The sequence below is a fragment of the Ipomoea nil genome, unplaced genomic scaffold, assembly GCF_001879475.1.
Source record: "Ipomoea nil cultivar Tokyo-kokei standard unplaced genomic scaffold, Asagao_1.1 scaffold1237, whole genome shotgun sequence".
Classification (NCBI taxonomy): Eukaryota; Viridiplantae; Streptophyta; class Magnoliopsida; order Solanales; family Convolvulaceae; genus Ipomoea; species Ipomoea nil.
Genome location: NW_017617665.1, coordinates 580,283 through 652,371, shown reverse-complemented (window position 1 = coordinate 652,371; position 72,089 = coordinate 580,283). Strand labels below are relative to the sequence as shown.

Sequence of the window (72,089 nt, the reverse complement as noted above, 5' to 3'; positions counted from 1 at the left end):
GAAGAAAGGCTAGGAAGATTCGAGAGAATTTCTTTACTTTTTTTTTTTTTTTTTTTTTTACTTTCTTTGTTGCTTGTAAACTCTTTTAAATTATTGCTATGAATATTTTAGCCATGCTTGGCTAAGACTAAGAGATTTTGGGTGAAAGTGTTTATGAACCTATGTGCCTAGTTCTCAGATTCTTTAATATATTGATATTTGAGTTTTATAACTTGTGTTGCAATTGTGTTTTGCATTGTTGATGCTAGTAGTTAATGGCCAAAATTACTCGTTTCGTAGCTATCTTTATGTCTTAATGGGAGTTAGGGCATATTTTAGGGCACCCAAAATTCCACTTGACTATTGCACCTTGGGAGAGGGCATATTTGTTAAGGAGTCATCTCTTAGCTACTGCACATCGGGAGATGGCATTGTAGTAAGGATTTACATTGAGTGTTTGTTCTTGATTCGTATGAGTGTTTATTTCATGAGAATGAATATTCACTTGAATTATTTTAGGTTGGAATTATGGGAGTAATTTCTTCCCTTGTTTGCATTCTCACACTTGATTAAACCCAGATTAAATATTGCATTTAAGTTTGGCACTAGGTGATTAAACACTTGAATCCCAAAAATCTCATTCCTCATCTATTGCTTTCATCAACCTTTGTTTTCTTTTAATTAGTTATACTTTTGATCAATCAATCTTTTCGATAGGATTAGCTTCTCATGAATAGATTAGTAGCTTGTGCTTGATACACCCCACTTTCTTGTGGATCGATAACCCGATACTCCAGGTAATTATTTGTTTGAGAAATTTACTGCAACCACTGTACTTATATTTACGTTGTGTTCCTATTGTACTGGTGATTCAGATAATACAATCCTCATTTGGTATCATTTAGCTAGCCAGATTTTCCCCATTTTATTCTCATGGCAACGATCGGTGATGTCGATTCTATTGGCGACTCTATAGAGCGCACTGTGACTGAGGCTACCACCTCTGCTCCCATCGTTGTCGCAATACATTGTCCTTTGCCCACCACTTCGTATCCATCAAACTCACAGCCCGCAATTTTCTTTTTTTCTTTTTTTCTTTTTTTTTTGGAGAACCCAACTGCTTCCTTTCTTGCGTGGTCAGGGCTTGCTAGGCTTTGTTGACGGAACGGTGCCTTGCCGGAGGTAGCGCCGGCTTCGGCTGATGGTGTCGTTGCTGCGTCTGGTTCATCGGTGGTGGTGCGCACTACCTGGCTCCAGCAAGAACAGGCCATACTACCGATGTTGATCTCTTCCTTGTCCGAGGAGGTCATGCATCTTGCGGTTGGCAAGTCGACGTCGCGGCAGTTGTGGTTCTCCATCGAACCGTCCTTGGGCTCGACGACTAGGGCGCGAGCTCTTCATCTCCTTGGTTAGTTGCAGGCTATCCGGCAAGGGGATGCCTCAGTCGCTAATTACCTCGGCCAGGCGCAGTTGTTGATCGAGGACTTGGTGTTGGCGGGAAGACTGGTCGGTTTAGACAACCAAATTCTCTATGTCTTCCACGGGTTGAGGCCGGAGTACCGGCCGTTGCGCGGAGGATGGTGTTGGTGGTCCAGCTATGCATACAGCGTTGGCTGCTCGTCGTGGTCACGGGCAGTCTCAACAGGGTGGTCGCGGCGGCGGTCGCGGTCGGCGAGGACGTGGTGGTCGCTGCAGGTTTGGTGGTCTACGCTGTCAAATTTGTAACGCCCAGGGTCACTCCGCCTTGAACTTTTTTCGGAGGTATGCGGATGCTCCGTGGCCACAAGCACACGTTGCTTATTCCGGTGATGAAATTGGTTCGGTTGGATCGCATCAATGGTTCCCTAACACTGGTGCCACGAACCATGTCACTCCAGACCCTTCGGTGACCTTTGCTGCTAGCTTTCATGGGTTAGACATGCTGCGCGACGGAGATGGAACATGTTTGCCTATTGTTAGAGTTGGTTCCTCTTCAGTAGCCACTAGGTCTAGGATTTTAAATTTATCTAGTGTGTTACTTGTTTCTGTTCTTTCTTCTTCATTACTTTATGTTCAGAAATTTGCTAGGGATAATCATGTTTATTTTGAATTTCACCCGCATTATTTATTTGTGAAGGATCTTACAACCAAGGAAGGTCTGCATAGAGGAGGTGTTTCAGGTGGTATTTATTCTTGGTCTGTTCCCAGTCCTGGTCCTGCTGCGCTAGTTGCTACTCGTGTCTCGTCTGTGGTGTGTCATAATCGGCTGGGCCATCCTCACCTTCGTGTTTTACGTCATATTTTAAATTAGCTGTCTATTAGTACTACTAGTCTTAGTTTGTCTCGTTGTTCTGCCTGTTAGGTAGAGAAAACCTTTCGATTTCCTTTACCGCGTACTAAACGCTCTAGTTCCCATATTTTAGAGTTGATTTATACTGATATCTGGGGCCCTGCGCCTTTATCTGCAAATGGTTTTCGCTACTTTGTGCTGTTTGTGGATGATTACTCTAGATATGTTTGGTTTTATCCGATGCGTGCGGAAACTGATTTATATTCTATTCTTGATCGTTTTCTTTTGCAAGTTGAGCGTTTCTTTTCTCGCAAGATTATTTCTATTCAGTCATATTTATGGGGAGAATATAAAAAATTGCATTCTACCCTCTCGTGTCTTTGTATTACTCATAGGCAATCTTGCGCCTATACAAACGAACAAAACGATCGGGTAGAACGTAGGCATCGCCATGTTGTTGAAAGTGGCTTGGCTTTAATGTCTCAAGCGTCTGTTCCCTCACGTTTCTGGGATTATGCGTTTGAAACCGTGGTTTATTTATTAAATAAAATTCCTACTAGAGTACTGGATAATGAGAGTCCTCATTTTCGTCTACACAAGTCGCGTCCCTTTTATTCCTTTTTTCGGGTGTTTGGTTGCTTATGTTTTCCTTTATTACGTCCATATAACCACAATAAATTACAGTGTCGTTCTGCCCCTTGTGTTTTCTTAAGTTACTTGAGTCGTTATGTGGCTATCGTTGTTTGGATCTAACCACTAACAAGGTGTTCATCTGTCGCCATGTGCATTTTGATGAGACCGTGTTTCCTTTTGCTGCTAGTTTGAATGTGCAGGTAATCCCTAAGCAGCCCGAGCCATGGGCCGTTGCTACTGTACCTCTACGTTGCTTCTTGGCATCGAGACAGTTCTCCTTGGCGACGGTATGCTCTTGTCTCAACGGCGGTATATTAACGACATTTTGAAGCGAGCAAGCATGGTTGACTGCAAGGCTATAACCACGCATGTCTCTCTTGTTCAGTCGGAGGAGGAGTCCGACACGCCATATGTTGATCCGACGCAATATCGGAGTCTCGCAGGTGCTTTACAATATCTTACGGTAACTCGTCCTAACTTTGCTTTCACAGTTAAAAAGCTTTGTCAGCATATGCATGCACCCACCACGGCACACTGGGATATGCTGAAGCGGGTGCTACAATATGTTAAAGATACTGTTCATTACGATCTTCGGATTAGTAAGTCTCACTCTCTTGACATTCATGCGTTTTCTGATTCGGATTGGGCCGGTGATCTGAGTGATCGTAAGTCTACGAATGGATTTGCGATGTTCCTAGGTGCTAATCTGGTTTCTTGGGCCTGTTGGAAGCAATGTACTGTGGCTCGTTCTTCTACTGAGGCCGAGTACAAGTCTATGGCGGATGTTTCTACAGAGGTCACGTGGTGGTTTCTCTCATGAAGGAGTTCGGTATGCCACCGTCGTCTTCTCCTAAGTTGTGGTGTGATAACTTATGTGCTACATATTTGTGTGCCAACTCGGTGTTTCATGCAAGGATGAAGCATGTTGAAATTGATTACCACTTCGTCCGTGACAATGTCTCCAAGAAGGAAATACAGGTTAATTTTATATCCACCAAGGATCAGTTGGCGGACATCTTCACGAAGGCCCTCTCTAGCGTTCGGTTTTTCTTTTTACGTAGCAAGCTCAATGTACTTCCAATCACCCTTGCGCTTGAGGGGAGTGTTAGGAATATAGTATTTGAGTTCTAGTTGGACTCTTTCACTGTACTTATATTTACATTGTATTCCTATTGTATTGGTGATTCAGATAATACAATCCTCATCGGTTATACTAAGCAGATAATCACAGATACAAAAAACACGTGTCATCTTGTCAATTATAACCATTTGAATATTCTATATCCAAAATAGTATCTATAAATACTATTGTAATTTTTGTTTTTGAAGGGTAATACTATTGTAATTTAACAAGAGAAGAATTTGAATTCAATACCATATTTAGCTTTGGAGGCCCCAAGCTTCTCGGAACTACCTATTATGTTTAATATATTGTTTCAGCGCATCAATATACACAAACCAAACCAAATTCCAGCTATGTTTAGGCGTGGATCATAGTGTTTAGATTAACACAAATAGGTCATTTATATGTCAGTTTTTCATTATCTTCAAAATAGGGAAAATAGAAACAAACACATTAAAGTTATATATGTCTTCAAAATATTGGCATAAACACATTATAGAAAATAATTTTACTTATTTCTATTCAACTTCTTAAAAGAACCTATTTTTATTTAGTGCATTCAAAAGAAAATAAAATGAAAAATCACAGTTATCACATCACAATCAATAATTATAACTCCAACCAATTCAAAAACAAATAATAATTGCGGAACATAAAACAAAGGAAAACGTAACTATTAAAAATTACCAAGGGGGGAAGGCATTCATTGGCATGCTTGCGGAGAACAGAAAACCCTCCATAGTACTTGTATCTGATGCCGTTAGAATCTTACAAAATGAGTGAACAATCCGCTTAGGTGGATCCAGCACGATGCATTCATCAGGACTGCTGGGCTCGATTTGCTACAATTATCAATTTAATTTCAATCACAATACATAAACACAGAATATAACAATCATATTGATAATTCGGTTTGCAGATTCTCTATACCAATAAAAACAAAATGGATTGAGTAATTTGTTACATCTGCCTGTGGGAGTAAAGTGATCTGTGCATAGACTTCATCATTCTCTGCTTCTGCCTGTCAATCCAAAGCCAGAAAACAATGAAAATTTACTAACAATTACCAAACCCAATCAAACTGGTCAAAACGGAGAGAACAATGTACCAATAATTGAAGATTCACAACTCGACAAAGTATCTTCGAAGGAAAACCAAACTGAGGAATTTGTTGAGTCAAAGCCTGGTTTGTAGACACCTCTAACTGCACAAAATGTTAGTATATCATATAATCAGATAACATCTTCTTTAGAGCTTCGAGATATATAGTGACTCGAATTCATAGAACAATTTAAGAAGAAGAAGAAATACTTGTTCTATGTGACCCTGGGGAAAGTAGTATAGTGCAAAAATCAAAATGAAACTGAGGGCATACTTAGTTACATACATATTTCTTGGGTTTGTTACCATAAACTACACTGGGGTGAAAAGTAATAAAATGCAACTGCATAAAGTCCAAAGATTCACTTATATGCCCAATGAGCTAATCTTTACTAGGTACTGCAGATAAAAGATTATACCGCTATCTTCCAACATTCCTCTCTCTCAAAAAACATATTATAACTCGTGCTAAAATTTCAAGAAAAGAAACTCACTTCAATGCATGATATATGATGATTAGTTTACAAAAACCGGGACCTCTCAAGTGGAAATGTTTAGATTCCGGGAAGAAAATGAAAAACAGAACACAAGATGATGGCATAATCTGTGGTTCCTACAAGCAAACTTTGAGGATACAAGGAAACGTGAGTTCCAACATAAATAACCATTATAAACCATTTCATTGCACTTTGCACAAATCTCAAATGAAACAGAAGATTAGTGCTAAAAAGGGAACTATAATCCATTCCATTGCACTTCTGATCATGATGGCAAACTAGGCAAGAAAAGTGTATTTTTTATCTAATGATTACAACTTTCAAATACTGTATTATTTACCTGCAATTCAAGATATCAAGCAATGATTCTGCAACTAATATTCAATGATTCTTCAATATTATATATTTATATATTTTATTTTATATATTATATTATTCTTAATACATCAAAATCAATCTATTCATCAAACTGCCTTTGGGGCATTTTCACAAACAGTTGCTGGGCAGTTGGAATTATTGCCATTAAGCTTTGTCTTTAAGGCATTTCCACAAACAGATTGCATACATGTATGAGAGCCCTCTTTCCCCTTGTGCTCTCCTTTGCCTGTAGCTTCCAATGTCACCTCTGGCTTCCCTCCACCATCAGCTGGCTTCTCCTTTTTTCTGAGGGACATAAGCTTCCCTCTCAACTCCAGCTTTCAGAATTCCACAGGTCTCAACTCTCGCTGAGACCTTCTCTCTCAATTGCTTCGGAGGATTGTCCTCCATCTTTTCTTCTCCTTCGATTGCTCTGTTGGATAGTTTTCCATTACCACCACTGAAATTCCCAGTGGCTTTTTTGTGTCCTCAGAATTCTTCGAGATGTTCTCCTCCATTACCTCCCTAGGTACGGCCTTCAGCTCAGCAAGTAGAAGTCCTTTGTACTTAGTTTTCAATTTTTCCATGACTTTTCTCTCTAGGTTGCAATTTCCAGCGATCTGGTTTGAGTGCTTTGAGGTGAGGAGAGGTGTTAGGGTTGAGGTGTGAGGCGTAGTCGTGGTAGATCTGGTTTGAGTGTTTTTTTATTTTTTCCAGATCTCGTTAGAGTCCTTAGCTTGGTGTCGGCGGCGACGTTTGATCGAGGCTGAGGGAGTCGCGGTGTCAGCGGCGTCGTGGGAGGATGAGGCCGGGAGGCGATGTCGACGGCGGAGGTCTGGTGAGGCGTAGCGGCGGTGTGGTGAGGTGAGGCGTTGAGGGCTGTCGTTGTGAGGGTGAGAGAGATGTTTTGAGGGTTTTTTGTTTTGTTTTTGTTTTTTTTTTTTTTTTTTTTTTTCAGATAAGGTTTCCTCTGTGTGGATAGTTATATTAATTAAAAATTAATATAATTATTCGCTACCCTTTCTAAGAGAAAGGGTAGCGGAAACTCTTTCCGTCTTTTTATTTTTTGAAAATCGCTACCCTTTTTTAAAAAAGGGTAGCGGTTTCTTATTGATTTATTTACAATTATGCCACCGTCCCTTTTTTTTAGAACAACACACTACCCTTGTTGAAAGAAGGGTAGCCTAAAGTTATATTTCTTTGCCCCATTTTGTACTAGTGATCCTATCCCAACAAAAATGAAGATGGAGATAATTTTTAGAGAACGGGCCGGGGCCAGAAATGTATGTAATTCCCTGTTAGGGATGAGGATACCCCTCCCGGCCCCGCCCTGACCCCAAATATATATATATATATATATATATATATATATATATATATATATATATATATATATATATATATATATAGGGTAATTTTCTGGTGCATACTACTGTTATTGTGTGCACAAGTGGATTCATGTGGTGCATTGATATGGGTCATCCAGTGGCTAATAATCACATACCATTCTGTTGGTCCCGAAAGGGTGGCGAGAAGTCTAGAGGGGGGGGGGGGGGGGTGAATAGACTTCTCTAACTTTTTAACTTCTTTGCAAACAACACTTTGGTAACTTCAACTCTAAGTAACAAGCATAAACAAGTATAACAACTTAGGCTAACCTCATCCCAGCCACTTTCTCTCACTTTCTAAAATGGGTCCCACTTCCACATCACCCAATTTACAAATCATTTACTATTCACACTACATCCCTACAATTTCAACCAACTTTCTAAAGTGGGCCCCAATTTCACATCACTTTAAAAAATTAATATCTTTTTCTTAATAAATATTATTTTCTCTTCTTTATATATTAATTTATGTATATCAATATATAAATTACATTAAATACTAAAAATAATAAAAATGACCTCAAATCAAAAAACATACGGAGTAATTTTAAAAATAAATTACTTTTAAATATTAAAAATAGATATACGGAAAATTTAAAATAAATAAAATAATATTTAACATTTAAATTAATTAATTAATAACAAAATAAAATCATTAACTAAAAATTATTTCATGCAAGTTATACTACAATTTTTTTTTTTTATATAACACAACTATATGTATATAAAAGAAATAACAAAACAAAATAAAAAAAAATAAAACAACACAAAAGTTACGTTAAAAAAAAAAAAAAAAAAAAAAAAAAAAAGAAAAAGGTCACGTCGGCAGCTTTTGCTGCAAAAGGCAGCAAAAGCTGCCAACAGCAAGCTTGCTGCAGATGCAAGCTTGCTAAGTGACATGGCATATTAAAATAAATAGAAATGGTTAATAAAATGCCACATCATTTAGAAAGAGGGGGGAATTTCTGGGTTGGGGTCAGCCTTAGAGTGTGCACATCGGAAAATGTAACGGCAAAGTTTTATGCTTTAATTGTGTAGTGCTCAAAGAGAGATTCTATACATGCATCACGTTAGAAACACTTGATATAGATTAAGGATGATGTATGTAAAATTTCACTTGCATGCAAACGAGGGAACTATCAAACCCAGATAGATAAAGATACGCGATAAATCGTAACGGGTTAGTTCACAGTTGATATAAGCATGCACGAAATATAATTGAGCAGTAAGTAAATAGAGAGAGAGAGAGAGATTTATAGTGGTTCAGAGGTGGTGTAATCCTCCTAGTCCACTCTTCTCCTTTCACTCCAAGGAGGAAATTCACTATTCTTCGATCACCCAGATACAATAGTGAATAAGTGTCCAGCGACACTTCTCCGAGTGCTTCGCACAAAGCTACACTCCACCAAGGTTGTTCGCAAGCTCCTCTTGTTACTCCGCATTCCTGAGTACTTCGCACCAAGCTGTACTCCTACACCACGAGAACTACGCACAAAGCTACGCTCTCACCGGGTTTTCACAAGCTCCCCTTGTTACTCTACCCTTTACAACCGAGTGCTACGCACAAAGCTACACTCCAACTGGGGTTTTCACTCTCTCTAGTTACTCTACCCCTTTTCTACACTCAATAGAAGATTTACAATGAAATACAATGTTTTCTTCTATCAGACTTGAATTCTATTGTATATAGCTCAATATATCACTTGATGTTTGATTGGATAATTTTCTTCGTAATTCCCCGTTGTAGAATTCATTCTTGTCTTCAAGTTTGCTTGGGCATTTTATAGCCAATGAAAGCTATTTGCCCGTTGATCAACTTTCGATCTTGATCGTCCAATTTGAATTGTAGTTGATCAAATAATTTTGCCAACTTGGTCTGCAAAGTCATTTTTCCGTTTGTCAGAAGATTTGAATAATTTTGCCGTTGCTCTTCTTTAATCTGACAAAGCTTTTCCTTGAAATGGGTAGCCTCCAAATTTGAATTTCTCTGCCATGACTTTTGTTGAATTATTGATCTGATGTGCCGAGTTGATCAAATAATTTATCTGCTGATTCTTGCTTGAGTATTTAAAAGATTGCCTTCGTGTATCAGCTTCTTCAACTCCTTCGACTTCATTCGCAAAAACAGAGCTTCAAAAGAAACATTCTGCCTAACAATTTTATCATGATGATGTCATAGCTCCTTTGATGATGTCATGACATGATAGTATATCATGTCCACCTTATATCATGAACTAGTATCATGATCTTGACATCCTGCCTTGATAAAAAATTATTTCGAGTGGGAGTCAAACCATGTATCCTTTGGTTTGCTTTGCAAGGCTTCTTCCAACTTAGCTTCTTCCAACTCGGCTAGTTAACCATTTGATACATCTCAAGACTTATATTCTTTTGTCTCATCTCTTCACGTGGGTTTGTAGAACCATACCACGTTATGACGTAATCATCCGATAGTAGTGATGTCATCATCCGATATTATCTACTATCATGTTATAAAAACCATTTCTTCATGATATTACTTCCCGGTAGCACTTCACCATAGCTTGTCTAAGCCTTTTTACACCAAAATGTTCTCAATGAGAATCAAACTACAAATCATTTGGTATTAAGTGTGCTTTAACAAATCTTGTTCCATCTCATCCTTTGATGACTTAATGCTTCATAAATTTGTTAAGATATGATCCCGCTTACATTTATTCTTCCTTCAAACCAGCTTTCACGTAGGCTTCATGGTAGGGGTGCACCATACTTTGTGAACCAGAACTGACTCAAATAAAATAAATTGGGGTCTACAAAATACATTTGGCTCATCAAAACTCATACAATATATTCCTAACAATTTCCCCCTTTTTGATGATGCCGAAACTTATACCCAAGTCATTTGGCTATATCAAATTTTGAAAAATAATCTTTTTGTCCAATTTTATTGCGACTAGCCATTTGACGGGTTTAACACATTTAAGACTTAGAGATTTTAATTTTGGACGGTCCTAAACGTATATTGAGACTAAAACGTGGGGTTGCGTGTTGATTTTTATCTTTTTAATTTTTCTTCCCCCTTTCAATTTTATTTTCTCAATTATACGCTTCACATGCAATTACTAAGTCCAATTAAAATCTTGAGACTTTAAAGCAATTAAACAAACTAGATAAATTAAAGAGATAAGCCGTAAGCTAGCAACTTTATATTTTGTACCAAAAATATAATTCGAACAAGCTAGCTAGGATTATGTACACCAAAAAAAAAAAAATTGAGACTTCAATTTTTTTTTTTTTTTTACCTCTTGGCGATTAAGGCATTCACATGTGCCCTTAGCTTCTTAAAATCATGTTCACCTTCATTGGGTTGATATGGTGCGGTGACTTGCTCGGTCACATAATTTCCATATGCTTCTTGAATGTTGTCACCCCGCAATGCTCCGGCTTGGTACCAAGCAACGCATTCTTCAAAAGATCTCCCATCTACCATCTCGTTGCTTGAGTGCCCGAAGAAGGTCTCCAACTCACGTACAAGCTTCATCTTGTTCTCATCATAGATTGATCTTGAAGGTGATGACCTTGGGCATTCTTGTTGACTTGGAAAATTCGAACTTTGCGCAGTCACAAGATAATCCATAATCCTTCCTCTTCCTCGGCTTTGCACCTTTGGTATAGATGAGACTCCTCTTGGTGCTCCTGGAGGTCGAACAAGCTCAACTAGTGGCCATTGTGAAGACGGTCCAATCAAGTGATTCACCAAATGGCTTGGAGCTCCTCGTGCTCTTTCCCCCTTTTTGGCAGCACCAACATAACTTTGAAAACTTGCCGAAGCTTCTTTTTGGCTCTTTTGGACTCCAAATAGCAAGTCATTATTCACGCCGGTTTGGTGTAGTAGAGCTTTCAACTAATTTTCCACCAACCGTAGCCTTGATTCGCAATCGGTTCCTTTCTTTCCCAACTCAAGGAACATCTTCAAGACTTCCTGGTTGTGCTCTTCTTGTTTGGTGGTCATCATAGTCATATCACCTTGCATTGATCCTTGTCCAAGTAACAAGGATTCAGCCCTTTCATAAACTCCTTTATGAAAGTCATTTAATTTGGCATCAACATTACCAAATCGATGGTGAACTTTCTCAAATTCTTGGGAAACTTCTCCTCTCATCTCTTGGATTTCCCTACGTACATCTCCAACAATACTTTCTCTTAAAGCATCAATATCAATGGAGTGAGAATGTACCTCCTTATGTGGCTCATGTGATTGTCTCGGCATTGTGGAGTCAATCGGCTCCGGTGCTTCCACATGTGGTGTGTTTTCAAGAGATAAAGGCTCACCAAAAGTAGGATCAATTGGTTCGGCAGTGGTGATCGGCTCGTCACAACTCAAAGGTAATGGTGACAATTCAATTTGCAACACATTTTCTTGTGCATCCATTCGACTTTCATGCTCATTTAAATCACCAACATTTTCTTCAATCACCAATGTTGTAGGATTAATTGTGACTTGATCATTCTCCAAATTTTCATTCACCAAATTTGTCACATCCGTAGCCGTGTGTGGTGAGATAGCATCAAAGCTAAGATTGTCTTCTCCAATATTCGAAGGAAATGCATCCAATTCTTGTAGACTTCCACCTTCGGTTTCCTTCAAAGTTGATGCTTCCCCCGGTGTACCGTGAACTTCTTCTCTCGAAAGAACCATGGCTCGGGCAATGTCATCACGAGCAAATCCATCAATCGTCTCAACGGCAACTTCGGGAACCTCTTGTGCTACTTTCTTACCCCGACTATTGATAGCTTTCTTGATAAAACATTCATTTATTACCGATAGCCTCGTCGCGGTAGCAAGACTTCGTGTGCCTAACCATGTTAGAGCAAATTCCTCTAACTCAAGAGTATTCGGTCCTATGGTTGTAACAACTGAATTATGATCACTTAATCTCCAATTTCTCCAAAATTTAACTCGTTCAAACTCCTTCATCAACTCACTATCCGCCGCATACGTAGGAACATCATCTACACTCCCCACTTTGATTAGAACTCTTATTTCTTCTTCATTCGGGTTTGGGGGGTTGAGTGTGGGTGCGGGCAAGGTAACAAAAGGATGGCTACACGCATCATCACTCGCTCTCCCGTGAGTGTTTGACTCCCCATGACTAGAATCTCGGATAGAAAGGGATTTCTTGGTTAAGGATAGGTTTGACGGGTTTGCCGGTTTTCTTTTTCGGGTGTTTGCTTGTGAGGGATCAACCGGGTTTGGGGTTCTAAAAAGGTAGTTTTGGTTTTGTATGGGTCTTGACTTAGATAGGGTTACCCCTTTCAACAACTCTCCAACAACAAAACCATACCCAATATCATTAGGAAACCATCCATTCACCAACGGTTTTGCAAGGCCAACTTGATCAATCATTCGGCCAAAAATAAACATACCCCAATCTACGGCAACATTATTCACAATAGCATGCATCAATCCCAAATTTTTCTTAGTGAAATAATTTCTACTAGCATATTTGCATTCAATAGTTTTATACACAATATCTAGCAACATTCCAAATTCATGCTTCAACATCACTTTATATCCGTTATTGCAAGCCCCGGCCGGTGTGGTTTCGTGCCTTATTTCACTCCAAAAGGCATTCAAATCAAAACCATGATTTTCTACTCTCAAAACATTCTCCACCAAACCAAACTTGGTTCGAACATCATCTAACCCAATTGACAAAACAACTCCTCCAACAGTAGATTTTATAACATCATTTTTGACATATGCATGTTTATAAAATTCTACTACTTCATTCAAGTAAAAACCATCATACTTGTACGAGCAAAAATTCAATAACCCACTAGATTTAAGAGAGGTTAAGATTTTTAGCCCCAAGTCTTTGGTTTGAACATACTTGTTGAAATCTTCAATTTCCAAGATCATCCCGCGAATCACCCGTGTAATTTTCCTTGATCCTTCGGCTTCAATTTGATTGAGAGCTCCTTCCATCTTGATTAGAACACAAATTGGGAAAATTTTTGGGGTGGTTTTTCGGGTAGGATTTCGGCAGTCTGAAATTTGGGTTGAAGGGAATGGGTTTTTGTTTGTGAGGGGTTTTGAGGTTAATGGTGAGGGTGGGTAATGGGTATTTGTGTGTAGAATAGATTTTTATGGGAGATTTGGGATGGGATGGGTAGATTTAGAAGATTTTCAAGCTTCTTCTTCTTCTTCTTGCATGCGCCGGCGGTGAGAATGAGGGAGAAGAAGTTGATCTTCTTTCTTCCTCTTCTTTCTCGTTGGAGGCAAAGTAAATTGCCTAGCAAAATTACCATCTTGCCCTTTAGTGGATAGAGAGAGATTGTAGAACAATTGCGGGCAACTTCGAACTTTCACTGATTTAAATTTACCAACTCAGATTTTAATACTCCATTTGTGGGTACATGGCGCCAAAAATTAAGCTTCAATTAGCTGCCACCTGTAGATGTTCATGGAGCAAAAATTTCTTAGACACATAATTGTTAGTGCAATAAATATATTCATGCCAACAAATTAATATCAACATCTGATAAATCTGAGAATAAAATTGAACGACCGATAAATTCACTCAGACAGATAAGACCAAAATTGATGCCAGATACATTTCTAATTTTAAAAGAAATTATATCAAATTGACTTAAGCAGGTGAAAATTAAATTAAAGCTGATGATCATTCATTCTGACATTACGACTTGCATGCACTGTTATCAATCTTTAAAAAGTAGCATAGCTTAGCATCAGTACATTCCCCCTAAAACATGTAATCCCTTTAATCCACTATCATGATGCATTCCCCCTAAATTATATAAGCTCTACACAACTTAGGAATAATTAACTAATTTCTACGTACCTAAGTTCGTAAGATAAAATTACTTACATGTACACAAATAAATTGTAACATATTACTCAAATTAAAATCACGTAGAACACATAGGTAACAATTTCCATGCAATTTCATGCAAAACACGTACACACATTTTCGAATTAAAAGTTTCGAAATACTTAGCTCATTTCGATCATTCCCATTTCGTGCCTTAGAGTTGCAAAACGAGATTCACACAACGGTTTTGTGAGAATGTCGGCAATTTGATTTTCTGTAGGAACATGATCGATCTTCAAATCTTTCTTCTCGACGTGGTCTCGTATGAAGTGATGTCGGACGTCGATGTGTTTGGTTCGCCAGTGAAGCACTGGATTTTGGGTTATTGCAATTGCGCTAGTATTATCACATAAAATACTAACATTTTCGCATTTAATCCCATAGTCCAACAATTGTTGCTTCATCCATAAAATTTGTGCACAACAACTCCCAGCTGCAATATATTCGGCCTCGGCAGTGCTCGTAGCTATGGAGTTTTGTTTCTTGCTGAACCAAGAGACCAATCTTTCCCCTAAGAATTGGCATGTCCCTGAGGTACATTTTCGGTCTATTTTACACCCTGCGAAATCTGCATCTGAATAACCAGTTAGTGTAAAATCACCTTCTTTGGGATACCATAATCCCACATTGATTGTTCCCTTTAAGTATCGAATTATCTTCTTCGTTGCAATCAGATGGCTTTCTTTAGGCTTCGATTGAAATCTCGCGCATACTCCGACTGAGTAAGATATGTCCGGTCTACTCGCGGTTAGATATAGCAGCGATCCAATCATTCCTCGATACATCGTTTGATCAACGTCTTTGCCTTCGTCATCTTTGTCCAATTTTTGAGAAGTACTCATGGGAATTTTGACTGAGGATTTTCCATATAGCCCAAATTTCTTTATAAGATCTTTTGTATATTTGGCTTGATTCACGAAAATTCCTTCTTTGAGATGTTTGACTTGTAGTCCCAAAAAGTAGTTTAATTCTCCCATCATGCTCATTTCGAATCTGTTCTGCAATATTAGTTCTTCCAAAAATAATATCATCAACATAAATTTGCACTAATAAAATATGGCCATTTTCTTGAATTCTAAAGAGGGTTTTATCGACTAGGCCCTTGGTGAATCCACAACCAATTAGGAACATCGACAAGGTATCGTACCAAGCTCGCGGAGCTTGTTTCAACCCATACAATGCCTTCTTGAGTTTGTAGACTTGATCACCAGTGCCTTTTACCTCAAATCCGGGTGGTTGTTCAACGTAAACTTCTTCTTCAAGTAAGCCATTAAGAAATGCGCTCTTTATGTCCATTTGATATACTGTGAAGTTCTTGTAGGCTGCATATGCTAGGAAAATTCTGATTGCTTCGAGTCGTGCGACGGGGGAAAATGTCTCATCAAAATCTATGCCTTCTTCTTGTGAGTACCCCTTTGCGACTAGTCTTGCTTTATTTCTAACAATGACGCCATCTTCGTTTGCTTTGTTCCAAAAGACCCATTTGGTGCCGATTACATTTTGGTGCGTTGGTCTTGGAACAAGTTCCCATACGTCGTTGCGTTTGAATTGATCTAATTCTTCTTGCATTGCATCTATCCAACTTGGATCGGCTAGAGCTTCATCAATTTCTTTTGGTTCCAATTACGATAGAAATCATGAGAACATTGCATCTTGTTGGTCCCTTGTAGATGATCGTGTTTTAACTCCGTCTCTCGGGTTTCCAATGACTAAGTCATGTGGGTGACTTCTTAGCCACTTTTGATTTGGTTGAAAACTCATTGGATTCTCAGAGTTTCCTTCTTGTTGAAATACCACTTGTTGAATTTCATCTTGTGGTAAATTGTTGACGGGTATTTCTTCAGATTCATATACTGGGTTTTCTTGAAAATTTCGGGTGCGATCACAATTGGTACTTCACGTGCCACAGTGGGTATTGACTCAAATTGATGAGTACCCATGTCATTTGTTTCTTCGAAGTCCTGTAACATATTTTCCTCAAAGATATTGTTAGAATAATTTAATTTAGAATTACCTCCCTTTTCTTTGACTTCTTTTTCGTTGCTTTCGTCGAACACAACATGAATTGATTCTTCTACCACCATTGTTGATTTGTTGAATATTCTGTACGCCTTGCTGGTGGATGAATATCCCAAGAATATTCCTTCGTTCGCACGTTCGTCAAAAGTCTTTAAATAAGACTTTCCATTAACAAGTACAAAACATTTACACCTAAACGTATGAAAATACGTGAGGTTGGGTTTCCTCCCTTTCCATAATTCGTATTGTGTTTTGTTATATGACTTGTGGATTAGACTGCATGCGATTTTGAGTATAGCACGCCGTGTTGATAGCTTCTGTCCAAAATAACTTTGGTAGATCGGCGGCTGATATCATGACGCGTCCAGCTTCTTTTAGAGTCCTGTTTCTTCTTTCAGCTACTCCATTTTGTTGTGGTGTTCGTGCGGCAGATAGTTGGTGTATAATTCCTTGTGAATTGCAAAAGGATTGAATCACACCATTCACAAATTCGGTTCCTCGATCTGTTCGAATTGTTGTAATCTTCATGTCTTTTTCGACTTGCTTTAGCAGCTCCGGCGACTTTGATTCAACTTCACTCTTTTTCTTTATGAATAACGTCCATGTGTACCTGGAAAAATCATCAACAACAAGCAAAGTGTATTTCTTACCACTTATACATATTGGGTCTACTGGACCAAATAAATCCATGTGCAGTAGACTTAGAGGTCTTGATGTTGACTCTTGAGCTTTGGATTTGAATGATGTTTTGATTTGTTTTCCCTTCTGGCATGCATCGCAAATTTGATCCTTTTTGAATGCAATGTTGGGCAATCCATTGACTAGCTTATTTTGTGCAAGCTTGTTGATGGTTTTGAAATTTAGATGATTTAGCCTCCTGTGCCATTCCCAACTTGCTTCATTTGAATTGCTTGCCATCAAACACACAGAGTCCTTCGTTATACTCCAATCAACAACATACATATTTTTCTTTCTCGACCCGGCTAGTACAACTTCCTTCGTAGATTCGTCTTTGACTTGACATTTATCTTTGAAAAATTCTACGAGGTAGCCTTTGTCGCAGAATTGGCTTGTGCTAAACAAATTGAATTTTAATCCTTCGACAAATGAAACATCTTCAATTCGTAGGCCATTCTTCACGATTGTTCCGGTGCCTTTTGTTGTTACATATCGATCATTTCCTCAAAAAACTACTTTTGGTCCTTCGATGCTTTTGAACTCAACTCAACTCCGCTATCGAAATACCAAACTTCCTCTTCGTCGATTTCGCGTGCCATTAAACATTCCTCATGTTCGGATGTTTTGCCGACTAAACATAGAAGCGCCGTATCTTCTTGTGATGAATCACTTTCGTCACTGGATGATTCTTCGGATTCGCTTGCTTCTAGCAGATCACTTATCAAAGCTTTTCGTTTATCCTTCTTGAATCTCTTTTCCTTCGACTTGTATTCTTCCTGCGAAGGATTAGTAGTATTCGAATTTTTGCTTACCTTGGGGTGTGGACATTCTGCCATAAAATGTCCAGGCTTTCTACAATTATAACACACATTTGTGTTATCTTCGACTTGTTCTTTTCTTGGTCTTCCAAATGAGCTTCCTTGTGGTGAATTCTTGAACTTGTTCTTTCGCATGAACTTTTTGAATTTCCTAACAAATAAGGAGAATTGTTCGTCAGATAAAAAATCATTATTTCCTACTGATCTTGATGTAGACGGTTGATCGGCCATTAGTGCGGATGTTCGTTCATTGCGTTCTTCTTCAATTCGTGTCTTCATCTCGAATTCATATGCCTTGAGATCACTAAAGAGTTTATCCGTAGATAATGTCCTTAGATCTCTATGATCTCGCATCGCGGTTACTTTCATGTCCCAATTAGAAGGTAGTCCACGCAATACTTTGAGTGATATTTCCTTCTGGGAGATGGTTTTGCGAAGATCACTTATTTCACCAAGAATCTTGACTAAGCGTGCTTCCATATCGGTAATACTTTCGTAAGAAAGCATTTTGAAATCTTCGAATCTTTTCATGGCGATGGTTAGCTTATTGTCCTTTTCTTGTTCGTTGCCTTCACCGATACTAATGAGAATATCCCATATTTCTTTTGCCGTAGTGCACTTTTGAATCTTTGGAAAGATGGTGTCATCGACCGCTTTGAACAAAATGTCCTTGGCAATGTTGTCCAAGTTATTTCGCCCTCTATCTTCACTTGTCCACTCCATTTTTGGCTTTGGAACATATTGTGGAGCATTTGGATCTCGTGGGGTGGCGGTATTAGCTTTCATGATCTTGATAGGACCAGTGGTGATGACTTCCCACATTTCATCATTTAAAGCAGATAAGTGCACATGCATACGTATTTTCCAATAATTAAATTTATCAAGTGAGAAAAGAAAATTTTGAGCAAGAACCATATCTCACTTCATCTTGAAGTTTCGAGATCTATCTAGCAGTCAAGAAATGACTCAAATTGACAACCGCTCTGATACCACTTGTTGGTCCCGAATGGGTGGCGAGAAGTCTAGAGGGGGGGGGGGGGGGGGGTGAATAGACTTCTCTAACTTTTTAACTTCTTTGCAAGCAACACTTTGGTAACTTCAACTCTAAGTAACAAGCATAAACAAGTATAACAACTTAGAGTGTGCACAGCGGAAAATGTAACGGCAAAGTGTTATGCTTTAATTGTGTAGTGCTCAAAGAGAGATTCTATACATGCATCACGTTAGAAACACTTGATATAGATTAAGGATGATGTATGTAAAATTTCACTTGCATGCAAACGAGGGAACTATCAAACCCAGATAGATAAAGATACGCGATAAATCGTAACGGGTTAGTTCACAGTTGATATAAGCATGCACGAAATATAATTGAGCAGTAAGTAAATAGAGAGAGAGATTTATAGTGGTTCAGAGGTGGTGTAATCCTCCTAGTCCACTCTTCTCCTTTCACTCCAAGGAGGAAATTCACTATTCTTCGATCACCCAGATACAATAGTGAATAAGTGTCCAGCGACACTTCTCCGAGTGCTTCGCACAAAGCTACACTCCACCAAGGTTTTTCGCAAGCTCCTCTTGTTACTCCGCTTTCCCGAGTACTTCGCACCAAGCTGTACTCCTACACCACGAGAACTACGCACAAAGCTACGCTCTCACCGGGTTTTCACAAGCTCCCCTTGTTACTCTACCCTTTACAACCGAGTGCTACGCACAAAGCTACACTCCAACTGGGTTTTTCACTCTCTCTAGTTACTCTACCCCTTTTCTACACTTAGTAGAAGATTTACAATGAAATACAATGATTTCTTCTCTCAGACTTGAATTCTATCGTATATAGCTCAATATATCACTTGATGTTTGATTGAATAATTTTCTTCGTAATTCTCCGTTGTAGAATTCATTCTTGTCTTCAAGTCTGCTTGGTCATTTTATAGCCAATGAAAGCTATTTGCCCGTTGATCAACTTTCGATCTTGATCGTCCAATTTGAATTGTAGTTGATCAAATAATTTTGCCAACTTGGTCTGCAAAGTCATTTCGCCGTCTGTCAGAAGATTTGAATAATTTTGCCGTTGCTCTTCTTTAATCTGACAAAGCTTTTCCTTGAAATGGGTAGCCTCCAAATTTGAATTTCTCTGGCATGACTTTTGTTGAATTATTGATCTGATGTGCCAAGTTGATCAAATTATTTATCTGCTGATTCTTGCTTGAGTATTTAAAAGATTTCCTTCGTGTATCAGCTTCTTCAACTCCTTCGACTTCATTCGCAAAAACAGAGCTTCAAAAGAAACATTCTACCTAACAATTTTATCATGATGATGTCATAGCTCCTTTGATGATGTCATGACATGATAGTATATCATGTCCACCTTATATCATGAACTAGTATCATGATCTTGATATCATGCCTTGATAAAAAATTACATCGAGTGGTAAGAACCATGTATCCTTTAGTTTGCTTTATAAGGTTTCTTCCAACTTGGCTAGTTAATCATTTGATATATCTCAAGACTTAAATTCTTTTGGCTCATCTCTTCACGTGGGTTTGTAGAACCATACCACGTTATGACGTAATCATCCGATAGTAGTGACGTCATCATCCGATATTATCTACTATCATGTTATAAAAACCATTTCTTCATGATATTACTTCCCGATAGCACTTCACCATAGCTTGTCTAAGCCTTTTTACACCAAAATACTCTTAATGAGAATCGAACTACAAATCATTTAGTATTAAGTGTGCTTCAACAAGTTTTCTTCCATCTCGCCATCTCATCCTTTAATGACTTAATGCTTCATAAATGTGTTAAGCTATGATCGCACTTACATTTATTCTTCCTTCAAACCAGCTTTCACGTAAGCTTCATGGTAGGGGTGCACCATACTTTGTGAACCAGAACTGACTCAAATAAAATAAAATTGGGGTCTACAAAATACATTTGACTCTTCAAAACTCATACAATATATTCCTAACACATCCCACCTACAGTGGGTTGCCAAACAGATTGCTACGGGGGCATTAATGGAATATCAAATTTCCTAGTTTGAATTTAAGATAATTAACAACGCAACTTCTGTGCGTGCTCTCCGGTAATCTCTGTTCGGCGACTACGGCCGTGTTCCGAGTGCGACTGCTGCATCGAGCGGTGTCTTGTGAGATGGAGATGCACGAAAACGGCAGTTCAATGGGCGACGCAGGGCTTTCTAAGATTGTAATATATTTTTTTAATTGTAATACTGCAATGTTTCCTACAATATTTTCTGTATTTGATTTCAAAGTAATTGTTAAATTTTATATCGATTTGTCTTACATTTATATATGTTTTCCTCTTCTTTTTTCTTCTTCTTTCTTATTTATATTTTTTAATCCCTAATAATTACCATAAATAATTATTAATAATTGTAAAATTATATTAGACAATTATATTAATAAGTAATTATTAAGTCAAGTTTAATTTATTTTTTACCATGGACACATTATTTTTAATAATTTTGATTAATAATATTATACCTTAATTATAAAAATTCTGTCTAATAATTTTAGTATTACATAGCATACAATAATTACCATAAATAATGTTTAATAATTGGCAGTTTGTATTAGGCAATAAAAATGAACAGATACTACAATGTAATAGAGCCAGTAACTTTCAAAAAAAAAAAAAAAAGTATTAGGCAATAAAAATTAATAGTTAATTATTAAGTCAATTATAAAATTTTCTGTACTATGGACACATTATTTTTAATTATTTTGGTTTAATAATACTATATCTTATTTAAAAAATTCAAAGTAATACTCTTAGTATTATTAATGTGACTAAGAATTATCTTAATTATTAAGGTAATTAATAGGTATTTAGCATTAAAAAGTCTTCAAATGTATAAATTATAGTATCATGGAATCAATTAATAGGTATTTAACATTAAAAAGTCTTCAAATGTATAAATTATAGTATCATGGAATCAATTAGTAGGACAATAATATTAGGCAATCTAATTAATAATTTACTTTTTAAATTGTATCCCTTTTTAATAATGAATATTTCCTAAAGTAAATACACAGATTTGGTTATTAATAAAGAATTAAAAGTGTGTGTGTGTGTGTGTGTGTGTATATATATATATATATATATATATATATATATATATATATATATATATATATTTTGTATGTATATAAACTAAGATATAATATTAATATAATTAATTTTAGGTATTAACTGGTCAAATTTAATGTACCAAACTATTAAAATATTAATTATTTATTAACATAATTGCCTAATATATTTATTTTCTACTTAAGGTATAATATTATGAGTACAAAATAAATTATCATTCTCTTTCTTCCGTATAATTATTATGCTACTTAAGTTATAATATTATTAGTACAAAATCGATCAATTATACTTGCCTTAATAATTAATTATTAATATGCTTAATTGTTATTTATGGTAATTATTATGGTAATTCTCATTCCCTTCTTCCATGTAATCATTATAGTAATTTTATGGTAAATTATATATATATATATATATATATATATATATATATATATATATATATATATATATATATATATATATATATATATATATATATATATATATAGGTTTAAGTTCAGGTGTGGGTCTTTGGTTAAAGTGTGAACTTGTGCACCGCTATCATCCGTTAATTTTGTTTAGATCGACTTAGATCGACGCACAAGACCGCTGGTGCACGGCCCAATATGTGCATCAGTATCACTGGATTGGTACCCGTGTAGGTGGGGGTTGGGTATTTTACTTCTTCTTCGACTCTTCCACTCATTCGCATTGTACTCCACTCGCGTCGGTCTGTCGACCTCACTTCTGTTCCGCGCTGTATCCCTATCTGGCAGTCGATCGGAATGGCGAGGTTTAATGGGGGTGGTCGTTGCTCTAAGCGTGGAAGGTCTCTGGCCGTCAGTTGCCGTCGTTGACCCCTTCGTCGGGAGGTTCATTCAAACGGCGGTCACGTCGCCGGACCGCTAGCTCCCATTCGAACGGCGGTCACCGGGGGGGGGGGGGGGGGGGGAATCGGCTGGGCTGCGTCGGGGGTGGCATCCCGGGTTTCGGCACGGAGGAGGCTGGTGCAGATTTGGGCAGAAAGGTGAGTTCCTTGTATTTTTCTCCGTGGGGGGGGGGGGGGGGTCTGCGGGGTTCGGTCTGGGGTAATTAGGGTTGTTTAGTTGTGAAAAAAAATCAAAATCTTGACATCAAATCATGGGGTGATTACGGGTTACTGGTAATTTCAATTCGGGACATCAAAATAGGGGGGGTGATTATGGATTGCTGGTAATTTCAATTCGTTTTTTAGGTTCGATCATAAATTAAGGGGGGTTTAGCTGTGCGAATATTCGGAATTTTGACAAAATGGTGCAATGAGGTAGGGTTTTGTCAGTTTGTTGTTCATGGATTACATGTGGGTTTCGTGTTGTTCATTCCTCGAGCATTTATTTGTCTGTATGTGTATGTCCTTTTGGAGTGCTTTCTAAATTTCATAACTCTCCACCCCTTAAATAAAGTCTCTCTAGGAAAGCATAACAAGCAAGGAACCCAGAAATCCATAACAGGGAACTTGAATAAGTATGGAACTACAACTAATTTTTATCTAATCTGTATATCAGGCATTAAAATTTTAGTTATGTTTATCCTTGCCCCATGAGTTTTGTCATTAGCTCAGTTTAGTTACTATAGCACCCCGGTATCTAATTACTGCAAGCCCCGATGCAATGGTAAATATAGACTCTAGCTAGTCCTATACATGCACTCCAACAAATTACATAGCACATTCACTGTGTCCACTGTGCTGTCTTGTAATTATTTTTTATATGATCACTGTTGTACAATGGGTATGTACACTACCTAGGAAGTGTATTTTGGATTTGTATTTATGTTTTATTATTTAAATAATCTCTGTAGCATGTATTTAGGTATGTGAGTTTTAAGTCTAGCATCTTTGTCTTGCGTGGTATAAATTTGGAATGTGATGTTGACCATTGCATAAATATAAACATAGGTGCATATTTTGCTACTAGTTATGTATTATGATATGCTGACAAAGGTTAAATTTTATTACTAGTATAAAGTTCATTGTTGTTATAAACTAGGCAGTGCAATGCAGTGCGGGGGGTTTGGGTGGTGTACGATGTTAATGTTATGTTGGTATTTAAAGTTGTACGTTCATTCGTTATGTGGTGCTCATGGGCTCTTGTTGCCGTGCATAGGTTCTGATGACCGTCACTCAATCCACCTAAGTGATGGTGAAAGTGGGGAGGATGATGTTTTCCAGACTCCGCCGCTGGTGTTGAATGAGGATGTGGAGATGGAGGTACCGCGTGTGCTGTAACACCCCTTAAAAACAAGCTATTTAAAAGCCTTAAACATGCAGATAACTGAACTAAACAACAAACACAGCGGAAGACTAAAAGATAACTACATAAACATAATCCGAAACACGGGGTGTTATGCCACGTTCACCAAAAGGATGAACGCTACGGCAACATCTGTAATGTTTACATCTAAACCCAAAGTCTCAAAGTGCTACATCTAAACTGGCACACAGGCCACAAAACAAAGAGGGAGAAGCTATACTAGTAAGCACTAGACCGCGCACTCGTCTAGACATCACCTGAAAGAACACAATAAAACATGGGACGACGCCCGGTCAGTGAGTAATGCTGGTAACCCACCAATACATGTGAAATAACATACATAAGTAAGATATAAGTTGTAAAGCCATTTTCAAAACGAAATACATAAGTATATAAGTACAAAACCAAGAGCAATAGTCAACACAAGACTCAACACTCTCAACAAGGATACGGGAACACATCCCAAAACCACAAAGGATAACCACAACACAAAGGATAAAGACAAGACCGATGGCAACACATGTCTAGGCAACACATGCCCTTGTGACTACACACGTCACAAGAAGAGAACTCACAACAACGGCTACACAAGCCCTCGTGACATCACCCATCACAAGTTGATATGCCTTCCTTATGCCCGGTTCCAACCTTATGGCTACCCCCAACCTTATTTCTTCTTCCAACCATTACCTCCAGGACCCCTGTACAACCAAGTCCAACCTTTTCCCTCCTGGGACCGTCGTCCCCCACCAACGACCACCAACGAGACCACCAATTTCATAGTACACGAGGGTACCTTACACACACACGGCAACACATGCCACCCAAGAATCACGTGAACCTTACACAAGGGTCACAACTCCATAATCACATCACGGCCACCACGATGATCGCTGCAATACCTTGGTAACTAGTGTCCCATTCCACTAATCGTGCAATCCAGGTAAAGCCACACTCACATCACACCACAACAGGAATCAATCAACGGATCACAACGAAGATATGAAACCATACTCAATCAAGGAATGGATCACAGTCCAACAACAACAACGATGAATAGCACAAGTTATCATCAACCAATAGGAAGGTACAAACAACACACACGCTAGCATTTAAACACCGAACTAGCATGCTTGCCAAACGGGTAAACCAAAGATAGTTCCAAAGAACACACAAGACTCATCACGGTTCAACGAAACACAAGTTGAAAACTTAGCACGATTCAAGACACCAAAACCTACATGGATTCCTACCATATAGTTCTAGACATACGAAACATCAAGAAGATACTCAAATAGTTCCACAAAAGAACATCGGGAAGTCAAAAGACCAAATACCGAGTCAAAAGAATCACGGGGAACAAATCCCCGCCATCACCACAATACGTACCCGCGGGTAGGCCCACGGGTAGGCCTCTACCCGCGGTTCCGCCCGCGGGTACAGGGTGCCCAACCTGTGTACCCTACGGGTGGGCGGCAGGTTGGACGCCTACCCAACGTTCCGCCCGCGGGTACACCCCTATACCACAATAAATCCCTTCGCGGATTTTCATCTCCAAACTCAAATTCAAGTCCAAAACATGCCAAATCTCACCAAATACAACAAAATGACTTGAATCAAAGGAAATGCCAAGTAATGGCACAAATGAACCCTAAACACAAGCTCTAGATATGCATTTTCACAAGACAATACATAAACACTCACATTTCATAGCAAAACACATGTAGAATCCCAGAAATATTCACATAGGTAAGCAAAATAGATTTTGTATAGCATGGGTTACCTCATCCGCTTATCCAACGAAAAACAACGCCAACTTAGGCTAGGCTCAACTCATAAGCCAAACGGGAACCTGTGAATCAAACCGGAACTCCAACTAATTAACAAGGGTACTATACAAAACTAATTATGCTCATAAGGGGAATTGAACCCTAGATCTTTCCTTAATTACCCATAACAAAGCCAACTAAGCTAGGCATACTTTTGGAAACTTACCCACAACATTAAACACTAATAGATAGACTAAATAACCAAGGATTAAAGGATAAATCTAATAATTAAGACTTAAGCAACATGGGAATTAAACCTTAGCCACCCTTTACACTAAACACAAGCTTTACCAACTAAGCCAAGTACCCTATTGTTAATTTAGGTAAGAATGCTAATACTTAATGCCCAAACTCAAGGTGAAAAGCTAATTAAAATTAATACCCCAGGCTTGACTAATTAACCTACGATGAGATTCAAACCAAAGCCCCTCCCTTACTAATAAAGGGAGCCTTACCACCTAAGCTACAGACGTTATGCCATGGAACCGTGTTCACCATTCATGGTGAACACGGTTCCAACGGTGTTAGTGCACCGTTATCTTTTTTTTTTTTTTTTTTTTTTTTTTTTTTTAATTAATTACGTGACTGCCTACACATTCACTTTGGAACCATGAGATTATGAATTTTCTGTTATGAGATTATGAATTTTCTGTTATGCGATTATGAATTTTCTGTTATGAGATTATGAATTTTCATAAATTATGAATTCATGCATGCACATTCACTTTGGAACCATGCCTACATATTCCCGTCCGAAATCACGGACATTCATAAATTATGAATCCATGCCTGCACATTCACTTTGGAACCATGCCTACACATTCACTTTGGAACCATGAGATTATGAATTTTCTGTTATAAGATTATGAATTTTCTGTTATGAGATTATGAATTTTCTGTTGTGAGATTATGAATTTTCTGTTATGCGATTATGAATTTTCTGTTATGAGATTATGAATTTTCATAAAATTCATAATCTCATAACAGAAAATTCATAATTTGATCAGTAATGCACCGTTAACTCCACATCCGCGATTTTTTTTTTTTGCCTAAAAACGACGTCGTTTTGACTTGTGTTCACCATTCTCGGTGAACACGATTCCACGGCATAATTTGCGCCTAAGCTAAGCAACTTCTTGTTACACTAAGCAACCTATATCTACTTAAACACTAATTAAAACAACAACACAAGGGAACAGAGCTCACCCATCTTCTTCATCGTCTTCTTCATGAAACAGAACCCGCGTGTGGAACACGGTGAGGACCTCCACCCTAATTCTGCCTGCGGGGAACACCTCGAACAACACATCGCCGAAGAGCTACCACGCCGGGAACGGAGGAGAGACGCCATCACCGAGCTCCGTCGATGCCGCCGATGCCACGCCCCAACACTGCCATGAGCCTCCAACTACTGCCGCTGCTTCATTTCTTCATAGACAACTGCTTGAATCGCCGGAGCACGGGGGGGGGGGGGGGGGGGGGGGCACCGAAGAGCCGAGGTCGCCGGAGGTTGTTTGCTCGTTTTACCTTACCGGAGAAGCCACTGCACCACTTCTTGTGGTTCTTCTTGTCGACGCCGGATACTAGAGGTGAGGAAGATGATTCGACGCTGCTGCTCCTCTTTGAGTCTAAGGGAGAGATAAGCCGAGAAAGGGGGAAAGAGATACAAAGAAGCCGTGGCCGGACAAGGGCGAGAGATGGCAAAGCAAGACATAGGTTAGGGCGGGGCAATTTATATCCTACACCACGGCGCGCGTTGCACTATGCGCCCAGATGCAAAACGATGTCGTTTTAATTATTTTTTTTTTTGAAATTTCCCGCCCTAGTGAATGGCAGTAGTTTTTTCTTTAAAAAAAAAAACCCGCTGTTCAAGAATGTACATAATGTTATACTAGAATACACATAATGTTATACATGAATGTACATAATTATATAACAAAATATACATACTCTTTTTAAAAGATAATACACATAATCTAACATAATACATAATAAACATAAACTTTTAACATAATACACATCAACTCTTAACATAATATACACAAATTTTCTGATTCGAATGTACATAATTGTATAAAAAATACACATAACTGTATGAACCAATACACATAACGTTGTGAACAAATATACATAACGTTGTGAACAAATACACATAATCTCAGCAACTTCCTACCGTGCCTCCCAATACTACCCCAAAACGACGTCGTCTTGGGAGGCGCGCGGCGCACAGTGCTATGTGCACCGTGGTGTAGGATATAACGATTGGTTAGGGCGGTGGTGTTCTGTGATGTTGTCGCGGAAATGAAGAGAAGAAGAAGGAAGACTACACTACAAACATATCTCATCTAGATAGGGTTATTCAATGAATGGGTTGGGTTAGGAAGTTGGGTTGGGTAACATAGGTTGGGCTTAAACACTTTAGGCTCACAAAATATTAATACTTATATTTATACATATATATGCGCTTAACTTGTGGGGTTCAAGACTTATATAATATATAGTCTTAGGATAATTAAGCACTTGGGCTCAAAGAATAATTACTGGGCCTTAGGGATTAAAACTCATTTTGGGTTTAGGCATATTTTGTACCAAAAATATTGGTTCACCATAATAGGTAAACCCGAGCCCGTTTTAAAAATAAATAGCTATATAAATATTTATATTAAAAATATTTAATATCGGGGCTATAATTTATTTTAGGAAAATACGGGGTGTCACATGTGCGGCGTTCAACCACACGCCAAATCAACACACGGGGGTCGCCGAAGGATCTTGCAAACCTTGTGGGAGCCCTAACTCCGAGGCAAAAGGAGGATGTTATGGAGATTGGCCTTGGTGCGCTGTTGGGGTTTAAGATTACTAAGGTACCGCTCGGGATAGGGCATTGGGTGGTCACCAATTTTGACCCGGCTAAGAAGAGGATCAACTTGGGGAATGGGCGGTACATTCCTGTCACCAAGGAGGATGTTGCTGCCATCTTTAGCCTGCAGAGTGGTCCAATACCGATATCTGAACGGGATAACCAGGCTGTTAGCCCAGAGTTGCGGGAATGGAGGGACGTGGTGAAGCAACGGAGGGGGAGGATTATAGTTAAAGCGTTACGTGCGCTGTTGGAATTAGGACAGTGGCCCGTGGTTCAAAATACATTTCAGTGTTGTAGTGATAACCACCTTAGTTGCGAGCACACCGAATGGATATGCAAACCAGAAAACTGTCCACATGTTAAGTAGTGTGGACACGATTAAGGATCTCGACTGGTGTGGGTACTTGATCCGTTCGTTGGTTACTACCCATCGAAGTTGGACCGAGGTTCCCAATCACAAATTCACTGGCCCGCTTCTATTCCTAACGGTAAGTGTTTGTGGGTTTGGTCCCTTAGCGTCTGTGTGTTTTACCTTTGCTAATAATGGTGTATATGTCTTGTTTTCAGCTTCTGTATTTGGATAGGGTTGTGGTGGGTGTGTGCGAGGTCCCAAGGACGATTCCGCTGGTGGTGGGGTGGGGTGGGGGGGGGAGGTGTGGATCACGGAGTCCATCAAGGCACGTGTGAAGGTAGAGCTTAATTCTGGGGGATTCGGCAAGGGGCTGGTGGATGCTCCTTTTAGTGCGTCCAATCCTGGTGATCCTCTTTGCGTGTATAACTCTGGTGCACTATTGTAACACCCCAGATTTTCAAGACTTTTAAAACTTATATAATAAAGGTAGAATCTCATTAAATCCCAAAACGTAATACAAGAGTACGGGGTGCTATGCCACACCTGAGCTAGAGAACTCAGGTGCACAGGCTAACTAACTAATATCCTTGATAATGTAAATGCATAAGCATGGCACGCAGGCCGAAAGGGAAACTATCTACTTCTACGCTCCAATTTCTAGCGCGCTCCAGTGACTTATTCTTCTGTGCCTGAAAGCCAAATATATCTGTTCAGCGAGAGATGCTGGTAACCCACTCCAACGCGTTGAAATTCAATACATATAGAGATATATATAGATATACGAAAACCATTTTGAGCATGAAGATATATCCTACGAACTCTAGCTTTTAAAACCGGGAATGACTCGACAGATAAGGCTAGACACAAGCAACATTTATAACAAGCGTATCCAATCCACAACAGGCAAGACAGATAAAGCTGAGCACAATTAATAATCATAACCCAACATAAACAATCCCCAGCATAAATCCCATAGTCACATCCCCCAAGATACTCATAATCACAACTCATCCATATCTCATCACATAGCACACTTTGTTGGCGCCACAGGACCAATCGCACGCCCATACATGAGGGTCAGCGCATATAGCTCTGACACAGCCCCGCAGCACCCTGCCCCGTATCGCAACACGGAGGGTTCGATCGCAACCGACCGATGAACCGCAGCTCATCATAATGTTTGATCGCAACCAAACAGTGGACCGCAGCCCAAGAGAATGTCATCTGACCGTAGCCAGGAAATATGAACCGCAGCTCATGTAGAAACGTTTGATCGCAACCAAACGGTGGACCGCAGCCCAAGAGTGTAAATCTGACCGCAGCCAGCTTCTGAACCGCAGCTCAGGAATAACCAATCCGATGGCAACCGAATTGGGGTGTCATGCACACATAACACATAGCAAGCACATGCAACCCACATTAACACATTGGGAAGGGGAGAAAGCGTATAACAAAACCTATGCGTGATCCTTCACATACTAAGAATGGTCCTAAGGGGTTCATACTTCTTCCACCTAGGTCAACGGGATACCAATTCAACTAGCATGCAATATATAAGACTCATAAACCTATGAACGGTACCCGAAACATCAAACTAGACACGACACGATGAACGGAGTCCGTTGGGACACCACGGGGATCGGGGAAACATCAAACGGGGAAGCGAGGGTCCCGAATGGGGGAGATTTCCAGCGGGTAGCCGGTGGGTGGGGGGCCACCCGCCGGCTGCCCGCCGGTAAGCACTGTTCCGGGCAGCGGGTCGCCGGCGGGCAGCTGCCCTCCCGCTGGCTGCCCGCTGCCGGAGACGTCCCTTCTGGCCGCGGGTAGGTGGCGGGCCCCCTACCCCCCACTGACTCTTTATACACAAAACGCCCCGGGAACCATTGTGGAACCTGAAACCATGCTTAGACACTTTACAACGCAATTAACGATCAACACGTAGACAATTAACGGATCAAATACGAGAAACGTACGGCACATAACCTATCATGCTTTTCTAAACATAATCGACACCCAAACATGCGATTTCCCCACCCGATACACCAAGAATAATATCATACGATACAACCTAGGGTTCTAATCACTTTTATACCAACAAGAATACGATTCGTCTTCTAATTACAAGATTCGGTACAAATAACACATAAGCATCCAGAATGCCATACAATTATCAAGAACGACATATAAACATCAAGAACTCCACATAATCATCAAGAACACCATAATTATCAAGAATCTCGCAATATCAAGATCACCCATAGAATTATCCCATCAATCATCAATAATAATATCACAAATCATCAATACACAATAATATGGGGAAATCCTACGGGGGAAATCATAGCTATGAAAATAGGTTTTGTTGAGACATGGGTTACCTCTTAGCCTTAATTAATTCCTTGGCTATGAAGGGTTTTTCTTTAAGCCTTCTTCTTTCTTGATTTCTCCTAAGGGGATTCTTGGAACTTCTTGTGTGGTGAGAGATTATGGTGGTGAAAGATCTAGGTGCCTCCTATATCCCTATTTATATATTTAAGACTCTTAATTAGGGTCTGAATGGTATGGGTTTATTAATTCTATTCCTTATAGGACTAAGGGCTTATTTTAGGGATAAGGGTCCATGGTCCATAGTGGACCATATTAATTAATTAAATGGAATCCTAATCGTAGTCTGAATAGTAAAAGGCTTACTCCCTTTATTCCTAATAGATAACTAGGTCTAGGATTCCTTAATTAGAGTCTGAATAGTAAAGGGTTTACTTTCTTTATTCCTAATAGGCTTAGGACTCTAATTTAGGCAAGGGTCCACGATTCATGGTGGACCTTATTAATTAATTAAAGGAAACCTAACCGAATTAAATCATTTTTAATTATTATTAGCGGGATTAATTAAATAATTAATCCGGGATTGAAGGCTGTAACACGGGGTGTTACAACTATTACCCGGAGTCGGGGGTGGGGGGGAGAAGCACGCCAGGGGAATGCTCGCGTCGAGAGCATGGTATGCTTTTCTATGGATCCCTATTTTCCGGTCAGTTTGTAATCTTCATGTGTAACATTCATTTTGTCTGTGGGGTGGGGGTTGTGTGGGGTGGGTGATGCAGGGGTTTGGCCAACAGTTTGCAGGTATTACCGATGAGTTGCTTAAGCTGACCGCACGAGTTGTCGATCTGGTCTCGCAGCACCCCATTGAACCGCAAGGAGATTGCAATTTCCGGAAGGTGATGGACTCAGTCAAACAGTGGGAGGCTACTGTGAATATGCCAGGAAAGGCAACTGATCTGTCTCCTCAACCGCCTGCCCTGGCAACAGGTGACGAAGGGTCGTTGGTGTATGATGCAGGCTTCATAAGGGAGCTGGACGAGGCCGAGTTGGCTGCGACCGGGACCTACGGCGTGTCTGATGTGCCGAGCTTTAGCTTAGGGCTTACGCAAGAGTTTGCAACGCACAAGCGGTTAGACAGCATGGGCCAACAGCCGGACACTACTGCACCACTCCGACAGGTACACTAATGCAAATGTCTTTGCCAGTGCAATTTTCATACGTTAACTTGGGCCAACATTTGCAGGAACCAAGTACCCGCACGTATTGCATCGCATCCTGCGGCACCGTGCACAGCTCCATCGGACGTGCCAAAGCCTAAAGAACAGGAGCGAGTTGTTCAATAGGGTCAGTTGGCAGGGATTTACTTCAGCACCACGTTTGGGTATTCGTCTTTTCCACTACCGCACGTGTACGTCATGTGGGCGTGGATTTTTAGTTGTTCCCCGAGGGGTCGGTAAGTGGCTTTAATGCATCTGAGCTCGGTTTTGCATTCATAAATTGATTGTGTTTGATATCTGTGTTTGGGTGCTCTTTTGATACCGATTCATTATGGTTTTTATCTTGTAGCGATGAGGTGTTATTTCAATATGCTGATCGGATGGTAAAGTGGGCACAAATCCAAACCCTTAGGGAGGGGTCGAATGTTTCCAAGGTTGTTGTGGATGCCTGGTGCTATGTCCTCAATGCCCGGGAGAAGGTGACCACAACTGGTGGTGTGACCCGGCTGCTTCTACCCACCAGCACGACGTTACGTTACTGTCTGCACACCAGCAAATTGCTCTATATACCATAGTTTCGAACCATTTTTTACACGAAAACTATGTGGGTGTTGGGGTGCGCTGTGTGCTCTAAGGCCTTCTAACTAGCAATTGTAATATACAGATCAGGACCGTTGTTGTGGCTTTAGCTAGTGAAGATGCGAGGATCTCTTGGTTTGGGAACCGCATGGACGCGGAGTTGCAGCGAATGGGCCGCGGGGAGACTGTCGACATAGATCTGGTGACGTACCTTGCACTATAATTTAATTGCAACATCTACCCTCCATTGACTAATACTCCTTTTCTGGAATGTCGATGCAGTTTATTTTCCCAATTTTCAGCAAGGAAACGTATTACATGATGGCTATCAGTTGCAAGCCTCCCCGATTTGACATCATTGACAGTTCGTCTGCGCGGAAGACTACTAAAGAGATGTATGGGGGGGGGGGGGGCGAGGAGCTGGTATGTGTTTTTGCTCTCTTAAATAGATGGAGCACACAGTTATGCTTGTATTAGTTACGTGTCTAATTACTTGCCTTTTATTCTCCATTGTTTTTGCACCGTTTTGCCATCCAAATAGGATTTTTATACCAGAAAAGCGTGCTCTAGCTAATGTTGAACACTTCCGTTTTGCTGTTACGTTTGTCTGATTTGTGTTGCTTTTGCTGCACTAGTCGCAGCTCTATATGTGGTCTCTTGTTGTTGTTGCACTAGCTATTTTTGTATAGGTCCAATATGCTGTTGGGACTATCCATGGATTGTTGCACTAGGTAGTTTAGAACACTACTCTTTTGCTGTTAGGAGAGTCTGGTTTCTGGTGCTAAAGCCACAGTAGTATTTCACCATTGCTTTTGGCATCTATTAAGCATCATACTAGTTAACATTAGGTATGTGAGGAATTGCATGCTCTGTATTCCCTTTATTCATTTGGCATTAGCTACTTTTTCCCAGTGGATGTATGGCCTGTTAAGGTGGCCCAATTCCTATGTCTATTGGCAGCATAGTATTCTCTTTTAGGTTTCACTGAACTATTTGCAAAGTGACGTGCCTATTTATGTTTTAACAAAATGGTTTACGCACTTCTAATCTTAAATTGTTATCATTATTATTAATAATGAGGGTGGGTGCAGATGATGTGCCTGGGTGCTTACTTAGACTCCAAGCGGCAAGGGCTTCGCGTTGCATGCCTACAAATGTTGAAACCGAAGAGGATGCAGATGGCGTGCAGGGTGGGATATTGGTCTGCAATATTCACGATGCGCCATATGGAGTCATACGTTGGGCAGGGGTGTGTAGGGTGGGATATTGGTCTGCAACGGGGGAATGCCATGCAGCTCCTCAACTTACGCAAGCGCTACATGCATAATATCTTGCTCAGCGTGGTTAACACCCATACAAAAAGTGTTACAGCGCGCGTCGCGGCCTTCGAAAGTAAAAGGTTGGCACAGTTGCATCGGTGATCAAGGTGGGGTGCGAGCATGGAATAAATTTTGCTAGTGTTTAGACCTTGGCTCTGGTGGGTTTTTTTGGGTTCAATTATGTTTTAGGCGGTGGTGGTCCGTAAATAATTAATTATTAGTGGGTAAAATTATCGTTTAGTCGGTGGTAGTCAGTGAATACTTAGTTTTTTACTATTGTTGGGCAGTGCATTTAAGCTTTTCATCCTGTTGGGAGTTTACATGCTTTCTTGTTGTTTAGTTATTCGTGTATGGGGTTCTGATATTCAACTAAGACACTTGTCAAACCAACTCCCCACTACTTTGGAATAGAACCAATATTGTTTGCAACTGTCTTAAACTCATGCCACCAAACTCATTCCATTAATGCCAGGTGTTGGACCCATTCGTCGTATGGGAACGTGCATGCATTGTCCTTCGTGAACGGATCAACATACATTTTTGGACTAGTAGTTTGCACACCATGTTTTTATTTGACACGTATAATTGTCATTATACTCCTCTTTAATATTAGTTTTTGTTTTAACCCTCTAACCCTGTGTTTTCCCGTTTCTCCAACGTAGTACATAGGTAACAATTCAATAATTTGTAGCAATAGTAAAATGGGCTTTCAAAACCAGTGTTATTGGGATGCATTGAATGAATTACTAAGTGACAAAGTAAAAGGGAACAAAACAAACTAGTATCATTGCAGTAGCGTATTGTACTAAAAATAAAAGGGAAAAGGAACCAGTTTAAACAGACTGCAGAATTCCTGGCAAGTTACTTTGAGGGGCAACTACGGGCGTTATGGCAGGCATATTTACCACAAATACCGCACTTTCGTCCGATTTTGACATTTTTCTCAATGGCTAGCTCCCAGCTGCTTTTAATACGTTTTCCAGTGCCTTTGTTCTTCGCTGGGGGGGGGGGGGGTTCTTGGATTGTTATGGATTGTGGTGGCTCAACACCGCATAATGCCTATATTGCAGCACGGTTACCCCTAACAGGGGTTGTTGTTAGTCCGTCACTACCAAATTCTTCTGTAAGACCCTTCAGTACCGAGACCATCCGCGTTGCCCGCTCCAGGTTGTTGCCGACCAGACCGGTGCACGTGTGTATCTCAGCCCACAGTTGGGTTGCTATGAGGGTTGGCCTTTCACCATTTGACGGTAGGCCTTTGCATGTACCGCACGTAAGAACCACAAACATATGTCGACAGGCAATGTATTCGGAAGGCAACTGTTCCAACTGTGCACCCCTAAAAACCACAAACATATGTCGACAGACCAAGCCCATTCATCGAAACAAGTTGCAGCTGCATGTTGCTCCCAGGCCACCTACCTTGTTGTGCACGGTCGAAATAATGTTCCTCTCACCTTTAATGTCGTAATGAGTGATATCCCCCTCTTAGTGTACACCGACCATGGAACAATCAAAACAGGCTGCTTCTATTTCTTTCTGTAGCTCATAAAAAATAGTGATTGTGGATACTTGTGCAATATGACGCTCGAGTGCTAATGGCGTTTTAAACTCTGGCAGGTAACCCTCGCACTGTGCGTTCAATTTATCTTGCTGGTAGCGCTGCGTCCCCAACATGCTTTCGAATTGCATGTAGAACTCTACCAAACTAAAATGGGGGCGTGAGAATTTACCGTATACACCATTCTCTGCTTCTGACCATGATGTTGTTCGCAACAACCCACTCATGGGCAAATCTGGAAAAAAAAAACTGGGATCCAACTCTCCCTTTCACCATATATTTTGCAAAACCACCTATGGTTTGATAGCTTGTATTCATCCATTAGTAGGTGACATTGCGTCTCAAACTCAACACTGCAGATTCCTTCATTCCATACGATATCATTTAGTTTTTTGCGAAACTCAGTGTCCTTAGCTAGTTCATTCCCAAGCTTTTCATTGACCTTTGCATGATGTGCCACATACAGTAGCGATGGCGGCAGTTTGGTAATACTTGTTGGATAGCAATTCGCATAGCTGGGTCTTGGTCTGTCACAACGCACAATGGGCTCTTGCCCATTGCACATGAAATTTTCTCCAATAGCCAGCTGTATGACTCAACGTCTTCTTTAGTCAGCAAACCTGCCCCAAAAGTGATGCATCGTTTGTGGTTGTCCACACCGGTGAACGGCACAAACACCATACTGTACCTGCACAATAAAAAGGGATGAGTTATACTATTCACAGTTGGGAAGCAAAGGAATGGTGCACGTGTGCCCACATAGCCAGATCTATTGCACCACCCGTATACGCGCGATAACAACTCATTAAAGACCGTTTTTTCCCAAGGCATGGTAAAATTAGTTAAGGGGAAGTAAGAAAGCAACGTACAGTTTTATTATTTCACCACTAATACCATGCTAGTAGATTGGGATGTATAAAGTATGTGTTCATTTTGTTTAGTAAAAAAAAAAAAAAAAAAAAACAAAACCAAAACCGGCAGTGTCTCACATGCATGCGTGTACTGTGAATGAAGATATGACAATGCACTAGTAAAGATGCTGCTAACAAGGTACACATGCATCAACACAACAACCGATACACTTTCTTACCGAGTGATCAGTCACAACATATATAATAATCTAAGTGCAACCCCATACCTGTTTGTTCCATAGGTTGCGTCGAACGAAATATTATCACCGTAGCAAGAGAATGTCCGCCTACCGAGTGGGTCAGCCCAGAACAGACGTGATAGTCGGTTTTCCTCATCCAGGTGGTAATCAAAAAAGAATTCGGTGCAGACTTCTTTCTTGGCTTTGAACGTTGCTATAATCATCTCGCCATCGGCTTTGTCAACGTACGATTGGACGTCTCGTTTAAAATTGTGAAATTCCACGTCCATTGCACCGACATTTGCATATGATCCAGTGGCTTCCTTGCAAAATCGCAGCCCTGTTGAAGCACCAATGTTAGCTTTCAAACAATTGCCTAAAAAAGTTTGCTAGACCGCATTGAGTCGTCGGTTAATCCGCATAAACACTTTAGATGACTCCGAACACAGCTTGTGGGTGTGTTCCTCAACGAAAATGGTCACAACGAATTCCCCAGGGCCCTTTCTCTTAAACCCGATCCTTGCTCCACAATTAACTCTGTTAGAGAACCGGCGGCGGCGCTCTCGCTTATCTCCAACATCTGCACCCCCTTGATGAACACGGTGTGTCCTACCACCGCCTTTGACCCCTTGCCGGGTGCAGACCAAATACCACGATTAGACTGCCCCGGCTCGGTCGCGCTTCACGGAGCTGCAACGAACATCAAACCCGACGATTCGAGCGTAGTTCATGTAGCATTGGATACCTTCGTTTAGTGTTTTAAATACGCGTCTCGCTACTGGCAGCACTGTAGCATCCACCAGGGGGGGGGGCTATGTTGGTGGACAGTTGGCGGCAACCCCATTGTATAGATGGCGCGGGGGGGGGGGGGGGGGGGGGGGGGGGCTGGTTCCGGGATCAAAACTCCGCCTTCTGCACAAACACGAGGTAGATGTTAGTGAAGTAATCAAAACCGCGTCGTACAACCATGCCATGAATATCAGTGGTCGAAGGGGACCTGTTATGTCACTGTCGTCGGATCCGGTCGGCATCTACAATTGTCGGTACAGCACGCTTGGGTTTCGGTGGAGTCCTCAGGAGCGTAAACAAACCTAGGAAGCAGTGGTGTATGCACTCTCGAATTCCTTTTCAAATAAGTTGCGAGAAGTTACGTAAGGGTGTGGGGAACCACATGTAGCGTAGTGCACCCAATTCTCGTGCGCAGCCAAATTTGAGATGTACGATCCAATATTTCAATGCACCAGATTGATCCTCCAGTTCACACATTAATAATGGTTCGCACCGGAAAAATAGCATATATATACATAATTAAGTTTCAGTGCGAGTAAGTATCTCCCGTGCGGTTGTGCGGGTGATTAATGTGCGTGAGTTTTGTACTTAAGGTTCGTGAGTCTTGTGCTTAAGGTGCGTGAGGTTTGTGCTTAAGGTGCATGAGGTTTGTGCTTAATGTGCATGAGTGTGTACAGAGTTTTGTGCTTGATGTGCGTGAGTTTTGTACTTAAGGTGCGTGAGTCTTGTGCTTAAGGTGCGTGAGTTTTGTGCTTAATGTGTGTGAGTGTGTACTTAATGTGAGTTGTTGTTGAAACTTTAAGGTGCATAAGTTTTGAAGTTTTGTGCTTAATGTGCGTGAGTTTTGTGCTTAAGGTGCGTGAGTTTTGTGCTTAACGTGCATGGATTTGTGCTTAATGTGAGTAGTTGTTGAAACTTAAAAGTACTTGAGTTTTGTGCTTAAGGTGCGAGAGACTTGTGCTTAACATGCGTGAGACTTGTGCTTAATGTGCGTGGGGTTGTGTTCTTAAGGTATTTTGTTTGTGTGCTTAATGTGTGTGTGTTTTGTACTTTAAGTGCGTTAGATTAATGTTTAATGTGCGTCCACCCGCACAACCGCACGAGAAGCCCCACGCGCACTTGATCCCTTCCCGATATATATATATATATATATATATATATATATATATATATATATATATATATATATATATATATATATCCTTTGGTGAGGCCGTAAGGAGATCATCCATTTTGAGTGATCTAAAGGCTACAACAAAACAAAAACGCGCTGGACAAAAAAGTGGGATGGATGCACAACAAACTGAGTACGAATGCACACCAAAATGAGTACGGAAATTCATTGCATATAATTAAATCACAGTCGTTGACTTAATTATGTAAGGATCAGATAAGTCCTCACACGTCCTCTCCTAAGGATAGGTCCTCACCTGATCCTTAATCTATATATATATATATATATATATATATATATATATATATATATATATATATATATATATATATATATATATATGTATATATATATATATATATATATATATATGTATATATATATACATATATATATATGTATATATATATAATTTATTATTTTATTTATTTATTTATTCTTAATGTATAATATTATTTGTACAAGATAAATTATACTTGCCTTAATAATTAATTATTATAGAGTAATATTATTGCCTAATAATTATTTATTGTAATTCTATTCATCTTTTTCAATGTAATTATTATAGTAATTTTATGGTAATATTTATACATATTTTTATACTTAAGGTATAATATATAATTAATTATTAATATAATTGCTTAATTTTTATTAATGGTAATTATTCTGGTAATTATCAATACTTTCTTCCATGTAATTGTTATGGTAATTTTATGATAATATATTTCAAAATTGTGACAATTTTATTAATTATTATTGTAATTTTATAGTAATATTACTAATATATTTCAATATTGGAACTTTGGAATAGAACAAATATTATAATTAATATAATTAATAAAATTATTATGGTAATTGTCACAATATTTGGTAATTATAATTAATATAATTAATGCAATTGTGAAATTTAATATTTCTTCGGTGACAATATTTGTGGCAATTTCATTAAATTATAATTTATAAAATATGAAATATAATTAATGAAATGAAATTATAAGATTAACAAAATATGTGTTCATAAATATTTAGAATTTTTTTTTTAAATACATACATATATATATTTATGCACTATATTAGTTATACAAAATTTAAGTGCTCATTTTTTCATTTTGAAATATAATTTTTATATTATAAATCTATAAATATAAATTATAATGAGTAAATACCAGCAATGGTTTCTCGAGTTTTTCGGTTTCACCACCTATAGTCCCTAACTTCCGTAATTACTATCTTCCGAGTTGCAAAATCTGACCTGCTATTATCCTCCTGTTAGTTCCTTCCGTCTAAGCCATCAAAAATCGGGGTAGATATGTCATTTTCCATGTCCTTCCAATGAACCTCACCCACCCATCCTGTCTTTCTTCTGCACTTAAAAGTGCTCTGAACCACCTGTGACACCCCCAAATCCAAATTCAATTAAGGGATTAATTAAGTAATTAATCCTATTTCAATTTGTAATTTAATTCCCTAAATTCCTGAAATTTAATAGTTGGGGACTAGTACTTGACTAGTCAACCCCAAAGTCAAAGTTGTACATTGAGCTTTGTAAGGAGTTCCCTTGTTCCTTACACTTCCTTATGTTAGTAAGGGTATTCTTGACCTTTCACTAGTAAGACCACCTTCATTCTCTCCTTACACTTTTCTAAAAATCTAGCTCCACCTTCTCTCTAAAAAGGTGAGTAGCTTTTCTTCCAAGCCAAGCTGGAACCTTGCCAAAACTTCAAGAGTTACTTCCAAGATTCAACCTTTCTTATATTTGGGCATCTAGGAGGGTAAGATCTAAGTTCATCTTGTGTTTTTGGTTTTATCTAAGGTGTCTTTTCTTAACGATAGGATCTTTATGATCTTTTGGTATGTTTTTGAAGTGGGTTTGGAGGGTGAGCCTTGTGAGGAGCTTGTTGAGGTGTAAAGTGAAGTCTTTAGTCTATAAGAGGTAACCCATGCTCTACAAAACCTATTTTGCTTACCTATATGTGATTTCTTGGATTCAACATGTGTTTTGCTATGAAATGTGAGTGTTGATGCATGATCTTGTGAAAATGCATATCTTGAGCTTGTGTTTAGGGTTCTTTTGTGCCATTGCTTGGCATTTCCTTTGATTCAAGTCATTTTGTTGTATTTGGTAAGATTTGGCATGTTTTGGACTTGAATTTGGAGATGAAAATCCGCGAAGTGTTGTATTGTGGTACAGGACGTGTACCCGCGGGCGGAACGGCGGGCGGGGCACCACCCGCCGCCCCACCCGCGGGTACTAGGCTTGTGGGAGTGTGTTCCCGTGGGCGGAACCACTGGCGGAGCACCACCCGTGGGCCCACCCGCGGGTACATATGTTGGTTGTGCGGGGATTTGTTCCCCGTGATTCTTCGACTCGGTATTTGGTCTTTTGACTTCCCGTTGTTCTTTTGTGGAACTATTTGAGTGTTTTCTTGATGTTTCGTATGACTATATGGTAGGTATCCATGTAGGTTTTGGTGTCTTGTGTGTTCTTCGGAACTATCTTTGGTTTACCCGTTTGATAAGCATGCTAGTTCGGTGTTTAAATGCTAGCGTGTGTGTTGTTTGTACCTTCTCATTGGTTGATGATAACTTGTGTTATTCATCGTTGTTGTTGTTGGGTTGTGACCCATTCCTTGATTGAGTATGGTTTCATACCTTCGTTGTGATCCGTTGATTAATTCATGTTGTGGTGTGCTGTGTGTGTGGCTTTACCTGGATTGAACGATTAGTGGTATGGGACACTAGTCACCAACGTATTGCAGCGGTCCTCGTGGTGGCCGTGACGCGATTATGGAGTTTGTGGCCTTTGTGTAAGGTTCACGTGTTTATTTCTGTGATAACGTGTGTTATCCAGGGCATGTGTTGCCATGTGTGATCGGTACCTCGTGTACTATGAAATTGGTGGTTTTGTTGGAGGGACTGTTGGAGGGGGAACGACGGTTCCTGGGGAATAAGGTTGGACTTCGTGTACAGGGGTCCTAGAGGGTAAAGGTTGGAACTAGATATAAGGTTGGGGGTAGCCATAAGGTTGGAACAGGGCATAAGGAAGGCATATCAACTCGTGATGAGTGATGTTGCGAGGGCTTGTGTAGCCGTGGTTGTGTGTTCTCTTCTTGTGAAGGCATGTGTTGCCATCGGTCATGTCTTTATCGTTTGTGGTTTTGGGATGTGTTCCCATATCCTTGTTGAGAGTGTTGAGTCTTGTGTTGACTATTACTCTTAGTTCTGTACTTATATACTTATGTATTCCGTTTCGAAAATGGCTTTACAATTTATATCTTACTTATGTATGTTATTTCACATGTATTGGTGGGTTACCAGCATTATTCGCTGACCAGGCGTCGTCCCATGTTTTATTGTGTTCTTTCAGGTGATGTCTAGGCGAGTGCGCAGTCTAGTGCTTGCTAGTGTAGCTTCTCCCGCTTGTTTTATGGCCTGTGTGCCAGTTTAGTTGTAGACCTTTGAGACTATGGATTAGTTGTAAACAATGCAGATATTGCCGTAGCGTTCATCCTTTTTGGTGAACGTGGCATAACACCCCAAGATTTGGATTTATGTTATCTAGTTATCTTTCAGTCTTCCGCTGTGTTGTTGTTTAGTTCAGTTATCTGCATGTTTAAGGCTTTTAAATAGCTTCTTTTTAGGGGGTGTTACAATTGGTATCAAAGCCTAGGTTTGAGCCTAGGAAGGAGTTAAGTCTAGACTTTCTAAGTGGCTAAGTGTGGTTTGCGACCTTTAAGCGACCCTAAGAATCTAAGTGTTAGGCTTAGGACTCTAGGTTGCGCGGTGAGCTGAGTGTTGCTTTCTGTTCTTTGCTTGTTTGCTATCTTTGGTAACCGTGATGTTGTTGTTGAAGTTTGCGATGCCTCCCCGTCAGCATACCGCAATGTTTGAAGACACAAGTGAAGTGGTTAAGAAATCTAGGTTGGCCGAATCTGGTGACGCTTCTGGTGTAGTCGAGCAATGGATCAGGAGCGGCACGTCAACAAAAGTAAATCCTAGTGCAGCTACCTTACCGGCATTTCGGGATTTAAGAGGAAACGGGAAAATAGAGGTTCACCAATCGACGTAAGGGTCACCTCAAGGGAGAACGCTTATCTTAAGTGAAGCTTGAACAGGAGACAGTGATGTGGTAATTGGAACCTTTCTCGTGCAGACCGTCCCGGCAGCGATCTTGTTTGATTCGGGAGCATCTAAGTCGTTCGTATCACCCGGACTCGTGAAGAAGTTGGGTTTAACCGGTGGCGTTGGTGTGAAGCTTAACGTTAAGGTAGCATCCGGGGAAGTTAGGACGTGTGACCGTCTTTTTGAAGGCATCAAGATTAATATCAAGGGAGAGGAGTTTCCTAGTGATCTAATCCAGTATGTCTTGGATGGGATAGACGTGGTCTTAGGTATGGACTGGATGGGACGGTTTAGAGCCCAAATCCTGTGCAAAGAGAAGAAAGTGGTGTTACAGGGGCCCAGCGGGAAGAGGGTGTCGTATCGGGGAACGACGGAGAAACCCGGGACCAAGTTAGTATCAATGATAAAGATGAAAAAGTACGTGGAGAAAGGCAATGAGCTGTTCTTGTGCTCTATTGAAAACCTAAAAGCAAAAGGGAATGTAGCTCAGACCATACCCGTCGTCCGTGAGTTCCTTGACGTTTTTCCCAAGGAAATACCGGGTATGCCCCCTCTGAGAGAAGTGGAATTCTCAGTGGATCTTATACCGGGCACTGCACCCATTTCCAAGGCCCCATACCGGTTAGCAACGAAGGAAATGCAAGAGCTGAAAACCCAACTACAAGAGCTTTTAGACAAGGGCTACATCCGACCAAGCACATCGCCGTGGGAAGCTCCGGTGTTGTTTGTAAAGAAGAAGGATGGTAGTATGAGGTTGTGTATCGACTACCGAGAGTTGAACCAAGTCACCATCAAGAACAAGTACCCCCTTCCATGAATCGACGACTTGTTTAACCAACTCCGTGGCGCAGGAGTGTTTTCCAAAATTGATTTGAGGTCGGGGTATCACCAGATAAAGGTGGCAGACAAGGATATTCCTAAGACCGCATTTCGGACTCGGTACGATCATTACGAGTTTACGGTGATGCCGTTCGGTTTGACAAACGCCCCTGCAGTGTTTATGGACCTGATGAATAGAGTATTCAAACCTCATCTTGATGACTTCGTGATCGTGTTCATCGACGACATCCTGGTGTATTCAATGGATAAAAGGGAACATGTTGGACACCTTCGGACGGTACTCCAGATTCTGAGGGAAAAACAGTTGTACGCCAGGCTTTCAAAGTGCGAATTTTGGAAGGACAGTGTAGCATTTCTGGGTCACGTGATTGATAGTAGGGGTATTTCTGTGGATCCGGACAAGATACGGGCAGTGAAGGATTGGACTGTGCCTACGTCGGTGGCGGAAGTAAGAAGCTTTCTTGGCTTAGCAGGTTACTATCGAAGGTTTGTTTTGGATTTCGCTAAGGTGGCTCAACCTTTGACTAAGTTATTAAGGAAAGAAGTGCCTTTCGCTTGGAATCAAGCTTGTGAGTTAGCATTTCGGGAATTGAAGGAGAGGCTCACGTCTGCACCAGTTTTAATTTTGCCATCAGGAACGAAAGGGTTTGAGGTATACAGCGATGCATCCAAGAAGGGTCTAGGTTGTGTGTTGATGCAAAATGGGAGAGTAATTGCGTACACCTCGCATCAACTTAAGGTTCATGAAGAGAATTACCCTACACATGATTTGGAATTGGCCGCCGTAGTGTTTGCTTTGAAGATTTGGAGGCACTATTTGTACGGGGTGCGTTGTAAGGTCTTCACAGATCACAAGAGTCTCAAATATATCTTCACCCAAAAAGATCTTAACATGCGACAAAGAAGGTGGTTAGAACTCATCAAGGACTATGAATTGGATATCCAGTATCACGAGGGAAAGGCTAATGTAGTAGCGGACGCCCTAAGCAGGAAATCGAAGTATACCGTCAATTCTATTTGGATAGTAGCTGATGAACTTTGCAAAGAGTTCCAACGGTTGGACTTGGAGGTGGTAGAGCAAGGTGAGGTCGAATCGGAAGTCCGTTTTTACAACTTAAGAGTGGTACCTACATTTCTAGAAGAAATCAGGAAAGAGCAACAGAAAGACGCAAGCTTGATGAAGGCAGAGATGACCTAATAAAAGGAAAAGGGAGACCGTTTGAGCTGTCTAAGGATGGAGAGTTGAGATACAAAGGTCGTTTGTGCGTACCCGCATCTTGTGATCGGTGGAAACGACAGATTTTGGAAGAAGGTCATAACACGCCCTATTCGGTCCATCCCGGAGGCGACAAGCTGTACAAGGATGTGAAGAGTCACTTTTGGTGGCCTAATATGAAGAAGGAGGTCGTAGAGTTTGTTGGAAAGTGCCTTAATTGCCAAAAGGTTAAGGCGGAGCGTTGTAAGGTCAAAGGATTGGTACAACCATTAGAGGTTCCACAAGGAAAATGGGACTCCGTATCTATAGATTTTGTGGGAGGTCTACTGACGACCCGTTCGGGTAAGGACAAAATCTGGGTGATAGTTGATAGATTGACTAAGACTGCTCGCCTTATAGCGATGAAGGAGACCTGGACAATGATGCAATTGGCTCAAGCTTATGTTAATCAAGTGGTGAAATATCATGGAGTTCCGTGGGACATCGTCTCCGATCGTGATCCGAGGTTCTCGTCTCAGTTTTGGAAGTCTCTGTAGCCGGCTCTTGGAACCAAATTAAATCTCAGTACTGCTTTCCACCCGGCTACTGATGGGCAAACAGAGAGGACGATACAAAGTATCGATGTAACACCCCGAAAATTTTAAAACTTTTAAGACGTATAGAATAAAGGCAAATTCATTAAAACATAACATAAGAGTACGGGGTGCTATGCCACACCTGAGCAAGAGAACTCAGGTGCACAGGCTAACTAACTAATATCCTCAATAATGTCAATACGTAAGCATGGCACGCAGGCCGAAAAGGGAAACTATCTACTCTACGCTCCAAGTCTCTAGCGCGCTCCAGTGTCTACTCACCTGTGCCTGAAAGCCAAATATATCTGTTCAGCGAGAGATGCCGGTAACCCACTCCAACGCGTTGAAATACATTATAGATATATATATGTATATATATATATATATATATATATATATATATATATATATATATATATATATATATATATATATATATATATATATATATATATATATATATATATATATATATATACGAAAACCATTTTGAAGCAGGAAGATATATACTTAGGAGACGCTAGTTTTAAAACCAGGAATAGACTCGACAGATAGGGATAAACACATTCAACAGTTATAATCAAGCATATAAAGATACTAGCATAAATCCTATGGTCACAGATTCACTTCATCTCATTCATATCATCATTCCAATTCGTATCTCATCACACACAAGCACACTTTGGTGGCGCCACAGGACCAATTGCATGCCCATACATGAGGGTCAGCGCATATAGCTCTGACACGGCCCCACAGCACCCTGCCTCGTATCGCAATACGAAGGGGTCGATCGCAACCGATCGATGAACCGCAGCTCATCATAATGTTTGATCGCAACCAAACAGTGGACCGTAGCCCAAGATTAGTCATCTGACCACAGCCAGGAATATGAACTGCAGCTCATGTAAAACGTTTGATCGCAACCAAACGGTGGACCGCAGCCCGAGAGTGTAATTCTGACCACAGCCAGCTTCTGAACCGCAGCTCAGGAATAACCAATTTGATCGCAACCAAATTGGGGTATCATGCACACATAACACATAGCAAACACATGCAACCCACATTAACACATTGGGAAAGGGGAGAAAACGTATAACGAAACCTATGCGTGGTCATCCACATACTAGGAATAATCCTAAGGGGTTCATACTTCCTTTACCTAGGCCAACGGGATACCAATTCACTAGCATGCGATATATATAAGACTCATTTATCCTACGAACGGTATCCGAAACATCAAACTAGACTTAGGCACGATAAACGGAGTCCGTTGGAACACCACGAGGGTCGGGGAAACATCAAACGGGGAAACCGGAGTCCCGAAGTGGGCAATTTCCAACGGGTAGCCGGTGGGTGGTGGACCACCCGCCGGCGTCAGGTCTCCGGGCAGCGGGTGCCCGGCGGGCAGTCGCCTGCCCGCCGGCTGCCCACTGCCAACGACGTCTTTCTCGGGCAGCGGGTAGGTGGTGGGTCCCCCTACCCCCACTGACTTTTTACCAAAATAAACGTCCCGGGATCCGTTGTGGAACCCGAAACCATGCTTAGACACTTTTAAACGCAATTGACGACACCACGTATACAATTAACGGATCAAAAGCAAGAATCATATAACACATATCCTATCATGACTTCTAAACATAATCAACACCCGAACATGCGAAATCCCACCCAATTATATCAAGAATAACACAATACGAAATTCCCAATTTTAACCTAGGGCTCTAATCATATTCAAATTAATAAAATCATAGTTCTTCAAAACATCAAGATTCATCAAGAACATCACATAATCATCAAGAACCTCTTTATCATCATCAAGATCATCAAGATCACACATAAAATCATCCCACAATCATCAAGAACATATCATCAATATCGTAAACGATTCATCAAGACACAAGTATAGAGAGGAGGCCAAAGAAGATAATTATAGCAAGGAAAATAGGTTTTGTTGAGACATGGGTTACCTCTTAGCCTTAATTAATTTCCTTGGCTATGAAGGGTCTTTCTTTAAGATTCCTTCTTTCTTGATTTCTCCTAGGGGATTCTTAGAACTTCTTGTGTGGTGAGAGATTATTGTGGTGTGGGTTCTAGATGCCTCCTATGCCCCCTATTTATATACCTAAGAGTCCCTAATCAGGGTTAGTTCTATTCCTTCTAGAACTAGGGGATTGGGTTTAGGGATAAGGGCCCATGGACTATGGTGGGCCTTTTCTTAATTAATTATTGGAATTTAGTCCTTTCTTTTGGGTAATTGATTAAATGATTAATTGGTTTTAGGGGCCGTAACACGGGGTGTTACAATCGAAGATATGTTGAGAGCTTGTATGCTAGATTTCCAAGGGTCTTGGGAGGACCATTTGGATTTAATCGAGTTTTCTTACAACAACAGTTATCATTCGAGCATACACATGGCGCCTTATGAAGCCCTCTACGGTCAGAAGTGTCGCAGTCCGCTATGTTGGGAGGATTTAGTCAACCCGATAGTGTTGGGACCGCAATATTTGCTTGACACAACCGAGAAGATTAAATAGATTTAAGGAAGGATGAACGCGGCTCAAGATCGCCAAAAGTCCTACGCCGATATGGCTAGAAGGCAAGTGGATTTCTCGGTTGGGGATAAAGTTTGGTTGAAAGTATCTCCCACCCGGGGAGTGATGCGGTTTGGAAGAAAAGGAAAGTTGAGCCCCAGGTTTATAGGTCCGTATGAAATCCTTGAGATGGTTGGAAGTTTAGCCTATCGCCTAGTGTTGCCCTTGGAATTGGAGAGGGTGCACGACGTGTTCCACGTATCGCAGCTCAAGAGATATGTTCACGACCCAGCTCATGTCTTATCATCGGAAGTGATACCGCTGGATGAGGACTTGACCTATGAGGAAAGGCCGCTCAGAATTCTGGATTTCAAGTCTCGGGACACACGTAGGAAGTCTGTAAAGATGGTGAAGGTTTGGTGGACGCATCACGGGGTTGAGGAAGCTACTTGGGAGCTGGAGTCCACCATGTGAGAGCAGTATCCAGAGTTGTTCTCGGCAGGTACCACATCTTCGTTGTTTGTTGCTTGCCTTGTGTACTTGTTTGTTGCTTGTTGCTTGGTTGATTAGTTAGCTTAGTAGTTGGTGTTGGTTGTCTAGTTCTTGGTTGTTGTCCAGAAGTCAGTGTTTGTGTTGAGGCTAGAGTTCTTGATGCTCAATCTATCCGTTTGTTAAACTTTTGCCAATCCTTGATTTGAAACGCCTTCTTTCTTGCTTTGGAATACTTCATTGCCTTGAAATCTTGTGGAATCCTTTGGAGTCTTTGACCAAAAGAGTTTGCTCTTGAACCTCTTGTCACAATGTTGTTTCTTTTCACCGTTTGCCTTTAATTCGTCGTACCCAAGCTTCGGGGACAAAGCTTCTTTGAAGGGGGAGAGGATGTGAAACCCCGAAATCCAAATTCAATTAAGGGATTAATTAATTAATTAATCCTATTTCAATTTGTAATTTAATTCCCTAAATTCCTGAAATTTAATAGTTGGGGACTAGTAATTGACTAGTCAACCCCAAAGTCAAAGTTGTACATTGAGCTTTGTAAGGAATTCCCTTGTTCCTTACACTTCCTTATGTTAGTAAGGGTATTCTTGACCTTTCACTTGTTGTTGGTAATGTAACCTAACCTAGTAAGACCACCTTCATTCTCTCCTTACACTTTTCTAAAAATCTAACTCCACCTTCTCTCTAAAAAGGTGAGTAGCTTTTCTTCCAAGCCAAGTTGGAACCTTGCCAAAACTTCAAGAGTTGCTTCCAAGATTCAACCTTTCTTATATTTGGGCATCTAGGAGGTTAAGATCTAAGTTCATCTTGTGTTTTTGGTTTTATCTAAGGTGTCTTTTCTTAACGATAGGATCTTTATGACCTTTTGGTATGTTCTTAAAGTGGGTTTGGAGGGTGAGCCTTGTGAGGAGCTTGTTGAGGTGTAAAGTGAAGTCTTTAGTCTACAAGAGGTAACACATGCTCTACAAAACCTATTTTGCTTACCTATATGTGATTTCTTGGGTTCTACATGTGTTTTGCTATGAAATGTAAGTGTTCATGCATGCTCTTGTGAAAATGCATATCTAGAGCTTGTGTTTAGGGTTCTTTTGTGCCATTGCTTGGCATTTCCTTTGATTCAAGTCATTTTGTTGTATTTGGTGAGATTTGGCATGTTTTGGACTTGAATTTGAGTTTGGAGATGAAAATCTGCGAAGTGTTGTATTGTGGTACAGGACGTGTACCCGCGGGTGGAACGGCGGGCGGGGCACCACTCGCCGCCCCACCCGAGGGCGAAACCACGGGCGGGGCACCACCCGTGGGCCCACCCACGGGTACATATGTTGGTTGTGCGGGGATTTGTTCCCCGTGATTCTTTGACTCGGTATTTGGTTTTTTGACTTCCCGTTGTTCTTTTGTGGAACTATTTGAGTGTCTTCTTGATGTTTCGTATGTCTAGAACTATATGGTAGGTATCCATGAAGGTTTTGGTGTCTTGAATCGTGCTAAGTGTTCAACATTGTGTTTCGTTGAACCGTGATGAGTCTTGTGTGTTCTTCGGAACTATCTTTGGTTTACCCGTTTGATAAGCATGCTAGTTCGTTGTTTAAATGCTAGCGTGTGTGTTGTTTGTACATTCTCATTGGTTGATGATAACTTGTGTTATTCATCGTTGTTGTTGTTTGGTTGTGACCCATTCCTTGATTGAGTATGGTTTCATACCTTCGTTGTGATCCGTTGATTGATTCCTGTTGTGGTGTGATGTGTGTGTGGGTTTACCTGGATTGCACGATTAGTGGTATGGGACACTAGTCACCAAGGTATTGCAGCGGTCCTCGTGGTGGCCGTGACGCGATTATGGAGTTTGTGGCCTTTGTGTAAGGTTCACGTGTTTATTTCTGTGATAACGTGTGTTATCCAGGGCATGTGTTGCCATGTGTGATCGGTACCTCGTGTACTATGAAATTGGTGGTTTTGTTGGAGGGACTGTTGGAGGGGAAACGACGGTTCCCGGGGGAATAAGGTTGGACTTGGTGTACAGGGGTCCTGGAGGTAAAGGTTGGAACTAGATATAAGGTTGGGGTAGCCATAATGTTGGAACACGGCATAAGGAAGACATATCAACTCGTGATGAGTGATGTCGCGAGGGCTTGTTTAGCCGTGGTTGTGTGTTTTCTTCTTGTGACGTGTGTAGTCACAAAGGCATGTGTTGCCTAGGCATGTGTTTCCATCAGTCTTGTCTTTATCCTTTGTGTTGTGGTTATCCCTTTGTGGTTTTGGGATGTGTTCCCGTATCCTTGTTGAGAGTGTTGAGTCTTGTGTTGACTATTGCTCTTGGTTTTGTACTTATATACTTATGTCTTCCATTTCGAAAACGGCTTTACAGCTTATATCTTACTTATGTATGTTATTTCAGATGTATTGGTGGGTTACCAGCATTATTCGCTGACCGGGCGTCATCCCATATTTTATTGTCTTCTTTCAGGTGATGTCTAGGCGAGTGCGCAGTCTAGTGCTTACTAGTGTAGCTTCTCCCGCTTGTTTTATGGTCTGTGTGCCAGTTTAGTTCTAGACCTTTGACACTATGGATTAGTTGTAAACAATGCAGATATTGCCGTAGCGTTCATCCTTTTTGGTGAACGTGGCATAACACCCCGAGATTTGGATTTATGTTATCTAGTTATCTTTCAGTCTTCCGCTGTGTTGTTGTTTAGTTCAGTTATCTGCATGTTTAAGGCTTTTAACTAGCTTGTTTTTAGGGGGTGTTACACCGCCTCCAAGCTCGTCGCAACGTCGCCGGTGAACTCCACTGTCCATCGCCTCCGAGTTCGTCGTCGGCTGCCTGCTTCGCCGCCTCACTCGCTCACCGACGAACGGTACTCCTCCTCCTCCTAGTACGGCCTTATTTTTCTGTCTTTGGATCTGGGAAGTACAAAATTTGATTTTTGATTTTTGATTTATGATTGCTTTAGCCTTGAGTGTCGAAGAAGACCAAAAAATCAAAATTTTTTGATTGCATTGAGCCCTTGGACTTGATTTCTAATTTTATGGGTTGACTTGATGATTTCTAGTTTCTAAGCTCTTGGAGTCTCACCCGGCTATTATCGCCGCCACTGGGTAGGGTAGGAAGCGACAGTTCTTGATCGGGGTTTATGGCGTTGAAACCCCAAACATAGGGAGAGAGATCAACACCCGCCTTCCTTGCCCAGGAACGAGAAATTCCCAGCGGTAGGTGTAGAGAGAGGCTGAGGACGGTGGAAACAGATACGATTCCGACTAATTTCTCCACTCCAATTATAGGGAAAGTACTAGGTTTGGGTTTTCCGGTTAAGGAAAATGGGTGAAGTAGTGGTGAGCGGCGAGGGCGCCGCCGCCGCAATGGAACTGGAAGTTCAAGAAACAGAGGAGGTGGAAGTGGCGGAGGTTAGGTAGAAGAAGGCTGAGGAACCCCCACGTATTTAATTGATTGTTGTATAAAGTTTCAAAAGTTTATTTTGTGCTTTTTTCCATTTTTATTTGAGGTGTTTTGTGTGTTTTGCAATGATAAATATCATATTTTTAGCAATTGTTGAATAATTTTTGTGTTCTCCCTTGGGATGTAGATAAGGTTCTGAAATCTGAAGATGTAATCAGACAGAGCACCACAAAGAACTCAGCTTTCTCAAAAAAAAAAAAAAAAAAAAAAAAAAAAAAAAAACTTAACTTTCAGATGTTTAAACCATAAAAAAATTTCTCAAAATTTTACATTAAATGGTGGCAATATAATGTCTTTTTCAGCTTCTGCATCATCCATGGTGAATTTCAACGACGGTGGAGAGATGGAATGCGGCAGCAATGAGGACTACGGTGGTGACGGTGGGTTGAGAAGAAGTGGCGGCTCAACTCTGAGTAAGTCCATTTTCTGGAGCAAAGTTTTGAGGTGGAAAACAAGCTTGAACCAGAGAGGAAAGTCCAACTGGCTAAGGACTTGGGGCTGCAGCCTAGAAGGTTGCGGTTTGGTTCCAAAACCGGCGTGACAGATACAAGACAAAACATATTGAGAAAAAATATGATGCCTTGAAGTCTGGCTATGATAAACCCAAAGCTGATTGTGATTCCCTCTCCAAGGAACTCAAATGACATATCTACCCTGCTTTTGACGGCTTAGACGGAAGGATAGCAGCAGGTCAGATTTTGCAACTCGGAGGACCACATATGATAATTACGAAAGTTAGGGACTATAGATGGTGAAACCACCAAACTCGAGGAACCTTAGATGGTATTTACTCAAATTATAATTAATGAAATTATATTATAGAATTTGTCTATATATATAATTAGGTTCAAATGCGGATGATGCGCCCATGTGCGGAGGTGCGGTGAGATGAGAGCTATTGATCTTGCCTAAATGAATTTATAAGATTAACAATGATTAAAAAATGCGGTGACAATTTGGTTATTTTGCATCTAGGTCAAATTTAAGATGCGTGATTTTCCTTCTTAGGGTGCGTGATTTTTGTGTTGTGTTTAAGGTGCGTCAGTTGTTTAAAACTTGCGTTAGTCTAAAACATTAGGTTCGTGGATTTTCTTCTTAAGGTGCGTCAGTTGTTGAAAGTTAAGGTGCGTCAGTTGTTGAAAGTTAAGGTGCGTTGGTCTACAACTTTAGGTGCGTGATTTTCATTCTTAATGTGTGGTATTTTCTTTCTTAAGTTGTTTTGTTTTCTTTTTTAAGGTGCGTTGTTTTACTTCTTAAGATGTAAAAGTTGTGGGACTTGTAACGAGTTTGTTCGCACTGTGTTCGTCAAATATTAACATTTCAATACGTCTTTCTCCTTAAGCTCCCAGATCAACCCCATTAAGGGAATTTTGCATAGATATTCACGTTTCAATGCTTTGTTAGAAGAGAGAAAATGGAGGAAAGAGAGTGTGAGAGATGGTCTTGCTAGCACCCAAGATTTTGCGCCTCACACATGCGCGCGTAAATATACTTTTTTTTCGAATTTAATTTTATTATTTTATTATTTTTTTCTTCCTTTCATTTCATCTTTCCTAATCACATCTACAAAAACTACACCAAAACCTCCACTATTGAGAGTGTCCTTATATAAAACATATAAACACACAACACATAAAGGATGTATTTGGAATTTACACAAAAAAAAAAAAAAAAAAAAAAAAAAAAAAAAAAAAATCAGCAGTGGATTTACCAGGAACTAGAATTTATACCTTGCACACTTGAAAACATTGAAACTAAAATTAAAATTTAGCAATTAAAACTCGCTTTGTTGGGCTTCTCCCTAAGGAGAAACACCCATTATTAAAATTAAATTAAATTAAATTAAAACTAAACAATTAAAACTCAATTTGTTGGGCTTCTCCCTAAGGAGAAACTCCCTCAAAAAATTGAAGTATGACATTCATTGCGCAATGCACACACGGTAATCTTTGGCAAATAATATCATGCACCACGGTGCATGATCAATTATGCATCGCGCGTCTTTTTTTTAAATGAAAATAAAAAGTGTTTGTTTTCCGCCGTTTCGCACCCTTTTACAAAAAGTAACCATGTTCTTCAGTGTCATTTTGTATACACTGCAGTGTCATTTCAATACAACTACAGTTTCATTTCGATATAACTATAGTTTCATTTGATATTTATAGATTCAAATATGTGAAAATGTTATTTAATTTTATTTTAGATAACTATAGTTTCATTAAAACATAACTACATGATCATTTTGATATAATTACAGCTTCATTATACAATATACACTCAAATATGTGAAATGTTATTCAGTTTCATTTTATATACACTACAGTTTCATTTCACAATAACTACAGTATCATTTTGATATAACTGCAGTGTCGATTTAGATATACTGTAGTGTCAATTGATGTTTAATACACCAAACAAGCGGACTCCGTTTTTTTACTTGAAGAAACGGCGCCATTTTTTACCGCGGTGCGTGTGTGCACCACGGTCTATGATATAACGACTGGTAATCTTTAGTAAAAGGCGAAAGAATAGTTCACTTTGCTTTCATTGCATGGCTGCTTGAGTAAAGCATTGTTGTGGCATCTATTTATAAGGAGCCTGGCTAGTCGCTACTAGTGTGTATGTTGTTTGTCCGATGTGGGAGCGGTAACACTACTTTAACCCAGCTTCTTTTCTATGCTTCCACTGCATCCTCTGTCGTCACCGTTTCTCCTCCGGACAGCAGACAACGCCACTGCCTCCATCGCCGGCGACAGCTTGAGCTCCATCGACAATGATTCAATGACATGTCCTAGTCAACCACAGGTAATTTATTAATTTTAATTTTATCATCAGGGTCTCTGGTTTATTCCCAGTCCTTAAGTTTCCTTCTTTTTTAAAAAAAAAAAAATTATCTATTAATTTACTGCTTTTTTATTGCTGAAATTTATTCTTCTTCATGGAGAGATAATGCTTGCTACTTGTGCTTTCTGAAAGCATGAAACCTGGTTTCTAAAGGGTGAGAATTTATTAAGTTGTTAGTAGACAGTTGGTCTTTTCTCTCTCAAATATTTATGTGGACTGGGTTCATTGCCATTAGAGTTTATTGTCTCCAATGTTTACCTGCCAACTGAATCCCAAAGCTCTCCAGAGAATAGCCAGACAACCGTCGCAGTTGGTGAAGGCATTGTGCTCTTTTCAGAATGAGCACCACTTGTTTGATAGAAGTCCTAGACTAGCTCTTAAGTCTATACACCATTCCATGCTTAATTTCATTCACCAGAGCCAATTTGAAGCTCTTAAAGTTTTCAAGAAAAAAGTTTCAAATGGGTCTCTCAGAGATTGATGAGGTTGCCATTGCGCTAGCTCTCAAGACATTTGGGTCTCAGTTACATAGTCTTACTATAAGAAGTGGATTCTTTTCTTATATTACCTTCCCGAATTCATTGATGAATATGTATTCCAAATCTACACAGTTCAGTCATGCCATGCTTATTTTTGAGGATATGGAGAAGCTATTTTGAGGTTCATTGAAATGGTTAGAGAAGGCATGAAACTGGATCATGTGTCATTAACTACTGCAGTTTCAGCTTGTGGGCAGCAAAGAGATTTGGAATTCATAAAATGCATAATACCTGAAGAAAAAGTAGACCTCATTTGACAATGGTGAAAAAAAAAAAAATTATTGGTGGAGTTAAACGGTGCCACTAACAGCACCCCATGAATTATATCAATTAACGGCACCCCAATAATTATATCAATTAAACGGTGCCACTAACGGCACCCCAGAAAAAAATTTGATTGGTGGAGTTAAACAGTGCCCATCACCTCAGCAATTATATCAATCGTTATATCATGTACCAGGGCGCCCCGCCCGGCTCAAAACGACGTCGTTTTGTTAAGTTGTATGGGGAGTTGACGCGACGGACACTATTTTATGTGTATTATGTTAAGAGTTTATGCGTACTATGTTAAGAGTTTATTTGTATTATGTATGTTAAAAGTTAAGAGTTTATGTGTAGTAATTATTTTAAGAGTTTATGTGTATTATGTTAAGAATTTATGTATATTATGTATTATGTTAGATTATGTGTATTATCCTTTCAAAAAAGATTATGTGTATTATGTTAGGAGATTATGTGTATTCTATTATACGATTTTGTATATTCTATTACACAATTATGTACACTCGAAACGGGGGATTTTTTTTAAGAGCTAAGAGTTTATGTGTATTATGTTAAGAGTTTATGTGTACTATGTATTATGTTAGATTATGCGTATTATCCTTTTAAAAAAGATTGCGTATTATGTTAGGGGTTTATGTGTATTCTATTATACACTTATGTATTTATGTACATTCGAAACATGAGATTTTGTTTTTAGAAGTTAACAGCAGAAACGGGAAACGTAATTTCTAAAAAAAAAAAAAACAGATACAAAACGATGTCGTTTTTGGCTAGGGCGCACAATGCATTGTCCGCCCTGGTGCATGATATAATTTGCCGTCAAATATCATGGACCATGGTCTAAAAACTGCGTCATTTCTTTAAGTAAAGAAACGGTTGTTGTTACAGCTTAACGGAGTTCGTATTTTTTGTGTATTAATTACAAAATGAAACTACAGTGTATCTAAAATGAAACTGCCTCACATATTGTTTTTATATTATCAAATGAAACTGTAATTGAATTGAAATGAAATTGTAGTTGTGTTGAAATGAAACTGCAGTGTATATAAAATGAAACTGAATAACAGTTTCACATATTTGAGTATATATTGTTCAGTGAAATTGTAGTTATATATATAACGGATAAGTGAAAAAGAAATCTTATGTGACAAATTAAATAGGATTTAATTTCATCCATTGATTCAGTCTAGATCCTGTTCATATACTTTCTCAACCTACTGAAACACAAAGAACCAATAACGCCTCCACTGAAGCTCGAACTCATAACCCTCCAAATGGAAGTCCAACCCGGATACCATTAGACGGCAAATTATGCTGGCAAATTATGCTCTGGACCCGTGTCCACATTGAATTGTGGACACGGGCCCAAAACGACGCCGTTTTTTAAAAAAAAAACGCGTCATTTAGTTAAAAAAAAAAAAATTCGCGCGTGTTTTGCCGTTAACGGCGTTAACGGCGTTATTTTTTTTTTTGATTATGAATGTACAGTTATGCCGTTATGAATGTACAGTTATGCCGTTATGAATGTACAGTTATGCAATTATGAAATTATGAACACAGAGCTCTAACATTATGAACTTACAATTATGAACATATATAGTGATAAAATTATGACCATGGAGCTTTAAAATTGTGAATATAGAGCTTCGAAGATTATGAATGTACAGTTATAGAGTTATGAATCTACAGTTATGGAGTTATGAATCTACAGTTATGAGATTATGAATCTACAGTTATGGAATTATGAATGTACAGTTATTGATCGAATTATGAACAAAGAGCTCTAACATTATGAACTTACAATTATGAACATATAGTGATAAAATAATGAACATAGAGCTCTAAAATTGTGAACATAGAGCTTCGAAAATTATGAATGTACAATTATGGAGTTATGAATGTACAGTTATGACGTTATGAATGTACAGTTATAGAGTTATGAATGTACAGTTATAGAGTTATGAACGTACAGTTATGGAGTTATGAATGTATAGTTATTAACATATAGTAATAAAATTATGAACATATACTTCTATAACAAAGTGATCTGAAATTTAAAAAAAAAAAAAAAAAAAAAAAAAAAAAAAAAAAAAAAAAAAAAAAAAGGAGATAACAGTGCCTAACGGCACTGTTACCCGTGTCCAGCAAGCATGCTGGACACGGGTCCAAGGCATAACGATTGAATTATGCTCTGGACCCGTGTCCACATTGAATTGTGGACACGGGCCCAAAACGACGTCGATTTTTTAAAAAAAACGCGTCATTTAGTTAAAAAAAAAAATTCGCGCGTGTTTTGCCGTTAACGGCGTTATTTTTTTTTTTGATTATGAATGTACAGTTATGCCGTTATGAATGTACAGTTATGCAATTATGAAATTATGAACACAGAGCTCTAACATTATGAACTTACAATTATGAACATATATAGTGATAAAATTATGACCATGGAGCATTAAAATTGTGAATATAGAGCTTCGAAGATTATGAATGTACAGTTATAGAGTTATGAATCTACAGTTATGGAGTTATGAATCTACAGTTATGAGATTATGAATCTACAGTTATGGAATTATGAATGTACAGTTATTGATCGAATTATAAACAAAGAGCTCTAACATTATGAACTTACAATTATGAACATATAGTGATAAAATTATGAACATAGAGCTCTAAAATTGTGAACATAGAGCTTCGAAAATTATGAATGTACAATTATGGAGTTATGAATGTACAGTTATGAAGTTATGAATGTACAGTTATAGAGTTATGAATGTACAGTTATAGAGTTATGAACGTACAGTTATGGAGTTATGAATGTATAGTTATTAACATATAGTAATAAAATTATGAACATATACTTCTATAACAAAGTGATCTGAAATTTAAAAAAAAAAAAAAAAAAAAAAAAAAAAAAAAAAAAAAAGAGAGAGATAACAGTGCCTAACGGCACTGTTACCCGTGTCCAGCAAGCATGCTGGACACGGGTCCAAGGCATAACGATTGCCATTAGACCACATAGTCTTGGTATATATATACACACTTATTTATTTAACTAGTTTTTCCCACGCGCTTTGCGCGAAAATTTGTGCCCAATGTTTTAACTTGATTAGTAAATCATTTTGAAATAGATAAATTGCATTTAGGTTTGTTTTTTTATTTTATTTTATGAAGTTTCATAAATATTCACGTAAAATATATTTTGTTGGTTTTTAGTAATTTTTCACAAGAAATTCACATTATGATGAATATACACATTTGTAATTATTTGTAAGGATATTTAATGGTATTTTACAACTATTTTCTACTTGTGTTATTTAGTTAACATGTATTTGCAATTGTTTCTAATCTCATCTAAAAGTATGTTTCTTACTGGTCCTATAAGTTTTGTAAATGAATGTGCAAATGTTGTAAGTATTAGTTTGTGTAATTTTATTTTTTTTGTTGTTTGCTGGATTGAACATCTAAAAATAAGTAATAGAAGTTCTTTTGTTTGAGAATATCATTTTTGTTATATGTAAAATAACTTATTTTATGACGGGAGCACATTGATGTAAACGCAATTGTAAATGGATTAAATTTGTTTAAATGTCTTTTTCTTCTAGTTTGAGTTATCTCTCTTGTAATTCATATTGTTGTATAGAAATCCAATAACAAGTGAGTCATCATATCCTCTATTCAATCCTGAATAGAGTCATCATGTGTTAATTTACCAGTAGCTAACAAAAAAGAATATCATTATAAAAATTTCATTTTAAAATTGTAGGACCAGTGTTGGTCATTTTTAAATGGTTTTGTATCCATGTCAGAAGAAGGTTGCAAATCCAATTATTGATCATCATCGACATCTTGTATAAGAGTTTTCCTATTAATTGACCAAACAAACCTATATCTCTCATCTGGGACATTGAAAAATTCATTAGCACGAGAGACTAATGCATTAGAGATAATATATGTGGAGTTTAACTTGAGCCTTTCATCAAGCAGTTCAATATCATTCTGATAAGTCATTCCTTGAACTTTGTTCCCTATAATTATATATTTCAAAATAGATGTCAATAATTATTACAAAATATAACAAATATTTAGAATCCACACATGCATAATAGAATTATGTTGAAAATTGAGAATGGTAAAAGGAGTAACCGCTTCATCTTGAAATGTTATAGGTTTGTACAAGTTTCCAGGTTTGGTCTTTGACTCTCTTGTGTTCAACTTTTCAATAACACAAACCTTACAACTCCATTGTTTTATCTCAGTTGTGATTTGAGGAATTAGAAGGCGAGATTCCATTTCTGTACAACAAATAATATTATACCTTAAATTAGAAGCGAATATTTAAAAATATTATATATATATATATATATATATATATATATATATATATATATATATATATATATATATATATGTATATGTATGTATGTATATGTATATATGTATGTATATGTATATGTATATGTTATGTACATGTAGTAGCAATACAAGATATTCATGAAAGCATGTGCATCATAGGGGAGGGAGATACCACATGAAGTGATATAATAATAATTACATAAACATAAAAACTATACAACAGTCTTAGCATATCAGAAAAAGATATATATTTTCATGGAAATACCGGTCTTTTGTTACTGTGTTAATTTGTTGTGAAAAACTTTTAATTTAGGGGTGTAAATTCATTCAAACAATATAGCTCAAGACAGATTAAAATTTTTTTTAGGAAATGAATTGAAGTTGCATTTTTATGAGTATTATTTATTGAAGAAAGAACTATTTGATGATTAATGCAAGAGGTGGGCAATGTTAACAAGAAACAATAGAATGAAATAAACGGCTTTGGGTGTAAATTGATAACTGCTTAGTAGTCAACAAAACTACAAAAGTGATAAGATGGCATGCAAACAAAAGATTTTCAAATAAAGGAAGGCTACACTAAGTCACTAACACTTGACAGTTTTGCTATCAATAACAAATATTATATCAACATTCAACAATATGATCCACCTAAAAAATTAGCCATAAACGAATAGAATAAATACCAATGATGGCTAGTCAGCATCTCTCATGCCATGGCAATGGTTTCTGCCTTGGTAATGGAACTAAACTGAATAAGAATTTCAAGACATGGATCAAGTTCATTTTTTTTACATCTTTTTATTAATCCTGTATAAAAAGGATAATTAAGAAATAGTAGAAAATAATAATTATATCATATTCATGAAACAAAGAAAGAGCATGTTTACTAACAGTGTTTGATGAAATGTGTCATATTTTTCCCAACATATGAGCATAATATAGATCCCAAAATATATATCCAACAATTACAATAGATCCAACCATCATAACTATAAACAAACGTTAAAATAATGTGGTTCATAAACATCCAAAAGCACAATATAAGCATTGGATAGTGAGGTGAAGATCATCTAGGTTTGCTCAGCACAGTTCTGCACTAAACAACGAAGCATGAACTGTGAAGAACTCAGTCCCGTAGATGTTCATAATGAGTTGTGATCATCCTCGCAAATTATTACAAGTCTGTAGAGATCATCAACATTCAACACATCCACCATTGACACAAAAATAAACCAAATTAATAAAGAGAAAGTAATGTAGATGCACCCAAAGCCCTGTCAGTATTATATATTACTATACAAGTTAATTTTTAAAATTACTAACAAATTATTGAATGTGTATACAATTCTTCCTAAAGAAGGTTTTGAGTTTTGAGTAATATAATTGTTATATCATGGTGGACTCTCGTCTAAAACAACATTCAAATTATTAATTATACAAATATGATGTCATATCTTTGATTTGTTTAGTACTGGTTTAAATCAGTTAAATGGTTAAACCTTCTGGCCAATGAAATAACCAACCATAGCTAAACAGAAAAACAAATCACACACAAAGTCTAGGACTAATTAAATATAAATGAAACTTCCTGAAACAAGAAAGATGAATGTGTATATCAATATGAGTAAAGCATTCAATGAAAATATAGTTTTGTGATAGATGCCTCCCAAGTCCTTATATATACTTTGAATCATGGAGCTAGTTGTGAGTTTAGTACGTGATCTAAACCAGTAGACTTCCTCCCCAAAGGATTGAACAAAAGACATCAGAACATATATTAACAAAGATCACAAAGATACAAATTCATAGGTTTAACATAAGAATTATATACCTATTACAATTTAACATATAAGAATAGTACCCACCATATCAATGCACAGATTATCCACCAATGCAATCACGGTCATCATAATAAAAACAACTCACCTCAGTCCGATAAGCACCGACTCCTAAATTCAATTTCACAGGACTGGAATCTTTATTATATGCAACAGTGACCTGCAATTGTTCTGTGTTGGTGTCACTGTAATGGAGTCTTTATATAGCAGAGGGTAGATGGAGTAAAAATGGTATACTGGGTGAATAGCCGGGAGAAGTGTTGAATTAAAATTAAAAAACATAAATTTACCTTGGATGAAAATATTATAAAACCCATTGATCCCTCTAATTGCTTCAACCCTCAAACCAATCTCTGCAATAGCATAAGTGATGAAGGAGGAAACGCCTGACACTATTATGCGATGAAGGAGGAAACATCTTGCTTAATCAAGGAAGATGAAGGAGAAACGTATGTGTCCGTCTCTGATCTTTCGCGATATCTCTGCAATAGCATAAGTGATGAAGGAGGAAACGCCTGACATTATTATGCGATGAAGGAGGAAACGTCTTGCTTAATCAAGGAAGATGAAGGAGAAACGTATGTCTCCGTCTCTGATCTTTCGCCATAAGGAAGATGAAGTCTGAAGAGGAAACGTGGACTCAATCAACGCATTTATGCAATTGTCTTTTAACGTTAATAATAATAATAATAATAATAATAATAATAATAATAATAATAATAATAATAATAAATAAATAAACCCAATATGATATTATTGTTAACAGAATATATTTGGCATTTAACAGTAACGGAATATTCTTGGACAATTTAGTCATAAAACAAATAATGTACAATACTAAGAACATAAGGGACAAACAACTCAGCATGGGAAAAACGGACATAAACCCAAGGACATAACCATTATTCATGCTTATTAGGTTTTTAGATTATATTTAATTTATATTTAAAGAGCATTTGATCTTGAATTAATCACTAATTATTAATTTTAGTTGAATATTGTGATTGTTTATGAGTTGTGTTGAAAATCATGCATCAAATTTACTTTTAAATAATTGTTTCATATTTTTTTACCCTATAATGCATATTTTTTCCTTTCCAGAGTTTTGGTGCATATTTTTATGCCTACTAGAGCACATTGTTGTGCATTACACTTCACATTATTGTGCCTTCCACTTTTAAGATCGTAGGTGTTATATATATATATATATATATATATATATATATATATATATATATATATATACACACACACACACACACACACTACAAGAAAGAAGACATTTAGTGACAAATCTTTTGTGACATTTTGTAATTTAGTTACAAATAATATCCTTTTTGTGATCAAAAAAATAATTCGACACTATTGTGTGGGGTAATTGTGATAACTTTTTTTGGTCAGGAATAATATGGTAATTGTGACAAGTACGTACTTGTTACGAATAAGTTGTCACTATTACTAGAATAATAGTGACGTAACATACGTTGTCACTATTTGTTGTCACTAAATGTATGTGTTTTTATAATTGTGACAAAATATAATGTGGACACAAATTTTTGTACATTTTGTGACAATTAGTTGTTGGTCACTCTTGTTGATAACATTCGTGAAAACGTTTTTGTCAATAAAAATACAATTGGTTAGTACCATTAGAAATGAAAAACAATTGTGAGAAAAAATATTGTTGTCACTAATATTGTCATTTTTTGTGATAAAATTGTTACAAATATTTGTGACACTCCATAATTCCGTAACAAAAATTACTAAATTATGACAATAATTATGTGGATTTCTTTTTTTGTCACTAATTTATTATAATTGTGACGAGTAATTAATTGTTAGAACGACTTCGTCACTTTAGTTAAATAGATGGCTCATTTAAACGTTCTTATGTGACGGATAAGTTCACTATAACTTATTTTACTAATTTGTCATATCAATTGTTTTGGAAATAAACATCTATATGTTTAGTATCAACAATATATTTCAAAAAGATTTATTATAATTAACCATTCAAACTCAAAATATAAAAAGTAGAGAATTCAAAAGTTATAAATACAAATTCATATAATACTCAATCATTATCATCATCATCATCGCCACCTTCATCATCTTCAGCTGTTGGAATCTCATCATCATCATTAATAAAAACATCTCCATCAGTACAAGAATAATGACATTTAGTGACAAATCTTTTGTGACAGTTCATACTTTAGTCACAAATAATACATTTTTTGTGACCAAAAAAAATAATTCGACACTATTGTGTGCTGTAATTATGATAAAAAAAAATTGTCACAGATAATATGGTAATTGTGACAAGTAAGTATTTGTTACGAATAAGATGTCACTATTACTAGAATAATAGTGTCGTACCATACGTTGTCACTATTTGTTGTCACTAAATGTATATTTATTTTGGCGACATTATAATTATGGCGGGAACGAATGTAATGGTGACAAAATATAACTCATTTTTCATATTGTGGCAATGATCTATCGGAAACTTTCATCCAAGTTTTATCAATAGTCATTATCCCAAAAGGAAAATTATAAAAAATAAAATAAAATATGAAAGACCTAATATAATAAATAAATAACAAACCACGAATACACTCAAGACACTCTGTTTTGTTCACCAAACCAAAATGTTGAGAAGCTAATCAAGTCAACCTCCAATAGCAACGTTAACAAAGCCAATTTTGCAACAAAAGTAACTTGTCCATCTCATTTGGAACTCATCCCTAATTCAAAAATTACAACAGAAGCAAATAAAGAGCCAGGAGTCATCCCTGACTGGCTGACTACAAAGATTACAACAGAAGCAATGATATCTAAGCATAATCAAGAATGTATAGGATTCTAAAATCATACGTATAATAATAATAATTATTTAATAATAATCAACACTCAAGCAATACAATTTTAAAGTAATCATCAACAATCAAATCTTCTAGGTTTGAAGACAACAAAAAACAAAAAATCATACCACAGAAATCGGAAGAAGTGTACCGTTCGTCGGAAATCGGAATCATTGCTTGGGCCTTAGAGTCGTCGGAATCGCCGTTCCCTGTTCGTTGCTAATAGCAGATTAGCTGTCACAACCTGAATTTTCAAAACCAAAACTCCACACACAAGCTACAGAATTCCAGAAAAGGGGTAAAGAAGAAGAGAGACAGATTTAGGAAAAGAAGAGCTAGGGTTTGTAATTTCATAAAACAAAAAATAAAACATAAATCTGAAGAAAAAACATCTATATAGCTAGGCTAATTCAAACAAAATAAGCTAACAAACTTCCGATTTCTCAGTTGCAACCCTATCTAGCTAGCTTGCTTCAAAACGACGTCGCCTGTCAACCACTCCCAACGGCTATGCTCCAAACGACGACGTTCCACGCTTATGTTTTAAACTGACCAACTAACGCATCCAACGACGCCGTTTGGTTTAATGATTTAACGGCTTCCACCCGCTGCTTTCATACGACATCGCATCGGTCCCCAACTTTCCACACTTAGCATTATTTAGGGCCTTCTTCTTCTGCCTTCCTCTCTTGATTCTCAACTCTTGGGTTTCAACTTCTAAGATCATAACATTCCCCTCCCCTTCATTGGATCCTTGTCCCCAAGGATCAAAATTAGGGAATTGTCTTTTTATATGGTGAAAGTTTTCCCAAGTAGCTGCTTCTTTAGGTAGATTCACCCATTGGACCAAAATTTCCACCTCAGCTTTATTATTCTTCTTCACCAATCTCTTCCCAATTACTGCCAAAGGTTGTGCTAGAATCATTCCCTCCTGATCAGTAAGAGGCATAGTAGCTTGTGGAACCAGACCTTCTCCCACCCTTTTCTTCAATTGAGACACATGAAATACTGGGTGAATGGTAGCCTCAGAAGGTAATTCCAGTTTGTAAGACACCCTCCCTATCTTGGCTGTGACCCTATAAGGTCCATAAAACCTGGCAGTAAGTTTGATATTAGATCTAACAGCCATTGAGACTTGCCTATAGGGTTGTATCTTCAAATAAACCCAATCTCCCACCTCAAAGCTCCTCTCACTCCTCTTCTTATCAGCTTGTTGCTTCATTCTTGCTTGGGCCTTCTGCAGATTTTCCCTTAAAATGGCTGCTATGACTGCTCTCTCTTTGAACCATTCATTCCCATCACCTTCTGTCACTTTATCAAAGGCTATAGTTGGGGGTAAATATCCATACAAGGCCTGGAAGGGAGAACACTGTAAGGATATGTGGTAGTTAGTATTGTACCAGTGTTCAGCCAAATGTAGCCATTTACTCCAGGATTTAGGTTTATGGAACACCATGCACCTCAAATAAGTTTCCAAGCATCTATTAACCCTTTCTGTTTGCCCATCAGACTGTGGATGATAAGCTGTTGACATACTTAACTTAACTTGCAATTGTTTGAACAATGATTGCCAAAATTTGCTCAGGAATACCTTGTCCCTGTCACTCACTATATCTTGTGGAATTCCATGAAGTTTATAGACATTTTCCATGAATGCCTCAGCAACCTTTTCAGCTGTGTAAGGATGGGACAATGAGATAAAATGGTTGTACTTAGTAAATCTATCCACCACAACCATAATAACTTCCTTCCCATGTGACATTGGCAATCCTTCAATGAAATCCATGGATATGCTTTGCCATGCTTGTTCTGGAATTTTGAGGGGTTGTAACAGACCAGGATAGGACACATTTTCCTCCTTACACTGCTGACAAACTTCACAAGCCTTGACTGCTGCCACTACCTCCCCTTTCATACCCTTCCAATAGAAAAGTTGTTTCAGCATGTGGTAAGTTACTTGTTGTCCTGAGTGTCCTCCAATAAGTGAGCTATGCATTTGAACTAACAGCTTGCTTCTTAAATCACCTGAGCTTCCTACATATAGTCTCCCTTTATACTTGATTAGGCTTTCACTGATAGTAATTTTTGATCCCTCCTCTGGCATAATTAAGTTTTCAGTCAACACTTTATTGGCAAACTCATCTCCCTCATAACTCTTGAGAATTTCTTCCATCCACAAAGGCTTAGCAGTTGTTATGGCCATTGTCTCAGCTTCCCCAACACTTTTCTTTCTTAATAAGGCATCTGCCCCACAATTCTCCTTGCCCTTTTTGTATTGAATTTCATAGCTCAACCCTAGCAATTTGGTTAATCCTTTTTGTTGCATGGCAGTGGTTATCTTCTGTTCAAGCAAGAACTGTAAACTTTGATGGTTTGTCTTAATAACAAAGTGCCCACCACACAAGTAAGGCCTCCACTTATCTATGGCATTGATTATAGACAAGTATTCTTTCTCATAGATGGACAATCCAAGATGTTTGGGACCAAATCCTTTGCTATAGTAAGCCACTGGCCTTCCTTCCTACATCAATATTGCTCCCATCCCCTTATGGCAAGCATCAGACTCAACCACAAACTCCTTGTTGAAATCAAGCAATGTCAACACTGGAGCTGAACAGCGGGCATCTTTAAGGAGTTCAAAGGCTTCATCTGACTCTACATTCCACTGGAAAGCATCCTTTTTAAGCATATCAATGAGTGGCCTGCTTATAGTGCCATAGGACTTAATAAATCTTCTGTAGTATCCTGTGAGACCAAGGAATCCTCTTAACTCCCTAATGTTGATTGGTTTTGGCCATGCCCTTACAGCAGCTAACTTTTCAAGGTCAGTCTGTAGCCCCTTCTCAGAAATAATATGCCCTAGATACTCCACTTCCTTCCTTGCAAATGAGCATTTGCTCAGCTTAGCTAATAGTTGATTGTCCTTCATAATCTCTAACACTTCCCTTAGATGCTGCCAGTGACTTTCCAATGAAGGGTTGTACACCAAGATGTCATCAAAAAATACAAGTACAGTTTTCCTGATTAGTGTCTTAAACACATGGTTCATCAAAGCCTGAAATGTTGCTGGTGCATTAGTAAGCCCAAATGGCATGACCTTGAATTCATATAACCCCTGATGGGTTCTAAAAGCTGTCTTGAACTCTTCCCCTTGCTTCATTCTCACTTGGTGATACCCAGCTCTTAGGTCTAGCTTGGTGAATACCTTAGCATGGGCCAACTCTGAAAACAAGTCTTTTATAAGTGGTATAGGAAATTTATTCTTAATGGTGATGCCATTTAATGCCCTATAGTCCACACAGAACCTCCAAGAGTTATCCTTCTTTGGGACTAACAACACAGGGGAGGCAAAAGGGGAAGTACTTGTTAAAATGATTCCAGCTGTAACCATCTCTTCCACCATCTTCTCAATGGTGTTTTTCTGCAAGTATGAGTGCCTATATGGCTTGGAATTGACTGGTTTGGCTCCTGGAATTAAGGGTATCTCATGATCAAATGGCCTTTGTGGTGGTAGGGTCTTGGGTTCTTCAAAAAGCTTCTGATATTCTATCAGAAGAGCAGACAATTTATAATGATTATCCCTTGCCAATTCCATAGGACTAATTCCCTGCATTGATCCTTGCAAGAGATAACCTTGCACCCCTTCTTTCTGCCATCTCCTAACCTCCTTATTAGTAGCTTGTTGCAAACTGATGTTCTTGGTTAATCCCTTTAACAGAACCCTCTTCCCTTCTTTGTGAAATGATATGCCTGGTGACCTAGTATGCAATTGGATTGGGGCATAAGTGTCAATCCAATCCATACCCAGGACAATGTCACATCCCCCCAACTTGAGGACCCTCATATCCATTTCAAATCTCTCCTTCTGGATCTGCCATCTCAGCCCCTTGCACATAGAATCACAACTCAGTTTCTCCCCATTGGCCACTGTGACCCTGAGAGTTTCTGCCCTATCAGCCACAATTCTTAGCTGGTCTAATATCCTGGGATCCACAAAGCTGTGAGTGCTTCCACTATCTACCAGTATAGTAACTGGTTGCTTATTGATAGTACCCCCACGGCTTAATGGTATTAAACCCTTCACCACCAATCACAGCATTCATAGTTACTTCAATCTCTTCTGATTCTGGGGATGTTATTGGTTCAGAACTTTCATTTGGATCATCATCATTTTCTGATGCATTCTCTGGTGACTCCTGACCCTCTATGATGTTGAAAGTAGGGCCTTTACATTTATGTCCAGGATTCCATGGTTCAAAACACTTGAAACATCTATTTTGTTCTCTGAGTTGGTCCCTGAACCTGTTGACCTCAGGGGTCCTGGCATTGGATTGCAATGTGTTGGATGATGTGGTTCTAGGTGTGTTTTGGTTGGTATGGGTTCTGTTTGGTTCACTTGGCTTTGGGTTGTAGGTTCTGGAATTTGTTTATGTTCTTTGGGTAGTATAGGTTGATTTTTGAGTCATAGAAGGAGAGGTTTTTTGAAAATCACCCACCTTGAGTCCCTTTTCAAATTGTTTTGCCAACCAAATGGCATCCTCTAAGTTAGCTGGTCTGGATTCCCTTACAAAACACCTGAGTTGCTGTTTCAATCTTACTACAAAACTGTCTAAGAAATACTGATCAGTTAAAGTAGGGTAGCTCTGCAATAGCAACCCCTTATAATCCTCATATTTATCATAAAAATCCACCACACTCCCCCACTATTTAAAGCTGGAAAACTCTTCCATCACATCCCCTTGACTGTCACAAAACATTTTACAAACAGCTCTAGCAAACAAAGTCCACTAGAACCCTTCCCTAAGTCCATTCAGATAAGCCTCATACCACAAAGCTACCTTACCAGTGAGATTCACACATAACACATGCATAATTTCATCTCATGGAATTCACATCATTGGATCACCCCCTTGGTTGTGTTGCCTTGCATCAAAATGAACTCTCCTGGTTGCCCCTGGTCTTTCTGCCCTCCTGGGGTCTATGTAGTGAGCAAACTGATTCTCATCATGGCCTTCTTCCTCATCTGAGACCTCTTGCACCTCAGCTTAGCCCTCTGTCATGGGTTTCTTGCCTTGCCTCCTTCCCGGTTCAGCACTCCCTTCCCCTGGGCTAAAAGGTGGAGGTTGAGCTTGGCAATGAACGGATGATGGTTCTGTTGGTGGTGGGGGAGGCCTATTCAACCTCAGCAACTCCGTGATTTCACCCTTCCATTCCACCATATGAGCCTTAAGCTCCAGGATTGCATCCTCCATGCGCTGCTACCCGGCTGTGATCCTACTGTTTTGTTCCAGATTGCTGGCTTCCAGTCTGGCTTCAAACTCATCTTGCTTCTCTTGCAAGGCTCGGAATCTATCCTCAGTAGTCACCATCTTGCCCAGCTACGAGCTCTGATACCAAAATGTCAAAACCTGAATTTTCAAAACCAAAAATCCACACAGAAGCTACAGAATTCCAGAAAAGGGGTAAAGAAGAAGAGAGACAGATTTAGGAAAAGAAGAGCTAGGGTTTGTAATTTCATATAACAAAAAGATAAAACATCAATCTGAAGAAAAAACATCTATATAGCTAGGCTAATGCAAACAAAATAAGCAAACAAACTTCCAATTTCTCAGCTGCAACCCTATCCAGCTAGCTTGCTTCAAAACGACGTCGCCTGTCAACCACTCCCAACGGCTATGCTCCAAACGACGACGTTCCACGCTTATGTTTTAAACTGCCCAACTAGCACATCCAACGACGTCGTTTGGTTTAATGACTTAATGGCTTCCACCCGCTGCTTTCATACGACGTCGCATCGGTCCCCAACTTTCCACACTTAGCATTATTTAGGTCCTTCTTCTTCTGCCTTCCTCTCTTGATTCTCAACTCTTGGGTTTCAACTTCTAAGATCATAACATTAGCCGACGAGGCTTGTCCGACGATGACATTGGAGTATGGTCTGGCGGTGAACGACTGAGGCGGCGGAACAGGTAGCCTCGAAGACCTTGAGCGACTGAAGCGACGACAAGTTGGAGCATATATCTGGACTTCAGCTTGGAGTTTAGCGGCGAGCCGGCGACGACCTTGGAATTCTTCGAGCTGAGAGAGTTAGAGGCGACGAACAATTTCTTTAAAATATTCATCAGCTTAATTAGGGAATCAGAAATTGGAATCCAAATTCCAAAATACTATAATGAGATTATTATTATTATTATTATTATTATTATTATTATTATTATTATATATACATATATATATATATATATATATATATATATATATATATATATATATATATGTAGAATAAAGTTCAAATGCGGCGGGGTCTTCCCGTGCGGCGGTGCGGCGGAATTCCAGAATACACCAACAGTGTTAACAATATGCACCAACAGTGTAACAAAAACACACCACAATGAAATGCAATAAAACATCACAAAATACACAACAGACTCAAAAAAATACACCATATAACTCACCACCCCCAATGGTGTATTTCTGAACAGTTTATGGTGTTTTTACTCACACCTAATGGTGTGTGTTTGGTGATGCAGGGCTCTGTTTACTCTGATTTTTGTGGTGTATTTTCCTAACGTTGATGATGCATATTTGTTGAACTATTGGTGTTGCCGCACCGTAAGAAATCGCCGCACCGTAAGACACTGCCGCACCTGAACTCGCCTCTCTCTCTCTCTCTCTCTCTCTCTATATATATATATATATATATATATATATATATATATATATATATATATATATATATATATATATATATATATATATATATATATAGTTTCTACGGAACCCGAGTGACACGGTGTTAAAATGTCAAAATTCGATATATTAACTATGGTTAATTATAATTTTTGTTCTTTCACCCATACTGTGCGACTGTGACAACTATGAGCATATATATATATATATATATA

At 38.9% G+C, this 72,089-nt stretch overlaps 1 protein-coding gene and 2 long non-coding RNA genes across 5 annotated transcripts; 1 reads left to right on the top strand and 2 right to left on the bottom strand.

Moving 5' to 3' along the window:
* Window positions 1-4,632: 4,632 nt before the first annotated feature.
* On the bottom strand, window positions 4,633-6,902 carry LOC109183904 (auxin response factor 9-like). Of its 3 annotated transcripts, none has more exons than XM_019333935.1 (4): window positions 5,316-5,453; window positions 5,113-5,208; window positions 4,935-5,025; window positions 4,633-4,846 (listed from the first exon to the last, which is right to left on the bottom strand). In XM_019333935.1, the coding sequence occupies exons 1-4, from the start codon at window positions 5,412-5,414 to the stop codon at window positions 4,824-4,826; spliced, it is 309 nt and encodes a 102-aa protein (XP_019189480.1). In that variant the 5' UTR covers window positions 5,415-5,453; the 3' UTR covers window positions 4,633-4,823. The 3 variants fall into 3 exon arrangements, 2 of the variants coding, with proteins under 2 accessions (XP_019189480.1, XP_019189479.1); XR_002054659.1 differs by lacking the exon at window positions 5,316-5,453 and adding an exon at window positions 6,168-6,902 and having other exon boundaries at window positions 4,636-4,846; XM_019333934.1 differs by lacking the exon at window positions 4,633-4,846 and having other exon boundaries at window positions 4,885-5,025; window positions 5,316-5,454.
* Window positions 6,903-31,277: 24,375 nt separating this feature from the next.
* Window positions 31,278-52,365, bottom strand: LOC109183920. Its single transcript, XR_002054662.1, has 3 exons — window positions 52,279-52,365; window positions 35,454-35,456; window positions 31,278-31,288 (listed from the first exon to the last, which is right to left on the bottom strand). It is a non-coding gene; the product is annotated as an uncharacterized LOC109183920 (long non-coding RNA).
* A 23-nt stretch (window positions 52,366-52,388) lies between these two features.
* LOC109183921 lies at window positions 52,389-53,036 on the top strand. The gene is made up of 2 exons (XR_002054663.1): window positions 52,389-52,457; window positions 52,767-53,036. It is a non-coding gene; the product is annotated as an uncharacterized LOC109183921 (long non-coding RNA).
* Window positions 53,037-72,089: the final 19,053 nt, after the last annotated feature.

Bases quoted from the DNA above. Each gene is read 5' to 3' on its own strand.
- LOC109183904 (XM_019333934.1), bottom strand. From the start codon at position 5,414: ATGGTAACAAACCCAAGAAATATGTATGTAACTAAGTATGCCCTCAGT. The intron at 5,209-5,315 runs GTATTTCTTCTT...CATTTTGTGCAG, and splicing joins CCCAGGGTCACATAGAACAA to TTAGAGGTGTCTACAAACCA. The intron at 5,026-5,112 runs GTACATTGTTCT...TTGGATTGACAG, and splicing joins TTGTGAATCTTCAATTATTG to GCAGAAGCAGAGAATGATGA.